The 72089-nt window shown below is 40.5% G+C and overlaps 3 protein-coding genes across 5 annotated transcripts in view; 2 read left to right on the top strand and 1 right to left on the bottom strand.

The window, feature by feature from the left end:
* Nucleotides 1–23135: 23135 nt before the first annotated feature.
* Nucleotides 23136–51773, top strand: srgap1b (SLIT-ROBO Rho GTPase activating protein 1b). Of its 2 annotated transcripts, none has more exons than XM_056368313.1 (23): nt 23136–23634; nt 32723–32918; nt 33220–33274; nt 33390–33497; nt 35787–35849; nt 36344–36541; nt 37781–37909; nt 38398–38619; nt 38868–38969; nt 41523–41720; nt 41844–41928; nt 42039–42066; nt 42184–42217; nt 42374–42434; nt 43116–43193; nt 43276–43410; nt 44333–44438; nt 45028–45252; nt 46150–46229; nt 46578–46758; nt 47848–47979; nt 48769–49105; nt 49232–51773. In XM_056368313.1, exons 1-23 carry the CDS (start codon nt 23568–23570, stop codon nt 49682–49684), a joined length of 3273 nt encoding a protein of 1090 aa, XP_056224288.1. In that variant the 5' UTR covers nt 23136–23567; the 3' UTR covers nt 49685–51773. The 2 variants fall into 2 exon arrangements, with proteins under 2 accessions (XP_056224288.1, XP_056224287.1); XM_056368312.1 differs by having other exon boundaries at nt 47848–47988.
* An 8459-nt stretch (nt 51774–60232) lies between these two features.
* kics2 (KICSTOR subunit 2) lies at nt 60233–63927 on the bottom strand. The gene is made up of 3 exons (XM_056367524.1): nt 63190–63927; nt 62508–62796; nt 60233–61377 (listed from the first exon to the last, which is right to left on the bottom strand). Exons 1-3 carry the CDS (start codon nt 63419–63421, stop codon nt 60558–60560), a joined length of 1341 nt encoding a protein of 446 aa, XP_056223499.1. The 5' UTR covers nt 63422–63927; the 3' UTR covers nt 60233–60557.
* Nucleotides 63928–64429: 502 nt separating this feature from the next.
* The window catches only part of tmem19 (transmembrane protein 19), a 14225-nt gene continuing 6565 nt past the window's right edge, over nt 64430–72089 (top strand). The window contains exons 1-2 of one of the 2 annotated variants that reach the window (XM_056367529.1): nt 64430–64572; nt 71800–71947. In XM_056367529.1, coding sequence (XP_056223504.1) covers nt 71818–71947 — 130 coding nt within the window. In that variant the 5' untranslated portion in view covers nt 64430–64572; nt 71800–71817. Of the gene's footprint in view, nt 64573–68086; nt 68345–71799; nt 71948–72089 lie in introns of those variants that run through there. The other variant, XM_056367528.1, reaches the window with a different exon arrangement.

Raw genomic sequence — 72089 nt, 5'->3', positions numbered from 1 at the left:
TCAGTGTGAAATTAGAGGATTTTAAAAATGTTTCTCCTAATAACACCAACACATAGGTCTATTTCAGGAGAGGAAAACCCTTTAAAATATCAGCTACTGCGCAGCTGTAGTCTCAGGTGCATGCAGGTCGTGGTACTTCTTTGGCGCCATTGAAAGTAGCCGAATTAGCCAATAGCAGCGCCTGTTTGCAGTGAACGCATGGATTCACAGACAACTTTTTGATTCAAATTCACCTCATGCAGCATCTTCGCCTCTCCAGGGAGTCTTTTGTCCTTTCTGTTTTATCCTTTGTCCAGCTGAATGTCCACGTCTATTACAGATCATATCCTTTAATTTCCTGATGGTTAAAATGTCGCTCAGAACGATGAGTTAAATTATCAGGGAGCGCTATGAATATTTCATTTCTCACCTCCCTCTGTGAAGTTAATTCTGTCTGAATGGGGTTTAAGTTGCCTCCTTTTTTTTAGTTTTCTCGCTACACAAACTTTCCAAGCAAAACTTCCACATTTTGGGAAATAATCTTATTCATTATCAGATAAACATCCACAATTCCACTTAGGAAACACAGAGAAAAGCTGCTCTTTATAACTCCTGAACTTGCCTGAGAATCATCAATTTTTTAAGTTGAATTTAGTATCAAAGTAATTGATTGATAGTTTTCTGTACATCTAATTGCAAATGGCAGGAAGGAAAGCAAGCAAATTGCTTTTTCCTTTTACAATAAAACAGTAAAATTCATCTGCTGTTTTAATTTCTTGTCCACTGATGATAAAAACAGGAGACTATAACAATTAGTAATACTTTTATAAGTAGTTTTTAAAAACCTCATGCACATATTTTCTATGAGAGCTTGTATCCTCCTCCTCTGAGTTACAGTTTCATCCTCTGACACCGGAGTGAAGCACGCCATAACTTCTGGCACTCGCTGCCTTACAAGGCCACGACTTAGTATCTTAATGTTCAATCTATATGCAAGGAGCGTGTGTGGAGAGAGGGATTGTGAAGTCATCGAGGTTGACTGTGTTTTTCATGTCAAGTCGTCGTGCAGAGGCAGAACCAGCTGCTGATGCAGACCATTACATAATGTTGTGGTTAAACAATGGTGGGTAATGGTCAGGGCTGTCTGGAGCTGTAGATTTATTACGCTGTGATTATGAAACCTGTCACACTCGCATAATAATGATACATAACCCAGGCTGGTGTGGACACTGATAAGAGCTCCGATACTGCTGCACACACATGGGAAAGCACATGTTAGATACAGGTGTTTAATCATAAACACATTTTTATTTTCTGTTATGTCACCAAAGTTACAGGAATACATATTTTCTTCCACTTGGTTTGGTTTTAATTCTGTCACAAATCATACACAACACTTATAACAAGACACTTATTCAAACATTCACCTAAAAACAAACACAGCTCGAACATGGACACGACAACCAGAAACAAAACTTTTTAAAAAGTGGAAAGCTGCAGAAAGTGCCTGCGAAACATCTCATTTTTAAGTTTTCTTCAGTAGCGCAGAACTCCAGTGATAGTTGTCTGTACATCCAACATCATATATCAAAAAGGAAGTTTCATGTGAAGTTAATTTTACGAAAAGGCCAAAAAAGTTTACATCCGTTTACACAAGTGAAGACTGTAGATGTCGACTTAGCACTTAATTATATTGACGTGTAAAGATCCCATACAGTCTAAAGGTAGATGTCCATGTGTAGATTGATTATAGATCAGGTCTAGCTTCTATATTAATACTGTGAAAGTATCAAAGCCTCAGTCCACAGAGAAATGCACACAGCCTGTATTCAGAAACTGAGCCTTAAAACCAGCCGTCAGGACTTCCTGTGACTTTGTGATGTCACAATGAAGCAGTAACCGCCCTCAGCCATGCCCCGAGCCCCGCCCACCTGGACCCACCATTCAAACCTTGCAGGATTTGGTTTCTCTAAGTGTTTTTACCTGAAATCTGCTGTATTTGTATTCGATCACTCAGAAAACAATCAGCCAATAAGAGGAGAGGCTCAGAGCCTCCTCTCTTCTGATTGGCTCTCCGACCTGTTGTTACTAGAGCTCCAGAGAGAAGCCTGAGAGAGGAGATGTAAAACTACACTGAGTTGTTTTTTGACTCTCGAAACCACAAATATATCTTCTTATGGATCAACATTTCAAAATAAAACACAGGAGAAGAGGGAAATATGGAGCTTTGAGCTTGTATTAAAAAAACCTCTCCTAATAATGTTAATACTACCTGCATTTCTTAGTGACGTATATATTTTATCGTAGTGCCTGTGTATCTCAAAAAGTGATGATTCATAACCACTTTAACCTCAGTTAAGAGGTTAAGGTTTTTATTTCTTTTGTGAACGCATTGAGCTTCTGTACATCACCAAGGTTTCTGGAGTGATCTTGTCTTTTCATTGATTCCTGACCTTTCAGGTTTTTTCTCATCCTTTCAGTGTTAACTTGTGACTGTTGTTCATGTTCATGGTTCTCTCTGAGTCTTCCTCCAACAAATCCAACTTCTCATTTTTTATTATATACTTTATATTTCTCCCACGGGAATATAGGTAGACACAAGCTTGGTTGTGGTGGTGATAGTAAGAATGTGGACGACTTCTCAAATATTACAACAAATCAACATTTTCCTGGCTCACACTTTCACCACCTCACAGCTTTCTGCTGAAGCTGAATCATGTGTGTATGTTCATTGATGTCTTGCGGGTGATGAGTGACTTTAATCATCATTAAGTCGGGAGTTTTTGTTCCAAAATACATTATGTGGGTTCTCTCTGAGCCAAAAGTATCAGCCTTTGTTCCACGTGGATCATTGGTATTGATCTACAGGGCAATGAGGACTCACAGATGTGGCCATTTGCCGCAGTGAGACTGTAAATAAATTCCTCTTATTGCCCCTCTGAGTTTACTTCTTACTATTAACTATAAATTATCCCAATCAGTCTGCTGGGCTTCTCTATTATCTCCCAGGGTCCAGTTTGGACAGTTCAATACTGCAGTAATTCAACACTAAATCAACAACAGTCCTTGGGGCAAAATTTGAGGAGCCAGAGAGGAAAGAGAGAGAGAGGAAATACAGCAGTGAGAGTGAGAACGGATATGAGACGCCGGTAATGGACGTCTTCCACCACTCCGACTGTACAGGAGTTAAACTAGTGCCGGACTGTTTGTCAAGGTTTGCTGCTGCAGTTTGGTGCCTGTTGGTGTTAATAATTGTTTCACATGTTGATTTAAACTGACATTTTATTATCGGTGTATGTTTGAAAAGACGACGCGACGAACCTGCAGAGAATTATCAGCTGAATCTGCGTCTCCCACCTCGTCTTTACAGAGCTTTGTAGTGTTTATCTGTCCGGACACAAGCAGGCAGCTGTGTTTCAGAAAAACAGCTGTTAAAAAAGCTGTGTCCCATTTCAGGGGCCACTGCCTGCAGTCCGTATATAAGTGTACTTTAATGATTATGTCACACTTTGTGCACAGTATGGATGACGCCATGAGTAACTGCAGGTGGATTTCACGCTCATTTTTGTATCAGTGTTTTCGTTTATTCAGTTTCTGGTTTCAAGTTGAGACGGGTTTCTCTTTCATTTTGAAATAACACCACTCACTGGAAAAGTATGGGGTGGATTTATTTTGATATCTGCGAATACTTTAGCGATTCGTGCAGCTTTTAAGTACAAAAACAAACTTTTCACGTTGATCTCTTTGGGTCATTTTCTGTCTGATGTCGCTCTGAAACCCGACTTTGGTGAACTCAAATCAAACCTGCTGTAAATTTCTCAAAGCTGGAAACACGGGTCCACATCAGGAAGTCATAAGGCCCGACAACACGTCTGAAAAGTCGTGTTTCTGTTGTGAAAATCTTATCTTTATGATGATGCAGGCTTTAATTCATACGGAATTTATTTCATGTTGTAGCATTTCCCCCAAACATGATTTATTTATTATGTCGCTCTAATGTTTCTGTGCCTCTGTGGTGTCTTTAAGTGAAATCGTTAAATAAATACATAAATCATTTAACTCTAGACCCCGGTGTGATGTAATGTTATAGATGGGTACGGTTTGGCTGCAGATGTCTGCCAAGTATGGTCAAAATAGAAATCCTTGTATTGTTCTGTGACTATAAGTCATTAATGAAAGTCATGTATTGCCTTTTAGCCATAATTCCTTTTTATTTTCCTGCTCCTTGTTTTGCTGCAGGAGCGTTTGATCCCCAGCTGCGATGCTCAGACCTCACATTAAGATTCGCAGCAGCAGTTTCTCTTTTTGTCACATATTTCATTGATTGCATTTCACTGCTGCTTGTGAGTTTAAAGGTCACATTATTCTGCCACCAGGATTTTGTTTTGAAACACACATTGGCTCCAGATAAGAATAATATCTTTCAGGGTTTTTTACGGAATAAATTCATTTTTAGTTAAAGGGTAAAAGTTGAATAAATTTGTGAATATTAAATTCTGGCTCCTGCAGCTTCTATAGTAACAATTCAGATGCTGCAAAGTGGCCTGATTGGCAGGATTTGAGTTTTGTTTTAATGAGAAGGACAATTAGAAACAAGATGTACTCTCAGATGGCATGTATTAGATACACCCAACCAAAACTAATGCCGTCTACTGCAACAACCCTGCAATAAATTCTACCGTCATGAAGTATGATCATACAAACACTAGACACTGACCCACAGCTGTCCCAACACCTCTGTAAAACAGTTTCAATATTACAACCTTCATGAAAAGAGGATTTACTAAAGGTCTGTTGGATTAGACTGCATTAGTTTTGGCTTGTTGTACTTAATAAACTGCCAACAAGAGTGTATTTACCCAAGTGTCAGACTGCACTCTGATACTGGACGACTCTGCAAGACTTTTAAAAATGATTTATTTCAGCAGTATCTGCACATGAAACCTGGTTAACGTTAGGAAAAGATTGTAATTATTGAAAAGTTTGGTTTTTAAAAAATGAGTAAATGAGGCCTAAGAGAACGTAACTTAATAGATTTGGGTATTTTACCCTCTAGGATCCAAAATCAATAATCAAAATTTAACCGAATATGGAGAAAATCAGCAACAAAAAATGCCAATTAATACGATTTTATACAAATATTATGACTCCGACATCGTTCATCGACAGCTCTTGGTGCTAATTGTGTCCAAGTCAAACATCAAACGGTGAAAATTAAAATTGGAAAACATGATTAAATCTAATATCTCTGTTTGTTTCATGTATTCATGTATTTTTTGTGATATTTCTGGCATTTCCACTTCACAAGTTTTCTAGTTGTGACTTTGGGGCTTAAAACTCATTTATCTTTGTCGTCCTCACCTAAAACACAGAAAACACAAAATTATTAATCGTCTTTGATAAGAAAACCAGGCAGCATCCAACTTTGTCAGTGGTTGGCAACATGGACGCAGGAGTTAAATTAAAAGACAACCTCAGTCTGAAGCTGCCTGGTGATGGATTGTTGGAAATTCAACGACCTGAAATGTAAAAAACCAAACGTCTCAATTTAAGGGCTTTGCTTGAATATTTACATTTATAGAAATACAACAACAAGGCAATTTAATACCCTCAGTTTGTTTCGTTCATATACAGTTTGTTTAGTATTTACACCAAATCAAATGTCGCCAAATGCATCACGAGATTATCTTATTGATTTATGATGTTTTGAAACTGGGAGGACAGTTTAGGATTTTGGCACTGCTGCTATAACAGAATCCAAGTTTAACTTAAAATAAAGTGTTACTGACAGATTCTGTTCAGTTCTGTGTGTTGATGCAACAGTAAAAACTTCAGACACTTTTGGTAGTTTCACGTGTGGCACTCGTGATATTTTGGAAACACCAGACTTCAGCCTTGGTTAAGGATGAAACAGTGCACATACAGGATATGTGAAGGCTCTGACGTATTGTTTTTCCTTACATTACCCATCTCAGCTACGTGTCTAACCTCAAAACGTGACTCGACCTTTACTAAAACCTCATTCTAAGAGTAGTTTAAGCCTTAAAACAAAAAGTAAGGACCTGACAACGTGTCCTCACTGTCAAGGTTTTAGTCCTCACAAAGGTAGAAGCACAAGAACACACATCGGCTGTGTTTATGTAAGTCCAAAGACAAACACACAGAAACATTATTACACAGTCTGCTCCTACGCTGACCTCTCTGAGTGTCACTAAAGGACTGAATTGGTGTGATAAGTTGGCAGCTAATGAGAACGAAATTAGCTTTGATTATTGGCTATTTTATCTGACTCTAGCACAGCCTTTTAATTAAAGTCACGAAACAGTCAATGTGGGGAAGAACACTGTGATTCTGAACGAGTTTCCATAGTTGATGGCACAAGAATAAAAAAAGATGCCTTAATTCTGTGAATAAACTCCGACTTTTGGAGTCGAAGGACAAGTTGTTTTCAGGTTTCAGTGTTTGGGTTGTTCTGTTGACTATGTAAAGGTAGATATTGGTACCATATTGTAATCAATTGAAGTATAAAAAGTTTGCATCTGTAGCAATTAGGCAGTTCATCCATTATCCACTACTTTAAGCCACCTATTTTAAACCATTTACAATTTAACATTATTAACCATTTACTTTAAGCTAGCTATTTTAACCATTTATCCATTAGTTAGCATTTTGTAACCATTTATCCCTTAGTTAGCTATTTTAACCATTAGACCATCAGTTTTAGCTTTATCTATTAATTAGCAAAGTCAACCCTTTATCCATCAGTTTTAGCTAGCTTAATCTCTTAGTTAGCTTTTTCAACCATTTATCCATTAGCTAGCATTTTGTAACCGTTTAGCCATTAGTTAGCTATAGTTAGGTATTATCCATTACTTTTGGTTAGTTTTATGTAACCATTTATGTCTATTTTAACCATTTATCCATTACTTTTGGCTAACATTTTAAACTGTTTATCCATTAGCCATTTCAATAATTAATCCACCAATTTTAGCTAATTCGATTTTAGCTAAATATTTCAACTTTTCAGCCGTTCATTTAAGCTGTTTATCCATTACTTTTAGTGAACTATTCTAGGGATTTATTTGGGATTTATATTACTTTTAGCTAGCCATTTTAACCTGTTTGTTTTCTGGTTAGGGTTAGCTTTAGCTTTAAGCTAAATAGTAAGACGTCTTTGCTAACTTGCTAACTAGTTTTCAGGCACCTTTTAATAGCAAAGAAAACAACAACAACAAAAAACAGTGATCTTATTTACAGCTGACACGAAGGCTATACATGTTTTTAATCACAATTTTTTAAGTCTATTTTCCACATTAGCTGAGCTACTTCATTAAGTACCCCTGGTTTGAGGATCCCAGTGCAGCAGAACAATGTGTATTATTGTTTGTATGTTTATATTTTCTATATAATACTCCCCTCGTATCATGATGGTATAACTTGTACATCTGTATATTTTTGGATGCTCTTTCCTACAAGCAGCAAGACGAGGTTAATGAGTCAATCACAGCTGGTATGTGTGTTATTTCGCTAAGGCACAGAGAGATAAATTTACACAGGTTTAATTTACATCACTATCTATAGGAGCTGTCGGATTATAACGTGACAGTCTGAGAGGGAACATTCAGTCCTGTGAGGTCCATGTGTGTGTGTGTTGATGTACAGTTTGAGCTCAGGTTGTACGTCTGGGGTGTGTTTGACTGTCCGACATGAAAGGACGTCAGATTGTTTGTGCAGTTGGCCGTGATGAGAGGATGATATGAGGTTAGTCTGATCAGCTGTTTCACGGTGAGATCTGTCCAAACTGATCTGCCCCGATCTCTGCCAAGCACTAATCCACTTAATGGGTTCACTTCATGGAGACAAAGACAGACAGAAAGTTGAACCTGGCACAGGTTTTGCCACAGAAAATGATTTTGCCAATTACATACATGCAAGCTGACATGCCAGGAAAACTGTTGTGTAGTGTCTTCTGAGTTACATCTATGTCAAGTCTAAGTCACAGGTCTTCAGTCGCAACTTGGAAAGTCAAGGTTTAAGACTTTAAATAGACAGTTTAAATTGAGGTTTTAATAAAGGGTTTATAATCTGTAATTAACACATTTATTAACGGTTAATACACCATTTTCTAATGCTTTTATGGCATATTTTAGTTCCCAGATCATGTAATACGACCGACCATCGTCTACATCATGGATGTCATGGTACGTGTGTGTGTGTGTGTGTGTGTGTGTGTGGTGTCTTTACTAGTTTGTCCATGTGTCTGTTTTTTTTTTTTACTTCCCCAGCCTCATTCATTTAGGCTAGGAAAATGTAATTTAATTCAAATTAATCCATGTGTGGAGGACTACTCATGAGCCTGGGTTAATCAACACAGTGAGAATTTGATTTGAGGAAGCAGGAGATGATGAGAGAGGGGAAAATTTTGTACTTTCACTGGGTTCACTGGGTTTGTCTGTGGCGCTGCTGAACTGGCGACTGTGTGAAGGGGGAGAGGAAATTAGTGACAGTATGAGATTTGATATATATATTATAGTCGAATTTAATTGTCCATTGATTTCATATTTCAGAAAATGTTATAAGACCTGCAGGTTTTTTCCGTGACTCTTCCTGCTCAGACTGAGATTGGTTTTCACGGTGAACAATGACTATCCAGCAAAAGGTTGAATTGATTAGTTGCAGATACTTCAACATGTTTCAGTTCGTTACCTGCACCAGCCAGTGACTTCAATCCTGTTCAGAGCTTCAATGTGGGTAATTTCTCACATCCACGGTTATAATTATAATTACCTACAGTCTTTCTCTGAACTCACTTTTTAATTTAACTTTTGTACAAAAATGGAGGAAGTCAAGAATGTTTTTGGCAATCGGAGAGATGGATGCATGCTAACACCAACAGACGTGTGTATTTGGGAACCAATACGAAGTAATTAAAGCCATCAGGAGAGCAAGGCCCTGTAGAAGTTCATCTAATGGGCTTGTGTAATGTAATGTAATGTCAGCTACAGGTAGCTACTGGTATTCTCTTATGAGCTCATGTTTTTACCTTTTATATTATTAAATTTTGACAAACAGAGGCCATTAAAAGTAGCCAAAATTAGCTATTAGCATTTCCTGTTTGCAGTGTACTCATGCGTGTCCAGACAACTATCACTGGATTATTGTGATACAGGGGTAGTTTTGCAGGTATTTGGTCATAAACCACAATATTGGATGATTTGAAATGTCGACCTGATGACGGCGCTGGAGGAAAAGTCACAAAAAGTTATTTCAGTTCACCAGGAGAACATGAAAATCCAAACCAAATTTCCCGGTAGTCCATCTGCTCAAAACCACAACTGTCAACTTCCTGATTGACACTCGGTCCAGGAATTTTAATCACTCTCTCTGATGTATATTATCACAGCCCTAACATAAAAATCTGGGGGAATGTTTTTCCTGTCCCTGGAGTGACCTGATTTCACAAAACGTCTTCTCTCTGACCTGGAAACCTGTGAGACTGGAGGGCTGTGGTTCAGTTTTAGTAGATTTCACACTCGCATGCCCAGACTGCCCCCGTGTAATCCCTGCTGTGGGAATACTGGAATGCGGGAGAAGGGGCTGTTTATTATATTTTCAATAAGTGTGGCAGTGAGAGAGGAGGAGGAGGAGTTTTGGTCACTTACCCTGAACTAATTCAACTTTTAACACGGTGATAGGGGTTGAGAAAAACAATGCTTCACTCTAAAGGCCAGGCTCCAGACCCCCACAGCACGGCTCTGCACTGGATAAGTGGGCGCAGAAAATGGATGGATGGATAAAAATAATCTAAAATGCTGCTTTGTCAACCACTAGAACTTTAACCGCCACTCCAGCTTGTTATATCACTTCCCCTCAACAAACCTAATCCCATTATTTTTGCTAAACCTGAGTAGACCCTGTGTTTTCAAAGATAATTTGTGTTGCACACAAAATATCTATAATCAATGTGGAAAAACACAGTTACAAAACAGCAACAGACATTTACTATGTCTTTGTGGTAGTTTTTCATCACTTTGTGTCTCTTTGTGGTTGTTATAATGTAATTTTGCAACTCTTCGTAGTCGTCTTGTGTCCCTTTATGATCATTTTATGTCTCTTTATGGTAATTTCATCTCTCTGTAGTCATTTCTGAAATCTTGTTACTTCCAAACAAGAAATATTGACAGTTCCTTCATAGATAAGCTCCACGGCCGGAGAGGGGCCCCAGGGCCAGAGACTCAAAAACCCGTTCAGTAATCCATCCATGACCAAAAAGATATGATTTAACATTTTACACCTTTAACTCTTAAGCTTTGGGGAACCTGTGAGATCAATGAGGTTTGAAGGAATTTGAAGACTGTGACCAATCGCTCAAATACTTGGTCCTTCTCTTCACAGTGCTCTGCTCAGCTCTCGCTGGGTTGGTCTATAGCTTTCACTTTCAGTAACATGAATAACATACATTTTCCCAGGCTGTCTTGGCTTGTGTCCAATGTCTGTCAGCCTGTTTCTAACATGTTTTTACTATGTGTGTATGTGTGTATTATCTGCTTTTCCTGTGTGTTTATGATATTAAAACCAGTGCTATAGAACAGGCATGTGGCACGGGATGTTTACATCTGGCATCAGGGGGCTGTTGGGGTTCAGGGTCACATCCTGTTCTTCATATGTCAAAGTCCTCTCCCACCCTCTCAGTGTAACGCCGTCACATTCTGATTAACTTTAGCCCCATTTTTGCAGCAGCACCTCGACGATTTGTTCTCACTGGGGAATACACGCGTACGAGATGAAAGTAGTTTAAAGATGGTGGACAGGGTGGTTACACTGTCTTTGTATGTTGCAAAGATTTATTAATGTGTGCTGATCCCCGAGGGCACACGAGAGAGTATTTTCCATCTTTGCGGCTCATGAGAAATGTTGAGAATCGCTGGGAACTGACACAGTTTCTAAAATGATTACTGAACAGAAGAGGATGAAACTGTTTTCGGACATTTGTATTTGTCGAAACAGGGTGTAAACCCCCGTTGGGACAGGATTGACACCACATTTAACTCATTCCAGACCGCAGTTTAACCACTGAGAAATTACAGGATGTGGTCTATAACAGACGTGGACGTTCAGCAGGACAAAGCCAAAAGAGAAAGACGATAAACATCCATTAATCCGCTTTATGGATTTGAAAATCATTACGTTTTAAAGTTTCCTTCAGTATCACAGTAATCCAGTGAAAGTTATCTGTACATCCATGTGTGCGCTGCAAACAGGAGCTGCTAATTGATAATTCGGCTACTTTTAATGGCGCCAATTTGCCAAAATGTGTGGTGCTAGCATGTTTCCATGTTTCATATTTGTAAAAATATTATTGAAGTCAAATTGTTGAGTTGATAAAAGAAAATGTTAAAGAAAAAATACTTCGGCTCGGTACGTCAGTGCCTTTTCAATTTGTAGCAGCTTCTGTTTCTCTCAGACGTGTTTTCTCCGTCCCGTGAAAACAGTTTTAGGACAGTAAAGCCCTCAGGAAATATAAATCTCATAGGAATCTCTTGCAATAAAGATGAATAGATGAAGAACAGTCAAACTCACCTGGAAATGGGACACAACACACAACATGTCACATGACCACAGAAAAAAGGCCCCAACTCCTCTTAACAAGAGCAAGATACCCAGACTGAAAATCACACACTTTTGTGTCTCTGTGTCTCTTTTTATTTGTTCCTGTGTATCTTTGCACTTGTTTTGCATGTCTTTGTAGTCATTTTGTGTCGTCTTGTAGTTGTTTTCTATCTCTTTGTAGTTGTTTTCTATCTCTTTGTAGTTGTTTTCTCTCTCTTTGTAGTTGTTTTCTATCTCTATGTAGTTGTTCTGTGTCTCTCTGTAGTTAAAGTTTGTCTCTTTCTAGTCATTTTTCATCACTTTTTGTTTTTTTTTCTGTCTCTTTTTAGTCAAGTTTTGCCTTCTTATCGTTGTTTAGCAACACTTTGTAGTTGTTTTGCATCTCTTTGTAGTTACATTTTGTCTCTTTTTGATTAATATTTGACTCTTTATAGTCATTTTGTTTGTGTTGGTTGTCCTTGTGGTTTATCTGTGTCTCTTTATACTTGTTTATTTCTCCTTCTAGTCCTTTAGCATCTCTTTATTTATACTTTCATTTAGCATCTGTAGGTGTTTTGCGTCTCTTTGTGGTTCATTTTTGTCTCATTGTAATTGAACAGTCTCTTTGTAATCATTTCGTTTTTGTTTGTGGCTCTTTTGTGTTTCTTTGGAGTTCTTGTTCATGTTTGTGTCTTTACATTTGTTTTGTTTGATGTTCTGCAGGTGAAACAGAAAGATGCTGTTCTTGGTTCAGAAACTGCACTTGTACTTCAGTATTTGGTTTACACCGTAGATGGAGGCCAAAGCTTCCTCTTCCTCTTCCTCTGCACAGATATTAGAGTAAATAAACTATATGAAATATGATATGAAACCATCAAACAAAACCTACGATGCAGATTCTGTTTTCTTAAAGGAGATCTGTGCTGCTGTTGTGATTTAAATAGCCTCTAAACAGAAAGGAGGAGATAAACAAATACTGGACTGGATTTGTTTGGCTGATCGTCAGCATTGAAAGACTGATCAGGAAGAGCAGCAAAAAAAAAAAACTGAAAAGAGAAATCATGAGTTGCCTTTTGGTTGTTTGTGTTTTCATCAATCTCTACTAAATGTCTCCTCATTCTTCAGACGCTGGAGCCCATCTGGTGGCCCCCGAGGGACAAAACACACCAGGAAAATATTAATTTTACACAAAACAAATTACTGCAGCAACTCAGGAAACATGACAAAACAGAAAAAACAGAGAGCAAGTGAACAAAACAGGAACAAAATAAAATTGTAAATACATGTTTTCCGAGTTAGAATTTGAATAGTTTGTTTTCTATTTAATTTGTGAAGTGTTTTCTTTAATAATTTCGTTTTTTTCTACAGCGTCATTTTGTTTAGCACCTCAGGGCCACCGTACGTCGATCATTTTTCTATAAGTAGAATAAACTCCTTCTCTTCAAGACAACTGGTTCTGAAATTGCTGGCTTTTCATCAGCTTATTTTTTTAAGGCCGTGAATCGCTGAAAAAATACACAAGCTATATGTTGTGTGTCTTTTAAGTTGTGTGCTGATGATAAATGACTCTAATTGAGCATTTGGATATCGAGCCTGCAGCGAACTGGCTCCAGACAAATAAGATAATATACCAGCCTCACACAGAACAACACTCATTGCTGGCCTTGAACCTATGTGCTGCCTGTGTTTGCGTGTGTTTGTCTGTTTCAGGATGCTCTTGCTGCAGGGCCAATTCACTCTTGTGTTTGTTTGAGCGGAGCTGCAATAATCTCCTCCAGCCCGGGTTTGTTTGTACAGTTGAGCACGGAGCATAATACAGAATAGTTTGTGCTGAAACTCAGATGCACCAATACACAAAATAGAAAATATTAACCAACATAAAAAGTTATTTCCACAACATGTCGGAGGGAAATATTGGATTTCTTACTCTAGCACATTTATCAGACCTTTATATTTAACTGTCAATTTGAAAGTTTTTCTTTAGAAAAAGTTTGGAAAACACTTAGATAAGAAACTCAAAATCACTCTCATGTCCGTACAGTAAATATGAACAGCCAGGAGACAGTTAGCTTAGCATAAAAACTGGAAACGGGGAAACCATTAGCCTAGCTATGTCCAGCAAAATCTGGCTATTAGCACCTCTGACACCTACACTTTATGCAAATTACATATAATGAATATGTTTATCCTGTTTGTTTAATTTGTACAAGTGTAGAAACCACAACTATTTCTTGACTGGGACCAGCTGCTCGGCTCCTCCTGCTTCATGGCTTTATGCTAAGCCAAGCTAACTGGCTTGGCTAGAGCTAGCTACATATATATATGCAGTATCACTGTATTTACTATTTTATTTATTTATTCTGCTAATGTACATTATTTTGAATAAATAGTCTGACTTTTAATTTAATTTTATTTTTCACAAGACTAACAGTCTACAGCTATGCTAGTAGCTCTGTAATCTTTGAGCTAAATGCTAACGCCAGCTTCCTAATGTGTTTATAATGACAATTCCAGTTGTCAACATGAACACGTCATTATTGTCTTGTATTTTTTATTTATTTTTTATCAAGACTAACAGTCTACAGCCTTGTTAGGAGCTCTGTAAGCTTTTAGCTAACTGCTAACGGGAGCTTGATAACATGTTCATAATACTGTATCATTGCTAATATGCTAAAGTTTAGTGTAATAATGTTAACCGTGTTCCCCATCATGCTAACACTTGCCACAAACCAAAGTTATCAACAAAGTTGTTAAGTAGTTGCAAATATTTTTAAAGTAAATGTTGGTAGTAAGTTTTTAGCCCTGAGTAGTGTCTGCAGGTTTTCTCTTCAGGCTTCATAAAGCCCCAACAACCTTCACCTATAAGATTTGGTGCTTGTATGTAACCTGAGAGGTGAAACCCACGATGGAAGCAGTTTGCAAGAGTGATCGCAGGTGCTCATTTCTTTGAGATCTGATATTAACTGAAGGTGACTGAGATGAGTTTATCAACATTTTTATCAACTCAGATCATCTCTCGTCTGGATTTTTAACAGCCGGACATTCAGAGGGAAATACTGAGAGACTTTAGTAAGTAGTGAGTGAGTGGGGCATTTGTTGGTTTTGGTCTTTTCATGGGATTTGTTGACAAAGTCTTCAAAGTTCATATTAGTCACAGCATTACACACAAATTGCGATCTGTGCTAAGAGGCAGCGCAAATGAATTCAAACCAATAAGTGATATGAGTCATCAGAGATGCAGTAATACACATGTCAGGCAATAATGGAGGCACGTAAACAGATCATTATCTTAATGGATGAACATGTTCTGTATGTTAGTCCATTAAAATGGAGTCACGATGAAGCTTATTACATAAGGTGGAGGTGATTGATGGAGGGATAAAGAAATAAAGGAGAGAAATCCAGCGTGACATGAGAACACTGGGGCCGCAGTGTAATTATTATAATGAGAAAATTATATAACAGACAATAAACATAATAATTAAACATGAAAGTATTAGTCAATTATTCGATTACTTACAACAACTTTGATAACTGATTAATTGATACTGTTGTTTCATCAAGAAAAAATAACTTGATATCTTCTTAAGGTAGAAGTTTTGTGTCATTTTAAATTGAATATCTTTTTGTTGCGGACTGATTTTCACTTGACAGCAGGTTCACAAGACTGACTGTTGCTCTGTAAACTTCTATTAGGCCAAGCAGTTTTTAGATTTTAGATTTAGATAGATTTAGATTTAGATAGACCACGGATGTGTCATACTTTTTAATCACGATGATACTGAGTCTCTGCCATGATTCTTGTTTTCTGTATAGTTCATTTTACCCTTGATTCAATGTAATTCTATCCCTCTTTGTCTCCAGCACTGTGGCTCGTTGTTGCCTCCAGTTATATGTTGTGGTTGTTGTGCTGGGAGTCCATTCACTTTTGATGGTGATATGGTTTGTGGTGTTTTTATTTGAAGAGTGGTTTTGTTTTGTTTACTCAGCTTCCCGGCTGTGGTGCGACTGTCTGTCCTCTTCCTTTCGGTTTGAGTCTTAGTTTATGTTTCTAATGAACGGCAGGTTATAGCAGTTAATGACTGTTGTGAACTTTTTATTGAAGCACCTCTGTCTCAGTTTAACTGTTCTCCTAGGAGTGGGGAAACACTCGCCAGGAAACAAAAAGTGTATTTCCCAAAATATCTAACTGTTCCTTTAATGACATTTAGTTGACTGTTTCGTTGACTGTTTTACATTAGGTCCTCGTGGCTGCTGCTGCAGCTGCAGGTAAAGTGCAGTTTGTGTATCTCAGACTGCCTCCAGGCAAAGCCTCGTTGGCGTGCAGGAGACAGTTTACAAAATTTCCCCGAGGCTGCTGCTATATGCCCACTGACACGGAGCCATTGTAATAAAACGAGGATCAAACACGGATCACGTCAGATCAGGTAATCTGGCAGCATAAGTGAAGGGGTTATGAGAATTTGTGCTGATCCAGCAACGAAATCCTGCAGTTCCTCCAAAGCAGGCTTTAGACACCTAATCACTATCAGAGGTTTTGGCCTAGATCCAAGTGTGTGTCTGTGAATATGTTTGTGTGTGTGTGTGCATGTGCATATTTCACCACTTTAGCTGTAAATTGCTCGTGGAGATAATCACTGCAAAGAACTCACAGAAAGTTCAAAGTGAGAGATGGAAAGAAGATACAGTCGGCAGTGGAAGTTGTTTTTCTGACACATGATAATTTCCTAGAAAGAAATTGAGAAGTAAGTGAAGTCTTTAAGATTTTAAACCTTCAACAACACAGGGTCCACGTGCTTAAGGCCCACCGCGGCCACCGGAGGGCCCCCAAGATCATGCAGCATTACACAGGTTTGATAGCTAATACTACTTAAACAAGTCCTGCTGCCTCTTTTTTAGTCATTTTGTGTCTCTTTGTTGTCATTGTGAAGCTCTTGGCAGTCGTCTCTTTGTGATGGTGTTATGTCACTGTAATTGGCTTTCTAACAGTCCCTTCATACGCAGGTATTGATACTAAGAGACTCTAGAGGGGGCCCTCCTCTGGCCCCGCTCCTGTATACATTCACACACAGAGTAAATATCCGTCAGCACTCTGTCTTCTCAAAAGCTTTTGTAAAGCCGGCCTTTTGTTTAATTCTCCTAATCTATACCAGACGCCGTTTCCTACAGACGCAGGAATGTGTTAACAGAGATGTGCAATACTGCAACGCCCCAGTTGAATTTCAGATGTAATATTTAACCACGGCTGTTTTATTTTTCTGTGTATAAGTCAGAATTATATCTCTTTCCCCGGGTCATCCTTTTGCCTTCCACGTTTTCCATTTATGGAGGAAGCTGACACTGAGGTCAGCTGGAGGAATGTATAGTAATCTTATAGCTTCCTGCAGGTGGAATTGATATGTACAGTTCGTGTGAGAGCTACTACTATATTGTTAGGAGAAACGCCAGCAGCTGGATTACCCTCATACTTTTTTTTATTTAACCACTCCTTGTCTTATGGTGATGGAGATGATTTTTAGATCCTGTTCCAAGTTGGTAGTAAACATCACGGCCAACGAATCCCTTATTGAGTCTTAATTCATGTTCTCTCTGGCATCTGCATAAAAGAAAAAAAGACTGACGACATCAGTGATTTATTTTAGTGATATTCACCGAATGATGAAGTACTATTAATATTATTTCCACGTGTGCAGCTGCAGCACAGCCGCCCCCCCCCCCCCCCCCCCCCCCCCCCCCCACGAATGAACGTGACAGAGCTAAAGATAAAACATGTGGTGAAAGTCCTACAGCTCTTCAGCTCAGCAGAACATCCACGGTTTAGACTTGATAGTTTATTAATGACGATATTTGTTTGATAATTGGTAATTAAAATGCCCAATTGTGTTATTAGCATAATTAGAAGAAGCCTGATTCTTAAATATCAAGTTATATCTACATACATAGCTACATAGCGAGCGCTAGCAGTAACAGCTGTTTACTTACCAGTCTTGCCAAGAGCTTCAGCTATTGTTGTGTTTACAATACAAGAGGTTATAATACGTCCTCTGAGCTGCTACTTCTTCAGGGTAGACTGGACACTACAGCGACTCGGTATCAGAAAGTGACTAGCTGGTTAGCATGCTAACTTTGATAGAAGAAAATAAGTGATAGAAATAGAAGCAAAACAAGAGGGTTGCTTTCCACCTCTGGAGACAGATGTTGGTGAGTAAAGGAATGAAGTTTGATGCTAAACTCACAATGTTTCTTCAGACTGATAAGTATACAGCTTTTAATGCTAACGCTGGCTATGTAGCATTAGCAATTCTTACAAATAGCTCCTTTAAACTCACAGATATTTTCATTCCCCACAAAACAAATTCGATAAATTCGGTAAGAGATTCGAAAGGATTCGGATTCAGTGAGTCTGATTCAGAACCGGATTCAAATTTGGTAAAATGCTATTGGACCCTGTTCCTAGTCGTGTTCATCCATTAAATATCAAGTTACAGCCAGAAATCAGTTAGCTTAGCTTAGCACAAAGACTGGAAATGGGGTGAAACAGCTGTCACACCAGCGCCGCTAAAGCTGGTAAAACAAGGTTTTGTATGTGATTTATTTAATCTGTAAAAAACACAGTTTTTCATTTTAATGGTGTTTGGTTGTTTGTTATACAAAATACTGAGCAAAATCTAACCAGAAAAATATGAAAATATGATTCCAACAACATGAAATTGCAGATTAATGAGGAACAGATGATCAATAATAATGAAAAAATTCTTGAAAAATGCTTTGTTTTTTTTTTTTAAATAACTGAGTAGAAGATAAAAGTAAATAAAAAGAAAAGAAGAGGATTGATGCCACCCTTATCTTCACCGGTGGCCTCCATCCTGGGACTAGAACAATTAGCTTTATTTGGTGCAGTATATACTGTATATTGTGCTTTGTCCAGGTAAGTGATAGTGATGATTTATAGTGTTGCTCAGTAAAGAAAACACACAGTCTGAAGGGATTCATGTGCATTAACACAAACTTGCTGATGATTCTTCCTCATGAAAAAAAAAAACCTGAACAAATGATCATGACTCTGAGCTCTGACTGCGCAAGATAATTATGTTTGGAAATCGTTTTTTAAGGTAATTTAAATATCTTTTCAGCAAACAAAAAGAAAGTTGGTGGAAATGCATATGAGGGCAGATCTGTTTTCTTGAACTCTCGCTGTCGTCTTCTTCTGTGTCCTTGCTCCTGCACTGACACTTTGTCATGCATCAAAATGTTGATATTGCCCAAGGATTTTCTCTTTCTTACTTACTATTTTCTTTCTTACTTTTCTCTTTTCACAGCTCAGACTTTGGGTCTTGTGTAGGTGTAAGTGTGGGACCTGCAAGCTGAAAAACAAACAACCAGTTTCAAATTCAAAGTATATTCTCTGTTGACTGGAGAGTGAATTGATATTAATGAGGTCATCTGAAGTTATGGATGTAAAAGGTTTACAAAGCTGCGAGATAAGAGATCGAACGATGTGTGGGCTGAGTTACAAGGTCAAAGGTCATGCACAGGGACTTGTGGGGGAGTTAAGCAGCTTACAGTGGCAGGTGCTGGAAATAACAAGGAACGTGAGGCGGGAGCGGAGGGGAAACATCAGCAGGTTCGTGAAGAGGAAAAAGGAAATGAGCAGATGTGGTGAGTGAGAATGAGACTCTAATCTCACAATGAGACCTACACTAGCTCCATTACAGGCCACTTCAGCCCAGGCTGTGGCCCCTGTCTTCTATAAATACTGTATATGTGTGCAAATTAGCATGTCTGCTCATTTGTTTTAGGTTTTCACCCTCGTTCGGACCGAATTCATCTCCCTAGGGAAGTGTGTTGATTTTAACATTACCTTCACGGGTCAGTGATTTCAATTCAGTCCAGAGTGAGCAATTATTTTTTAAAAAATTATAGGCTTGTTTGGGAACTAATATCTCAGAAAAATATTAAAGCCACCGGGAGAGCAAGAACATAAAAGTTCATCAAATGTGCCGTTGTAATGTCAGCTCATATTTTAGCTCTATTTGCCATTAGTAACCAAATTAGTTATTACCACTTCCTGTTTGCAGTGTACCCATGGATGTTCTGAATCGTCCTTTTTCTGCGATTTTTCAGCAGATTTAAGGACGTTTATTCACAATGAGGCTCAGAGGTAATTATATCCAGAAGGAAGTGTAAGTCACACTGAATTATATATTTGTGTATTTAAGTTATGACTCCGAAAAAGAGGATGAATTCTGATTAAAAGTCACCTCACGTAGTGTCTTTGCCTCCCCGTCAACTCTCCCGCGCCCCTCTGGGGGAGATTTTTATCTTTCTCCTTCGTCTTTGTCCTGCTGAATGTCCACGTCTATTACGCACCAAATTGTGTAATTTCATGATGGTTGAAAAAAAAAAAAAGGCATTTTATCCATTATTAATATTCATGCAAACACAACTTCTACTTGGTTGGAGTCTGAAAACCACATACAGAGCCTTTTTGATTCCTGTATTACAGCAGCACAATGTCTGACGGAGAAGAAGGGACATCAAAAGTGGAAACTCAACATGTCCTCATAGACCCGACTAAACATTTTGAAACCCTGAATGTTTCTATTTCAGGCTTGCAGACCCTGGCTCGTGTTTTTCTGCCCAAGAGAGATAAGCCTGAACAACAGGAAGCTATACAACAAACAGGACTATTACGTCTCTGCTCCTTAATGGGATGCATAGACTACTGTTTGCAATGAAGCATGACTTACAAATTACATCCCATACATTATTACCAGAGAGAGGCGGCTGATACAATCGGCTGGTCTTCATTAAAGCAGCGGTTCTCAGGGTGTGGAGAGGGGGTCCTCCCATGTGTCCTTGTGGAGGAGCTCGGACAAAACGAGGAAACGGTCCAGACTCATTAAAGATATTTTGGGGAAATATGCTTATCAGGTGCGAGGCCGGAGGGCTGGCACCGGCCCCTCGAGATCAGATTGGACATCCCAGGTGACAGGTGGTTGGCCTGTCAGTGGCGTGGATGATTCCTGAAGGGACCTATCGGGCCCAGGCTCAGGTTTTCTTAGACCAGTGCTTCCTTATGAAGTGACATAAACTTGTTGGAAAGTCAATCAAACAACTACGAAGAAACACAAAATGATCAGAAATAGACACAAAACTTACAGAAAAGAGGCACAAAGATGCAAAACAACCACAAAGAGACTAAATTAAGGACTTATTTATAAGATTTTTAGTGATCTGAAGAAGTTTACGTGTCCAGCGTTTTACAAGAAAAGGAAATAATCACAGAAAAGTGAAATAAATTATTTTCTGTGTTTCTTTCGTGATCTAGTGACTCCTCAGATTAATCGTGGGACCCCTTGGAGATCCGGCTCGCCCTGCACTCGGTGGAGGTCAGTGTTCCTCAGCCTGTTGGACGAGCTCAGTCACGGTGTGTTACCGTGTCAGACACGGGTTCAGTCTGAGCTTCTCCACCTTGTTTGTCTTAGCGCTGATCACCGTGGAGAACATGTGTCACCTCCTGGTTTCATCGCCCACAACAGGCAGAGCTGCTCTCCTGGTCGGTGCCATGTTCCTGGTTCACAGGTGTGCCATCAGAGGTGCTCTGCTGCCACCTGGTGGTAATAAACACACACATACAAGAATAAAACAAAAAAAACCTGCAGCGAGAAACATGAGCAAATCAATTACATTAAACTGCTGCACACCACTGGTCTCTAACTTAATCTGCTTCTCTGATGTATTTACATTTGAATCCACTTCAGATCACCACGCAGCCACTGAGCCTGTCACGAAGATCCTGGAGGAACAGGAGTGATGACATACACCTGCTTCTGTCCAGCACCTGTGAGGACACAGATCTACAGGTGAGTCTGAAGGAGAGGACAAATCTCTGAGCATGGCCCTGGAAAAAAAGCAGAAAGTAAAGTTAAGCTTCTTTTTGTGCGCAGTTCTCTGAGCTACACCAGCTAAACAAAGGTGCAGACGACTACAGACTACAGCAGCCGTGCAACTGCCCAGGAGCCCCAGATCCCAGGGGCCTCCAAACCCCCATGTTTAATCATTTCTGTCTGTAAAAATTTGTTTGTTTAATCTCTAATTTTTTAGACATTTGCACCACTCAAGAACAATATCAACTCCTGGTCCTGAGGTCACCTATAAAATAAGAGCTGTAAATTAAATGGTACCGTATTTCCCTCTGAGATGTTGTTGAATAGAAACATAAACTAGGATAAAATGGAAATACTCAAGTCGAATACAAGTACCTTGAATACTAGTACCTCACAGCTGTATTTGATTAATGTTCTTAGTTACTTTCCACCACTGCACATAGCATTTATTTTTTATTAACTTGCTTATTTTATACTACAGTATGAATGGATTTAGCATCCTTATTTATATATATATATATATAATATATATATATATATAATTTTTATTTCAAGATATGAGCTGTGATCTTTGGTAAAAAATAAAAACATATGTCACATATGTCAAATATGTTGATAAATCAATTAGTTGGTTGACAGAACTTGGGCTGTTGATGTGAAGCCATGAACTTAAGGAAACTACTGGAGAAACTTATTTTTTTCCCCACTATTTTCTTACCAAACAATTAAATATGAGATTAATCAATAATAAAAATAATAGTAGTTGTAGCTGGTCTGTGAACAATTATTATGACACTGCGTCAAAATCACTGGGTTAAATACATCAAAAAAGAAAAATGACTTGCAGTATATTCAAATATTTAAATTAAAGTGCAGTTTTCCCCTCTATTTACAATTAAGAGAGTTTTGAAAATTTACATCTGGGACTAGGACATACTTTAAATATTGCAAATACTACATTAAACATTTAATTAAACGTAATAGTTGTGTTTTTGAAACATAACTTAAAAATAACTAACTGAAAGTAATGATATATGATATAAATAATGCAAACTTTACCAAATCAACATAACAGAAAAAGTATTGTAAAGATATAAACATTTTCATTAATAGTTGAATAAATAAATCCAGGAAATTAAAAATGAGCGAATCCGTTTGTAAATGTTTTTATTTATTGATAAAATTCTTTATTCACAAACATTTATTTTTTTCTCTTGTTAAACTGAGCTCTCTCTCTCTCTCTCTCTCTCTCTCTCTCTCTCTCTCTCTCTCTCCCACATTCATTCATTTCCATTGACGCTCTGTGACTCACTGGTCACCGCGGCTGTCAATCACGCCTCTGCTCCCGCCTCCAGCGTGGACACACCCATTTCCTCACCGGCATTTAATTTATACCGTTTATTGGTATTATCTCCACGCGCCCCCCCCCCCCCCCCTCCTTCCGTCTGTCTGCTTGTGTGAAAGGTTACGGCGGGGTGACGGTAACATCAAACACCCGAGTCTCAAACTGGTGAGCGCGTGTGTATCTCTCTCCTCGTTTAGTGTGTGTATGTGTGTGTGTGTGTGTGTGTGTGTGTGTGTGGTCCGTTGCATTTCTACCTAGTGGGCGTGTGCCCGGTGCTCCATCCCTCCCTCCCTCCCTGCAGACCGGTGCATGTGCGTGCATGCGCGCGGGTGTGTGATTGCATGTTTGCACTAGCTGCTTTTTTAAATTTTATTTATTACTATTAATTTAACTCTCATGTTTCCTATCAACAGGATGGCTTTAGCGGGAACCGGCGGCAGCGGTCACGGGTGGGTAATTTCTCTCTGAGTGTGCGTGATTTTTCACGCGCGTCCCTCCCTCATCCTCTTCCTCCTCCTCCTCCTCCTCCTCCTCCTGCTCCTCCCGCTGCTCCTGCTCCTCGGCGTGGAGGTGCGGGGCCACTACTGGCTGTGTTGTTGCGGCACTGGATGGATCTAACGAGCATGTTCGCGGGTGAAGCCTCGGGCGGAGCACACGGAGGGAAATAAAACAGGGTTTTTTTTTTGTTTTTTTTTTGCTGCTTATTCTTCTTCTTTTTTTTTTTTTCTACCTACCTGCCGATCAGTCACCTGCACTGTGGCGACATGTCAAACTCAAACAAAAGCAAGAAGGACAAAGAAATCCTCGCTGAATACGAGAGCCAAGTCAAAGGTAAGATCACTATCTTTTACTATGAACAGCTGCTGCACCTCTGCAGCCAATCCTCGCAGTCACACCCACCTTTTCTCACCTATGCACGCTCACACACACTAGCCACAAACACATACACACACACACACACACACACCTGTCTGCCAGCATGTTCACCACTCATGCCCATGCAGTGAATCCAGGGTGTGTATGGGAGCTGACACCTCACCGTGAGACGTCAGGATTTCAGGGTTCATCCTGAGTGCTGCATGGCGCCTGAGGGGGGAGGAAGGGGAGGAGGATGGGTTGTATTTATATATACTGTGTCTGTGTGTGTGTGTGTGTGTGTGTGTGTGTGTGTGTGTGTGTGTGTGTGTGTGTGTGTGTGTGTGTGTGGAGTAAGGGGAGGTGTATCTGTATCTGTTCTGCGGAGCTTCTTGATCTCTTTCGCCCGTGTGTGTGTTTTGTGTTGTAGTGGGTTTTACACTCAGACCTGAGGCGAGTGTGTCCTCGTCTGGGAGTCTTTCTATTGGTATTCCTCAGAGGCTGTGACTGCAGCAGTATATGTGTGTGTGTGTGTGTGTGTGTGTGTGTGTGTGTGTGTGTGTGTGTGTGTGTGTGTGTGTGTGTGTGTGTGTGTGTGTGTGTGTGTGTGTGGTTTCCATAGATTACCTGATGGCCCTGGTGCTAAACTGGTCACATGTTTAGGTGATTGTGATGATGACAACCTCAGTCCTGAAATAGTGGTTGCCATGACCGTGGGACAACCCCCTCTTCCCCTCCTCTTCCTCCTCCTCCTCCTCTTCCTCTTGACTCCATGGTTACCATCATCCCTGCTTCGTTGTGCCGGATGACGGACAAGTTAAATGACCTTTTATGAAAACTACAACTGTAACAGGCGGCCTCATTCTTGTTCTCTGCACCAGAGGGAGGGGAAGCCAGATTTTTTGTTGTGCGCCCCTTTTACCTGCCGTACTGGCACAGTTCAAAATGTCCGACCTTTACTAACTAGCGTGACACCTTATTCGAACACCTGCAAATGCCAGTGGACACAGCTGGGACACAGCCTTTTTTTTTTTTTTTATTGTTTCCTGTTCAGCCTCTGAATCTGTCACTGAAGATTTCTTCTTCTTCTTCTTCTGTCTCTCCCATGCAGCCTTCAGCTCGCTCCTCTCTCTCTCTCCACATGGCTCTTCACACTTCTTCTTCCATATTCACTTGTCACCTACGCCCACACCATCACCATCACCATCACCAGCGCCATCGCTTTCAGCTTCTAAAGGGAGCTTTTTAAAATCCATGCCGTCTCCTCTGAGTACGAGGAGGAGGAGACGTGTGTTTACTCTATTCTTTCTCTCTTTCCTTCATCCGTCTTTACCCCCCCACAAACCTTTTTTCTGTACACACACACACACACACACACACACACACACACACACACACTTGAACGCACAATGAATCGACGCAGACTGAGTGATTAAATTTAATGGAGAGTAGTAGAGAGCATTACAGCCCCCAAGTGAGGAGTGTGTCTGTGTTTGCTTGTGTATGTGTTTGTGAGTGTGTGTATGTGTTTGTGTTTGTGTTTGTGAGTGTGTGTGTGTGCGTGTGCATGTGGCCCTTGCTCTGGCTCCCTGCCAAAACACACTCGGGGATGCCCTGCATTGTAATGACCGCTCGGATAAAGCCCCCACTCCTCCTCCGCCGCCCGGCCGACCCGGCCCTCTCTGCGTCCCTGTCGCCTCCTGCCGAGAGCCAAACGTATAGATCCGCTGTTGTAACTATGTGCTTTCCAAGTCTGCCTCCCTGCTCTGGCTCCTGATTGGCCGATGCAGGAGGTGGTGTGTAATGTATACACAGGAGGTGGCCGCCGCTCTCTCACGAGGAGGTGGGGTCTACTCGCTGAGGTGAGGTGAGCCTTTTGGGAAAGGTAGCGGAAGGATTATGCACAGTGCTGACAATACATATTTGTGTGCTTGATAATGCTCTGGTTTGAATTGCACTGAGTGTGCACTGCTCCCCATGTCGGACCGTCACCTCACCGGCTACGGCGTGACACCTCCTCTGCCTGAAAGAGATGGGGAATCGTCTTAATGAGAAAATGCAAATGAAAAGAGGAAAAAAAAAAAAAGGAGCTCTGCAGGGGGAGAGGAGAGACAGACGCGAGGCAGAGGAGGCAGAGATGAAGTGTTTCCTGCTGCACGCTGCGCCGGCGGCTGCAGAGCTTGTGTCTTTTTTGCCTGCGTGTGCATGCAGGTGATTAGTGACCTCACATCTGTATACCTGCAGGACGGACGAACAGACAGACAGAGAGGGAGGGAGGGAGAGAGGGGAATGAATGAAGGAGCGAGATAATGAAGCGACTCTTCACTGAGTAAACGTTCCGGAGGGCCGACTCAAAGGCCGAGATCCGTGTGTGTGCGTGTTGGTGTCCCTTTCTTAATCATGATCCAGCAGTACTCCTGTGCCCCCGTGTCCTTGAACCTGGTCGTCATGGTAACGGTCAGCTTCCTGTGCTTGTGACATCACACCCACATGCACATATATGAGTGTGTTTCTGTCTTGTTTTATATCTTCTACGTGAGCGTGTCAATGGAAAAAAAGAGTTAGAATTTCCAAACATCCCTTTTTGCAAATGGTGAAATATTCCAGTCTCATGATTCAAAGCTTCAGGAATTTGTAGGAAAAAGCCCAGTGAGTAAACAGATATTAATTATCGACAATGTAATATGTAGGTTAAACCAACTGAAACAGAAAATGCTCTGTAGGTGAAACAACACTGAGGTGAATGAACTGTGCGGTTCAAGAAGAAGCGACAGTTTCATCTAAAAATGTAAAAGGAAAGAAACAGCAGACGAAAGACATCAAGCTGACTTCCCTTCCAAGCGAGATGTCCAACAGGGACCAGAAACCAGTGGGACTCTGGTACATGCGTCTACAGTCTGGAGAAGTCTGGTCAGAAGTTGTCTTTAAGGAAGATTTGAAGCCACAAGGCGAGTCCTCTAATGAGGCGCATGAAAACGGATGACCTGGAAATGCAGGTGCTCTGGACTGATGAGTCAGCTACAAGCGGACGAGTGTCTGTAGGCAACAGTGAATCCTGGTGTTGATTTCTTGCAGGTTTAGGGCCACATTTCTGCAAATGGAGTTGGTCAGACATCGTGGCCTCCTCGATCCCTTCAGGGAGACGTCCGATCGGTCCGAGATTCATCCTGCAGCAGTTCATCAACTGTCCAAACATAAAGTCAGAGTCATAAAGAACTATATAATCAGAGACGAGAAGAACAAGGAGTCCTGCAACAGATGGTCTGGCCCCCACAGAGTCCTGATCTCAACATCTTGAAGTGTGGTCTGTCTGGGATCGCATGAGGAGATGCTGAGACAGCCTGAATCCACAGAAGAACCGTTGCAAGTTCTCCAAGATGCCCGAACAACCTACCTTTGCCGTGTACCTGAAGAACAGGTGCATAGAGGAGAACTGATGCTGTTAACTCACATCCTCACTCACCCACAACTACCTAAACCTTTATTCATGCAGATAAACACTGTTCTCATTATGGAAGTGAACACAGGCGAGGTTTTGGATGGATAATGAATCGGAGGATAATTAATGAGTCAGTCACTTTCCTCATCACGGGCTGGAAGCGAACCCTCCCTCAGCCAGGAGAGGGCCCGACATCTGACAATAGATGATAGAATCAATTAACGTGACAGTTACTTTCTCAACCTTATCGATGAGTCATCTCGAAAATGTCATAAAAAAGTCATAAGAAAAAAGCTGGTTCCATTTTGGATCTGGTTCCAGGTCGGCAAAAAATCTGGATTCATTAAGCTCTGATCACTAATGAGTTTTAGTTGAACCTTTTTATCTATCTATCTATCTATTTTTTATTGGCAAAAACCAAAGTTGAAAACATGCAAGACCGATGTTTCCTCCGGTTAAAATGACCGACATCACCGGCAGAAGATTATATCCATATCATGTTAAAGGAGCTATATGTAGGTTTTCCTATCGCTACAACGCTAACGTTAGCATTAACAGCTGTTTACTTACCAGTCTAGAAGAAAACCTTGTGAGTTTAGCATCAAACTTCATTCCTTAACTCACCAAGAGCTGCCTCCGGTGGTGAAAAGCTTCTGTTGCTTCTATTTCTATCACTTCTTTTCTTCTGCTGAAGTTAGCCTGCTAACCAGCTAGCTCTGGATTACATCTGTTTGTTATTGGAAACATGTAGATTATCGGAAGTGTGCATCAACGTGGAGAAACGAGCCGCATCAGTCAGACGAGTAATGATGCTGCTGGAGATCAGACTCACGAACAGGAAAGTCGAGACGTCCGTCGTCTCCAGGTGATGATCACATTCAGGTTTTTGGCATCATATTTGTGCATATGTGGGGTTTTTTATCTACTGTAAATGTTTTGCTGTTTTTATTTGAACAAGTTCCAGGATTTTTGGGATCAGATCCAGCTTCACTCTAGAAGTGTGTGCTCATACTCTCTCTAATGTGGAGAAATGGAGGTGATAGAAATGAGTTTGTAGTGAACTGAATCAAATGTGAGGCGGCGTTGATGGAGTTTAGAGCAGATTTCATGTCATTTTCATGTGTTGTATTTCTATGCAAATGTTTCAAACCGTTACTTTAAACAAAAAAATATGACGTGAAACTGATGAGTGTGCATCATCCTCATCCTCTTTACTGGTTTCATGCTTTGACCTTCGATGGTGCGCGACCTGAACGCTCCATCCCTGCGGCAAAAGCAGCAAAACGAGCTCTGGGGAGTTTTCAGATGGAATCAGTCCGGAGATTTCACGAGACAGATTCTTTATGCTCGGTACATTGTCTGCATACTTTTTTTCCCCCCGTGTCAGTGTTTTGCCACATTGTGCGGTGCTGACTGTAGCTCCTCTGATCAAAGAGGCTGAGTCTTGGGGGGGGGGGGGGGGGTTTTAGGAGGACGCACGAGGAGGTTTCTAAGAAGGAGTGTTTCCGACATCAAAAGGTAAAGCACGGCGGATGTCCTCCTTTCACTTTCAATTGACTGTGATCCAAGCGGAGGAGTTTCATTGATGTAATCTCAACACCTCCGCTTGAATCCTCCTCCTCCTTCTTCATCCGACTCAGACGGACACACACTCCTCTTTAGGGCTAAAGTTAATGCACAGACAGTTAATCGGATTATTTTTTTGATCAATAAATGTATTGTTTGGTTTATAAATTGGCAGAAAATAGTTGAGAATTTTAATAATAATATACTAACGCCCAAATTACGCCCTCAAACGACTTTATTTTATCACCCCAGTCATGTCCGACTAACAGTTGGAAACTTGTAAAACATCAATTCCTGACGTCGCAGAAACTGGAACCAGTAATTTTTGTGCATATTGATTAAAAAAATGATTTACAGCTCGATTGATAATGACAATGAAGGTTATTTGCAGCTCTAAATAATGTTCTACAGCCATGTTAACAGCACTGTGAGGCTAAATGCTAACATTGCAATGTTAACATCCCGATGTTAAGGTGTTATTTTTACCGTGTTCGTCATTACCATGTTAGCATTTTAGCATGCTAATATATGCTAATTATCCCTGAACACAAAGCACAGCTGAGGCTGATGGAAAAAGACACTTAAATACTGTCGCTAAAGCGGATTCAGAAGACTTCCCCACATTAGCGGCAGCCATCTTGGTTGTTAACGAAAATATGGTTGTAATTGGCCCGGGCTGTGAATAAAAACAACAAATAAACAAGAGCTCGCTGATTGGTCGGTTTCGGTTTAATTGAACAGCCGACTACTGCTCGAACAGCAAGGACAAAAATAATTAGTTTTCATCCAGTGAGGTTTTTGACTCAACAAATGATTTTGTCTGAGCCTCTGGAGCAGCTCCGCCTCTGATGGATGTTTATGTAAAGAGGCAAAGTCTCACATCGTTTTTACATCAGGCATTTACCCCCTTTGAAGTGGAGACTGAAATCCCCATGGACAGTATGAATGGGATTCACAAGGAAGCAAAAAGCGTCTGTTACACAGGGATTCAATAACTGGTTTGTTGTATTCCACGAAATAACAAATGAGATGAATGTGGGTGGGGAGTTTGACCCTGAAAACAAAAAGTGGTTTTTCAGTGATGCCACTCTTTCTCTGCACATGGCGGGGCAGCGGTGGCCTAAAGGTTAGAGGAGCAAGCTTGTGACTGGAAGGATTCCAGTATGAGCAGGATTAAAGTTGGGTGGAAAAAGCGAAAGAGCAGCACTTACCAGAACCCTCATCAACACCACTGTGGTGTCCTTGACCAAGGCCTTTAACCCCAACTGCTCCAGTGGAGCTGTGGCCAACTGAACTGTGGCTGCGCTGGGCAGCTTCCGGGTGTGAATGTGTGTAACTGTGTGAATGTGATCGGGGGGGGGGGGGGCGTACCTTTAAAAGTGAGGCTGCCTCTCAGCGAAGCAAACAAACACATACTGATACTGATGCCTCAGGATATCATTACCTCCGATGTCCGTTGTGAATAAACGTCCACAAACCCATTTAGAAACCATCATTCTAGTTGTCCGTTGTTGTATGTTGGCGTTTTGGTGTTTCCACGTGTCAGATTAGCAGAAACATTTTCGACTTTACTTTACAGTTACATAATCAATTTACAAAAGCACAAATAAAAAGATAAGATGATGTTGCTGTAGTTGCAGGTGTGATTATTACTGGAGTGAAGGTCACTGAGCAGAGCCTGTCGAGATGAGTCTTGCCTCAGAGTAAAGAGCGAATAAATATCCCTCCCAAAATGTCAAACTATTCCTTTAACATTGCATAAAGCATCAGTAGCGTTGCTATGGTTACTTGCCACTCACTAGAGGCTTAACACCAATTTAGAAAAATGACTGCTGACCATAGGGACATGTCAACCCGTGTTTGAGGTGTCCTGTTGGGCCAATCAGGATCGAGGGTTTTTCCCCGCCCAGGGCAGAATGTGTTACAGGCGTCAGGGACTCAGCGCAGCTGAGCAGACATTAATTTATATGAAAGTGTTGCAGATCAACGCACTCTCAGTGTGTGATGGCAGCCATTTTAAATTAGTAAGATAACAACAGCAAAAAGATGCCAGAATCAATACACACAAATAGAGTTTCATAGACTTGTGGGGACCAAAGGCCATGGCAATTTTCTATAGAGATCTATGAAGCATGTCCGGCAAACTGTGTGTGTGTGTGTGTGTGTGTGTGTGTGTGTGTGTGTGTCCGTGTGTGTGTGTGTGTGTGTGTGTGTGTGTGTGCGTGTGTGTGTGTGTCGATGCGGCAGATCTGAGCTCTTGTCTTCACCTTCCTCATCACATGGTTCACACACAGTGTGTGGTTGCCAAGACAACAGGTAGTGGAGTGGATAGGGTCCCCCAGGGATTGGTGTGTGTCTGTCTTTGTGTGTTTGTGTATGTGTGTGTGAGATAGGGAGGGAGAGAGAGAGAGAGAGAAAGAGAGGTGGGGTTATCATTGTGTATTCTGTAGCCGCTCTCCCCTCTCTCCCTCCTGCTGCAGATAGATCCACAGCTCTGAAACAGCACGACCAGTGAAGAGTGCAGCCAGGCATTACCATGCTGACTGTAGGACTGTGTGTGTGTGTGTGTGTGTGTGTTTAGAGTGTGTAGAGTGTGTTTGTGTGTGTGGGGATTTTTTTTCAATGCGGTCAGAAGATGTTGTCCAAGGTGACTCCTCAGAGAAAATTGCACAGTCTTCATCAGTGATTCTGAAGGAATGAAGGGACAGAGAGAGGGAGTGAAGGGAGGAAGAGGAGCGGCTGGTTAATTGATTAGTTGGTTCACAGAAACAAATCATATTCTCCAGACGTAAAGGAACATGTTTGTTTGGTGCAAGACCTAACAAAAATCCCATCATCACCATTTTTTAAAAAGATTTTCAGTGAAAGTGAAAATGCAAAAATGACTGTTCCAACTGAAATCGTGACTCATATCGCAATGATTAAAATTCTTTTAAATATTGTCCAGCCCTAGTAGGTATTGAACTTCGGTATTGAATGACCAGTACCATACCAAAAAATACCAGAAACCGCTCAACAAATGGAAAGAGGTTTCTACAGGAAGTGATTTTGTCGTCTGGATGGTGCACAGTCTGAACAGGGTGAACACACAGCAGCTCAGAGGCACATTGTGCTATTCCAGTTTTTAATTCTACTGTATCTCAAGTCGTAAAAAAGGCTCACATCATGCAGCAAGACATGACGCCATAATGCATGTCAAGAATAAAAGGAGTCAATGACGCACAGCTGACGAGCCACATTACCTGCATGGACAACACACAGGGTCATCACTCAACCAGCCCGACGTGTGGCGTATTGTCTACTGTGATCCGTCCTGTAGGAGTCTGGTGTCATTTGCATGTGATTTGATGAACGTAAACACGGTGGAGAGTCGTAGGTAAAATGGCTCAGCGCTCTGTTGCTACACAATTTATCAGCATGTGTGTCCTGCTGCCTTCAGACGCTGCAGGGATTTAATGAACTGAAGGAGCGGATTCTGATGTCGTATTAAGCAGCTGTGAACAGCAGATACTGTAAGAACCACTCATATTAATTTAAAGATAAACACAGACTGCTTTACTTTGCTTTAACCGTATTAAACTGTATTTCTGTTGATGCTGCTTTAAACAAAGCTACTGGCTTTATTTACATTTTTCATTTAGATCACCAGACTGGCAGCGAAGTGGATGTTGCAACAGAAACCGACGTCTATTTTCTGAAGCCTGAAACACAATTTCCACCAAAAGACCAACAACTCACTTTGCGTCATTTGAATGAATGAACCCCCGACTAAGTGAATTTCAAGGTCATGAAAATACCAAAAGGTCACAGCGCTGCTCGCGGTGATTGTAACGCCACCGTGAAAATAGAGCCCGCCGTCTTGTTTTTCAGCACATGACAACAACAGGGTGACTGAACTATACAAAAGCAATGATGTGTGGAGGTAAAATGAAAGATTAATAGATGTCATGCATAATGAGACGGAAGGATAACGGAACAATAAGCACAAAAATACTTCAATAATTTTGCGTCTAATTTACATCTATCTCTGTGTGTGTGTGTGTGTGTGTGTGTGTGTAGATGTGCGGGCGCAGTTGGTGGAGCAGCAGCGCTGTCTGGAGCAGCAGACGGAGATGCGGGTCCAGCTGCTTCAGGACCTGCAGGACTTCTTCAGGAAGAAGGCCGAGATCGAGACCGAGTACTCCAGGAACCTGGAGAAGCTCGCCGAGAGGTTCATGGCCAAGACGCGCAGCACGAAGGACCATCAGCAATACAAGTAGGACTCTGTGTGTGTGTGTGTGTGTGTGTGTGTGTTGTGTGTGTGTGTGTGTGTGTGTGTGTGTGTGTGTGTGTGTGCGTGTGTGTGTCCAAATTATGTGTCTCTATATGTTCCTATGTTTGTGTGGACAAAAAGATTTAGTTTTAGATTTAGTTTCATGGTTCAGGTTAGAATTTGAATTTGCCAATTATCCAAACATCTCTCTCTCTCTCTCTCTCTCTCTCTCTCTCTCCCTCTCTCTCCCTCTCTCTCTCTCTCTCTCTCTCTCTCTCTCTCTCTCTCTCTCTCTCTCTTCCAGAAAGGATCAGAACCTGCTTTCTCCGGTGAACTGCTGGTACCTGCTGCTAAACCAGGTTGGTGTCATGTGTGTGTTTTTATGTGTTTGCTTTAGACTCTTTTATAACAGGGATCAGAGATATTCCTCTCTCACTCTACCACTCTCTCTCTCTCTCTCTCTTTTCCCTCCAGGTGAGGCGGGAGAGTAAGGACCACGCCACCCTCAGTGACCTCTACCTGAACAACGTCATCACCCGCCTCACACACATCAGCGAGGACTCGGCCCGTCTGCTGAAGAGGGTGAGCTGATGTATCTTGTTCCTCTAGAATCATTATCAATCACACATACACCGTCCTGCTGCACCAAATGTGTATTAATCCGCCGCTGAAAATAGTCCCCAACTGATTCACCATTTCCTCCTGTTTGTTTGATTAAAAACTACAATGACTTGTACAGCTACGCGAACGAACTGTGAACACAGCATTGACATATCATCAACTTTTAAAGGAGCTATTCGTAAGTTTTGCTAATTCTACATAGCTAACTTTTTACTGACCAGTCTAAAAGAAATATTGTGAGTTCAGCCTCAAACTTTATCGCTTTACTCACCAAGAGCTGCATCCAGATGTGGGAAAGAAGTTAGCATGCTAACCAGCTAGCTCCACCCGAGTCCACCTGTTTCATCACTTTCCGATACCGAGTCACTGTAGCGTCCAGACTGCTCGGAGGGCGTATTATAACCTTGTATAGTAAACCCAACAAAGCTCTTGGCAAGACGGGTAAATAAACAGCTGTTGATGCTAACATTAGCCATGTAGCAATAACAAAACTTATAGCTCCTTTAAAGAATGCTGATTTTGCTTTTTTATTTTATAGGCCTGTCTTAAAGGAGCTATTTGTAAGTTTTGCTATTGCTACATAGCTAAGCTAGCTTAGCATTAACAGTCTCTCTGCTGCTCTCCGACTGTGTCTCTCTGCTGTGTCCTGTAGGTTCATCACCACCAGAGACACATTTGTCACATTGTCAGTTGATACGTAGCTATTATCAAAGTATTGATTATGACCTGGTTTAAGGAACGTACAAGAACCATAGTACTGTGCTTAAGTACAGTACAGTAACTAACTGTACTGAGCGCTCTCCTCCTTTGGAGACCTCGGCGCTTCTCCTCTAAGTAGAAGAGTTGATTCTGATGAAAAGTAAAGTCAGTATTCCCCTGAGCTCTTCTGCGCCGCCTCAGAGTTTAACAAATTAAACACACACACATGCACACACTTTACCGCCTCCAACTTCAGCTCGCCATGTTCATTATTAATCTCTCTTCCGGCTCGTCTTTTATTCATGCTAACTAAAGTGCAGCGGCTGCCAGCAGCTATAAACAGCAAGACCTCCATCACTTCCCTGTGTCCTGTGAAGGAAGTCTGCTCTGAAAAGAAGGACAAGGAGGAAAAAGAGACAGACGGCCGAGTGGCCATGACAACGCCGACAGCCCTGTGGCCATGGCGACAGGCTCAGCTGATCTTTTCTCAGCAGGCGCTATGGGAACGGGATTCATCCATCCTGGGATTCCACAGTCATTTAGCATAATGCAATATTAATGTGGCACCGCGCCGCCACATAACTCCTTCCCCAAACCGGTCGGCTGTTTAATGCATGAGGCAGAAATTCAGTCTGAGTGCAGGCAGCAGGACGCGGCTTGTTTCATTTATGAATTCGTTTGTTTGTGTGTGGTCAGATCCATTTATTTATCCGCTGCTGTTCGGCCGTCCTGAGTATTTCTTTACACTGACACACAGCGGTGGAGGAAGGACTCAGATCCTTCTCTTAAAGCTGCTGTGACTGAGACGTTTTTAATAAGAATAAAATAACGAGGTGAAGAAGAATCATCAGCTGAACCTGCAGCTTTATATTGACATTCAGCTTGTTTTTTTTATCTGTGCAGACCACAACAAAGTATTATTATTAAAATGTACTCAAAGTATCACGAGTTAAAGTCCTTTTGCTGTAAAATGTCTCCTGTGACTGTGATGTTTCATTATATCTGACATTATTAACGCTGATGCATCGGTGTGTAAGCAGGTTTTTTCCTGTTCCAGCTGCTCGAAGTGGAGCTAGTTTTAATTTTACTTTACTTACAGTCAGGTTGTTGAGTCCGGGGTTTCTCAACCTAGGAGTCGGGCCCCTCCAAAGGGCCACAAGATAAACCTGATGCAGGTGTCACACTGCTTGCATTGCGTGTGTGTCGCTGCTACTACCAGCTCTATCTAAAAACAAACTTCTCTAAATAAATATTTTTCAGACAATTGTTGCAACTGTCACAAGCCAAAAACACTAGTCTCTTTAATCTGTAACAATGTGTTTTATTTTGTATAATTATTAGTTTTTTTATGTAAAAATCTTATTCTGAAAAGCAACTATAGCTGTCAGATAAAAGCTCTGGAGTAAAAAAAAAAGGAAAAACTTTACCTCAAAATTGTACTAAACTACATTATTGAGGTATGCAGGTTGTTACTTTCCGCTGCTGCTGACACACTATGTGAATTCATGTATTTACCTGCTGCTGATGATGATATTTTGTCTCCTCTGTCAGAGTAAGGAGATCATCTTTCAGCTTCAGGAAGACCTCATGAAGCTGCTGAACGAGCTTTACACCGTAAGTGGAACAAAGGTGGAGAAGGAGGGTGGATGTTGTGAGTTGTGCGAGCAGCGAGTTGTAGCTCACGGCTACGACGTCGTACTTCGTCAGCTGGGGTGCAGAATGAATCAGAAACTGTAACTTTAATAAAAGTCACATAAAAAGTCAGATTTTAAAAGATCGAAATGCGTCTGTTTCAGTTGAAAAACTGGCCACCGCTGCCTGAAATTCAAAGATGTTTTGTGAACTTTTTGCTTTTTTCCTGACATTATTTTTCATTTCTGCAACGATCCTTGAAGGAGGAAATTGCTGATTATTGTCCATCAAATGGCGGCGTATATTTTGAGCCTTAAAAGCTTCTTGTCCACATATGATTAGCGTGGACCTGATAACCTTGAGGAATAAAAAAACTAAACAAAAAGAAAACATTCGACCCCGGCTTGAGCTGTTTTACAGTTTTTTGTGGTCCATTTGGTTCTGAGGCTGTGTTGCTACGGGCTGCTGTTGCCTAGGTGATGAAGACATATCACATGTACCACGCGGAGACGATCAACGCGGAAACCAAGCTGCGGGAGGCGGAGCGTCAGGAGGGCCGCGTGAAGGGTGTGTCGGGGACGGGCGGAGGGGTGGAGCCCGTGTTCGGCCTGCGGATAGAGGAGCGTCACCAGAGACGCAACGCCGCCCGCAAGATGGAGAAGATGAGAGAGAAGGTACGTCCGCACATCCGTTCACTTACCTGCAACCGTGTTTCACAAGCACCTACACAATTCCCGGGTTAAACCATCAGGTCGCCCAGGACGATGAGGTGTTTTGACCCAGAGTTAAACCCCATTCAGACGGGATTAGCATCACGGGGGTGGAGGTGGGGGATGAAACATTCACTGTGCTCCTCTGTGGCTTAACTCGTCGTTCTGAGCGGCTTTTAAACCATCAGGAAATTACAGGATCTGCTCTGTAAAAGACACAAACATTCATCTGGACAGAGATGAAAGAGAGAGTCAAACGCCTCCCCGCGGGGAAGCTGGAGAAGTTAAGTGGCGGCAAAGATGCTGCGTGAGGTGATTTAGAGTCATAACTCAAATCTGAATAAACAGACAGGAAACACATTGATACTTTCACTTCCTGAGCGTGTCATTACCTCTGATGTACATGATGAATAAAGCTCCATAAATCCGCTTAGAAATCATAGAAAGAGACCATTCAGAACTCGCCTGAGAATCATCATGTCTTAAGATTTCTTTAGTATCACATTAATCCAGTGATAGTTGTCTGGACATCCATGAGTTCACTGCAGACAGGAGCAGATAATAGATAATTCAGCTACTTTGATTTTACTTTTAGTTAAATTTTACTCATGTTCATGATGGCTTTATTATTATTATTTTTCCAACGTTGGCTGATGGCCTTGAGTTGTAGAATGTTTCCATCTGAAAGATCTTCCTCCATTTTTGCAGGACGTGATCTAAATGACAGGAGGACTGTAGGGAATTGTAGGAATAGAGCTTTAGTCTTATTTCTATGTATTTTTATTGGGTTATTTACCCAAATGTGAACTATAAAAATCTCCTCTAGCTCTTTTTAAACTGCACTATTTGGTACTGATTGTTAATATGTGCATCCTTTACTGTTGTCAGCGTCATATCTGCATGACACGGTGCGTCGTTTTGTGCAGCTAACACTGATTTGTGACAGTTTTAAAGTAAGACTTGAGCCTCTGGTGTCAAACACTGGGTCACAACAACCCACTGTCCTGGATTTGATTGGTATCCTGTTGGTTTCCTACACAGGGTTACTGGGTAAACTTAACTTTTAACCCATATATTAACTTAATTTTTTACCTTTTTTACTTTATTGACACCATAAGAGCGATGTGCCGATGGAAGCCAGGAAGGAACGTACGGTCTGTATGGATTGATAACCGATATTGTCGTCTTCTCTTTCTTCATTAGAGGAAGGCAAAGTACTCAGAGAACAAACTGAAGGCTCTGAAAGCCAGGAACGAGTATCTGCTGACTCTGGAGGCCACCAACGCTTCCTGCTTTAAATACTACATCCACGACCTGCCCGACATCATAGACGTGAGTACACGTTATGGATTCGTCACCAGAGAGGGTGGAAGCGGGGTGTGTGGAGAAAGTGTTAAACTCTTCAAAATAAAGTCCCTATACAGTATGTCCCTCAGGGAGGACACGAGGGAGTGGCTGAGCTAAGACGAGTTTAACAGCCATAAACAAGGATTTTGAATAGAATATGTTACTTTCATATTTTAATATCAAGGTAAAATATAAAAAAACAAAAAAAACAAATTGAAATGATCTTAAATTAATTCACTTTTAAATTGAGGATCAGATTTTGTTGAATTCAGCCACGTTTCATTGATAAATTCAACAATGTATCACGCCTCTGACTGGCCTCTTCTCTGTAGCAACAGCAGCTAAGGCTCATGGGTATTGTAGTATTTTTTGGGACCATCTGTCTTAACCGGTGGAGATAACATGATTCCTCATGAACAAAGCTGGTGGCCACAACATGAGAACAGGATTTACAGAGTTCTTCTTTGTCTCAGTGCTGTGACCTAGGGTACCACTCCAGTCTGAGCCGGGCCCTGAGGACCTACCTATCAGCCGAACTGAGCCTTGAAGCCTCCAGGAGGGCGGGTCTGGAGGTGCTGGAGGGGGCCGTGGAGGGCCTGGACCCCGCCCGCGACAGGCAGCGACTGCTGGGCCTCTACCCCACTGCCTTCTGCCCGCCGCAGCGCTTCAGCTTCCAGGCCCACATGGGCGACGCAGTCAGTATCTCGCACCGAACACCGAACTGACGTGTTTGTAGAATAACGTTTTAATTGATAGAGATTTAATTGATGAAGAATAAGATGAATGATAATAGTAATAACAGCCATTATATATTTTAAACATGTATACGTGGGGGTCACTGAAATGCTCAGATCGGTGAAGAAAGTCATGAAACTCTTCTGAATCCCGACACATATCATTTTTTCTCTGATGGTCTCGTTGTTGTTGGTCCACGTCCTGTCAGGTGACCCAGATCGCCTCCCAGCCTCAGGTCCAGGCTGAGCTCAACCTCCGCCTCACACAGCTGCAGACCCGCCTGGCGTCGCTGAAGATAGAGAACGAAGAGGTGAGACACACAAATACAGCACAGCAAAAAAATAATGGCTCAAAATTTCCAGCTGTACAAACACCAGTGTGCTGTTTTTCTCTATTTTCATAATGTAATGACACATAATGGAAGTAGAATTTTAAATTATTAAAAAAGTTAATTTGGTGCTGAAAATATACAAACTTGCCTTGGCAGCTTATTACTGAGGCAGGATGTTTTTCCTGAGCTGAGAAAATATTTTATAGTGTCAAAGTGTCAGACAGAAAATAGTTTCGGTTGTTTAAGACTAAGAATTTTTTTTTATGTTTTATCATCTTTATTGTTTATTATCAGTGGATGTTGCTATTATTAGATCATTGTAAAGGCACGATGGGATTTGAAGTCTCATTGCTCATTCACAAAAAGAAAATCCAAATGTGTGTGTGTTGTGTTTTATCCTCTGCACATCAACCTTAGGGTTTTATATTATGTCTGTTTTACAGTCTTTTCTGAAGAGAGCAGCTCTGTCTGTTTTATTAGAGAAACTCTGTTATGGAGGGAAAACGATCTTTGTTGCACGAGTGGAAATTTGGACCTGGGTTTGCTGCTGCGTTCGGCAACAACCTGTAGAGCTCTGTCAGTTTCATCTTCCTTTGTCGCCATTTTTGAGGCACAAAAGTATCCCTCCTTTCTTAGGCTACGTCCACACTAATACGTTTTCATCTTAAAACGGCGTTTTAGAACAAAAACAAGGATTTTAGTTCCATATCTAAAACAATATGTCCACGGTAAAACATCTGAAACCACATGTCACACGACCATTCACGTACACTTGACATCGTGCAGGTGTAAACAGGAAGCAGTTGATTAGTTGTAGAAAATACTACAAACAAGGAACAGCTATGGCGAAAAGTAAAAGTATACGGCGATCATGGAAAAGGGTCACGTGATAGTAGCATGATGAATCGGGGAAGGATGTGTCATGACTGATAAAACCCAATCAGGAAGCAAAACATGGGCGTCTGCGTCATCGTTTCTAAAAGTCTCAGTTTCTGTCCGTCCAGACGGAAACGTCTCCCTGGGGTTTTCAAATTAAAAGCATTTCTGAAAGTCTCCAATTTGCCAGCAGTGAACGTATCAGAAGTGATGTATTTTAAAACTAAAACGTATCAGTGTGGACGTAGCATTAATCCTCTGATTAGCATGGTTGTTTTCCAATGAAGGAGGCGGCTCCCTTTGACCTTAATAATAAATCTGTTTGAATCACTGATAATATCAGAGATGTCGTGATTTCAGAATCATTGATTGATGATTTCTACATCACATGAAAAGAAAATGACTAATGTCTGTATCATATTACAGATATTACACTCTGTGTAGATCCTGATACAAAATCCAAAAACCTGACTGATAACAAATTTAAATGTTTTTCTGACAGTTCAAAGTTATGTTAATTTATACTGTTTTAATGGGGTGATAATGTAACAGATGTAACCTCCAAAAATAAACCTGTGCCATGAGAAGGCGACGTGGCGCCGCAGCCTGTGGCCTTGTCAGTGTTGAGGTGGCGCAGACTGTGGTGTTGTGTGCGCAGAGGGCAGCTGCTAACTCACCCTGAAGGGCATAAAAATGCTGAAGGAGTCTGGATTAATGAGCTGCATCTGCACGTCTCAGCAGCTTACAAATACACACACGTCGACACAAACACACCCTGATTATCATATACAAATAAAAAACACTTTCACGCCCATTATCTTTGCTGTAAACACAAGCGCGCTTTGCATATGTAGTGCACGCAGACAGGAGCAGTTGTGCCCGAGCGCACACACTTCATCAAAAATTTAGGAAAATTAAACTCCACCCTGAAACAATTAAAAATTCATAATTCATGGCTCGTGATCCATGAATCCGTGTGCAGTCATGAAAATTATTTTCAGCCTCCGAAGTCATCGTTCCGTTACAGGATCAGTAGAGCAAAGAGTTGAGTGTGTTAAGGTGGAAAAATAGATTCATATGCAGCTCTGGGTCCAGATTCATCAAACCTCCCAGAGCAGGAAAATAATCCGAACTAGCTCAAGTTTCTCAGGGTGATTTGGTGGTTTATTAACTTCCTTAACTCGGGAAATGACTCCTGATATTTGGGAGAGCTCTAGATGAGGCGGTTCAGGCAGAACATTCTGCAGCAGGAGAGATATTTATTGATCACAGTGATGTTTAAACATGGATGGATTCACTGAAGGGGTCTACGAGGCACAAGGACAAGGGGCTACAAAGTTACGCAGAACGGCTAAAAAGAGGTCAAACAAGTATGACTAGACAAAAGAATGACCACAAAGAAATACAAGACGACCAAAAAGCGACACAGAACAGTTAAAAAATAAATGCAAAATGACCTCAAATTAGTTTTAACCGACCCTCAGAGCCAAGCAGTATCATAACATCTACAGAAACTTCTTAATCTACTTTGGCAGCATAACCATCTTTTCCTGTTCCCATCAACAAGTTCTTATAGTTTTGAAAAAATATTTAAATAACATATAGAAATATATAGAATTTTTTTTTTTTTGAGTAAATTTTCCGCCCACCCTCCAGGTGAAGAAGACCTGGGGTGCAACTCTCACCACCCTGCAGGACATGTCGGTGCTGGACGACTTCGACGTCTCCCAGAGCTTCACCCACAGCCCGTCGTCCGAGTCGGTCAAATCCAGCGTGTCGGACGGCTACTTGAACAAACCGAGTCTGGCCAAGAGACGGGCCAACCAGCAGGAGACGGAGCTCTTCTACTTCAATGTGAGAGAACAGAATCATTTACTAATTTTTACATACCACACATATTTGGTCCGCCGACACCGGACGGTACAGGAGGGTTACACACTGAACCGAGCTTCTGTGTTCTTATTTTTCAATCCTAAGAAATTCCGCGAGTATCTGGAGGGGAGTAATCTCATTTCCAAGCTCCAGGCCAAACATGACATACTGAAGAAAGCCTTAGCAGAAGGTAAAACATACAGAAACTCTCCCTCACTTACCTTCTGTCTTTTTTAATACACATAGTAATCAGCTTTTCTGACCCTTTAAAACTTCCTCTGTATTTTTCTTTTCTTACAGGTTATAAAGCTGAACTGCTAACTACGAGGTAAGGTGTCAGTGCATGTTTTCTCTTCACCTTAATAATAACTGTTACTTCCCATCCCACCACTTCAGTTTGAGACACCCCTCCTTCTCTCTTTCCTCCTCTCTCTGCTCGTTACAGTCGTGGGCGGAAGAACTCCCACAGCAAGCACCAGGTAGAGTTTCACTTCTATCAGCCCTCAGGATGTTTGTCTTTGCAACATGTCCCATCTCACTTTTCAAACTCCGGGAAGTCAATAGTCGCTGCAATCAATGAGCAGAATCAGAATGAGTGAAGTTTAAAGTTGTGTACTTGATGACTGTTTTTGTAGGATTCAACCAAAGCCATACCCTTGCTGGTGGAGAGCTGCATCCGCTACATCAACCTACACGGTGAGTTTCACTTTTGTTTAATTTTCAGCTTCAGTTGGCTCGGCTGTTCTTTTTTTACATGTATTTGTATTTATTATTTTGAGTTCAGAAATGTTTTTGTATGTGATTTTAATTGATTAATCCGTCCATCCACATACTGCCATTTATAAGAGTACAAGTCACATTCATTTAATTAATCATATTATTATAAATTATTGCCATACAGTGCCGAGAAGCATGTAGAATGGTAAAGTTTTTGTTTTTACACATTGTTTTTGATACGGATCAAACAAATAAGATATAAAATGTTAATTATGGAGCTTTAGTGGTGCTGTTATGCTGATGTTGGTACTTTTGGCTAGCTGTTTCTCTCTGTTTCCACTCTTTATGCTAAGCTAAGCTAACTCGCTGTAGCCTTATATCTAATGGACAGGTACGAGAAAGAAATAAACCTTCTTCTGTTATTATTCATTTTATTTTATCTTTTTACTGTTTGTTTTTTATTTTATTTTCTTCTATTTTTAAATATGTCTGTGTATTCTTGAAACCACTCTTAACAGAGAGCAGAAGAACCACACAGTTTACTGTATGACGCAAATAGAAGAGGTCCTAAGATGGAGCCTTGGGGAACACCATAAGGGACAGCAGCAGAAGGGTATAAAGATATTGCAACCTAAACTTAAACTGTATTGTTCCCAACAGGTCTTCAGCATCAAGGCATATTCCGGGTGTCGGGATCACAGGTGGAGGTCAATGATATCAAGAACTCCTTTGAGAGAGGTGAGAGGTCAACTGGAAGGTCACCTGATCACCAGCCTCTGGTGTTAAAGGATGTGGTTGACTCGTTGTGTCTCTCGTCCAGGTAATGACCCACTGATTGACGAGGAGAGCAACCATGACATCAACTCTGTGGCCGGAGTGTTGAAACTCTACTTCAGGGGTTTGGAGAACCCGCTGTTTCCCAAGGAAAGGTTTAATGACCTAATCTCCTGCGTCCGTGAGTACCACTGCCTGTTTACTGGTGATGTGCAACAATGTGCGTATAGGGTGGTGTCAAGGTTGGATGAGCCCGGAAAACATACAAAGGAAGTCACCCAGGAGGAATCCTTATCAGATACCTGTACCACCTTTCGACTCCGATCTTTCTCCGGATATCTAAATTGTATGTCATTCTTTTGGTCACTTCCCAAAGCTCATGATTTTAGGTCAGGGTTGAGATTAGATCCTTAGAGCTTTGCCTTCAGGCTCAACTCCTTCTTCACCTCAACGGCCCGGTACATTGCCCTCAATCTAACTCCTGAACAAGACCCCGAGATTCTCATCTCAGGTCAAAAGGAGTCAGTTGAGGCGCTGATGCTTTCCATTGGAGGTTTTCTGGGCACGTCCAGCTGATAGGACACCTGGGGGGGTTGTACCAGAACAAACCGGAGAGATTATATATTCCATCTGTCTTGGGAGGAAGATGGATGGATGGATGGATGGATGGATGGATGGACTTTCTACTTTCTGCAGAGAATTTTTGCAGCAGAGAAACATGAAAAAGTTTCCAACACCGACCTGTAACACTCGAGTTTCACTGTGATGTGACCTGGAACATTTGTGCTGCCTCCATCTGTACACTCGCTGCTGCCATGAAACACAGACTGAATCTCTGTCTATCTTCAGCCCACACACACACACACACACACACACACACACACACACACACACTCGCTTTCCCTCTCAGTTTCTCCGTCTTTGTTTCTCTTTAGTGTCTCTTTGTCTTTCTGAAACTCAACTCCTCAGCAGAGACACGCAGCCGACTACCTCTCTTTCTGTGGCGCCGGCTGAAGTGGTCGTTGTCGTCGTCATGGTGTTAACAGACACCTCGAGATGTCTCTGACGATGACTCCCTCTGATTTATGATTTTTTTTCCACAGGAATAGAAAACCTTTACGAGAGAGCACAGTGCGTCCGTAAGATCCTGCTGGGCGTCCCGAGGGCGACGCTGGTGGTGATGCGTTACCTGTTCGCCTTCCTCAACCAGTGAGTATCCACTTACACAAAACCAGGCACTTACAGTTAATGATAATTGCCCATTTCTTTCCATTTCCCCAGAGTTCCCATGTGGTGTTAAAGCTGAGGATAGTTGGGAGAGGCCATAAACCTCTTTTGTAGTGAAGGGTCATGGAAGTGCAGTCGAGATGACAAAACTCAAGCTCATTTAATCTCTGCAGCCTCTGAAATAAATATAGCGCGAGAGAGCAGGGAGCGATGGAGAGGCAGGAGGTGTGAGCAGGAGGGGAGATAAGTGTGATTTGCAGGTGTGATGCACCAGCTGAATGTATTGATGCGTTTAGTAGCAAGGCTATGAAGAGCATTCAGCTTCAGTGTTATTAAACCAGGAGCTTCATTGTCGAGGAGAGTGAAAATATTTTCATTTTCATTTAACTGCTGCAGGCGACATCCCAGGAAGCAATAATAATTGTTGACACAAATTCAAATGTGCTTATATCTGCTTATAAGGCCGTATAGTATGTTATAAACCATTAACTATATATTATATATAATATATTATATTATTATATATATATATACTGATTATGAATAATAAACATGTTTCCCTTTCCCACAGCCTGTCCCAGTACAGCGACGAGAACATGATGGATGCTGGGAACCTGGCTATTGTGTTCGGCCCCACCCTCCTGCCCACGCCGGACACGCTGGACCAGGTGGCCTGTCAAGCGCACGTGAACGAGGTCATCAAAACGGTCATCCTGCACCACGACAACATCTTCCCTGACACCAAGGACCTGCCCGGACCGGTTTACGAGAAGTGCATGACTGGAGACCAGTACTGGTGAGACCAGCATGTAAAACCATTCAGACTCATTTATAGACAGTTATTTCCCTCTGAAATGTAAGTAAGAAGAGGCAGTGGAGGTGGTGTTGTGGATGGAGAGTCGATGAAGATACCTTAGAAACTATAAAACTTTTTCATCGTCATAAAACACAAGATTTCTAAGTATATTCCCAGAGAACGAGATTTCCTCATTGAACCCTTGTAGCTCGGTCGTGTTCAGTTTATAAATCCAGTATCTTTTTCTGCATAACAGTTTTATCATATTGATTTCACCCAGTGTGACTTACACTCTAAAGATATCATTATCTGTGATGTTCGTGGCAAATAATCATCCATAAATCTGCTTAGAAATCACAGAAGAAAGATTCAGAACCTGCCTGAGATTTATCACGTTTCTAGGTTTCCTTCAGTATCACAGAATCCAGTGACAGCTGTCTGTGCATCCATTGGTTCACTGCGAAACAGGAAGTGATACTGGCTAATTCGGCATAATTTAAAATACAAGTTTGCAAAACTGTAAACAAATATATCTCACTGAATCCATGGCAGTGGCCTGTCAGTTTTCTTTCCTTCATATAATTTCAACAGACACCTGGCAGCCAATCAGAGACAAGTTTTTTTCTCTCCGTGGCTGTGGTATTAAACCAGTCTGTAAAAGACACTGATCCCTGTAGTGCAGAGACCCTCTCTCCTGTGTTCCTTTTCTCCCATCATCAGCTGAACTCTTGACATTCTGCTGCAGCTGGATTGTTGCATAAACGTCCTCGGACTCTGATTAGCTGCCTCGTCTCCCACCGTGCCTCCCCCTCCTCCCTTTGTTCCCACACTGAATGAATGAACAGCGCGCCTCTCTGCTTCCTCTTTTTCTTCTTCTTCTTCTTCTCCTTCCTGCAGCGAGAGTCCGTTCAGCGAGCCGGGAGCGTTGGAGGAGGCCGAGCCCGACGCCGGCACCGAGACCCAGACCAGCGACGAGGGTACGCATGACCTCTGACCTTCACACAATCGCCCACACTCCCATCCCGCTGTCTCCTGGTGGAGGGAGAGGTTGCTACGGCAACAGCAGCCATGGAGACATCCACCACCACCTCCCTCCCTCCCTCCCTCTCTGTCTTCTCCAACCCCACCCGCCCTTCCTCCTCTCTCCTCTCCATCTGAATGAACAGAAACGACTTTATAAATGCTCTTCTCTGATTGGTTGAGCTGTGGGAGGAACAAAGCCTCAGAGACAGCTGATTGACAAGTTCAGGTTCACCTCCATTTTCACGTCTTTTATCTCCCCCTCCCCCCTCTCTTTCCTCTCTCTCGCCCCCCCCCCCCTGCAGAGGGTGAGGCTGTGGAGGCGGTGGCGAGGTTCGACTACGTGGGCCGGTCAGGCCGCGAGCTCTCCTTCAAGAAGGGAGCGTCCCTGCAGCTCTTCCAGCGAGCGTCACATGACTGGTGGGAGGGGCGGCACAACGGCAACCACGGCCTGGTGCCTCATCAGTACATCGTGGTGAAGGACAGGTGAGATGATTAGTACATACATACACCTTCATTCTGAGTGTCCCTTTAATTCCACTTGGTTTCAGTGTAAGTTTCAAATGATTATTTTTATTGATTATTTTATCAATTAATTGTTCAGTTTATAAAATGTAAAAAAAAATATTTTGAAGAAAAAGCCTGTTATAATTCTCTATAGTTTTGATTTCAGATAGAAGATGGAACCAGGAGAAGTTTGGTATTTTTTACTATAATATTAATCAATTATCTACATAGTTGACATTTAATATTCTGCTGATTAATCAAGTGATTAATCAACTAATTGTTTCAACTTTAGATTAATCTAGTCAGCATTTTCTTGATGATCATAAATTAATAAATTAGAATAAATTAGAATTTAATAAATGAGAAAAAAATAAAACTATAAATAAAAAAATAATACATTGCAATTTATTAAATTATAATAAATTATAATTTATTAAATAATAAATGAATTAAATTGTAATAAATAAAAATAATTCAGCTGTACATTGACAATACAGAGACGATATGAAATAATAAACTATAAAATCAATTGAAACTTACAAAAAAAGGAGAAGTTCAGCTTTGAGTGTGTGAAGTCAGAGCGACGGTGCTGACAGTTCTTCAGTCATGTCGACGGGTCATTCTCCATTTAGCTGATGAAACATCGCAGTTCTTTATTTTAATAAAAAAGTAGATTTTGACGACACAGCTTAGCAAAAAATAAAGGATCTTTTAATAGACCTTTCCACTGCAGACAGGGGTAATTAATTAATAGCATTAACGATGGCTTTGTTCCTACCAGGAAGCCAGAAACACAGTCAGTAGCGGCTAATGTGATTAATCACACTCGTGTTTTTCCGTCTTTGCTGCTGTGAAAAAGTTCATTCAGCAGGAAAACAGCTGAACTTCAGTTCTATTCAACAGAAGTGGCTCATTTGATCCGCTGACGAGCTGCACTCACGGATGTGGGCGGATCTGTTGCACATCCTGTTGATTAACAGACTGATTGGACTGAGGGAGTCACTAATCACATGTTATCGATCAGTTAATTGATGATTGGTGTTCAGAGTCTGTGCTCTGTGTCCTCAGGGCCGACGCCATGTCGGACACCCTCAGTCAGAAGGCGGACAGCGACGGAGGGAGCAGCAGCACCGACGACAAGAGGTCCAGGAGCGAGCTGAGCTCCCCCACCGACATCAGACCGCCAGAGACCTATAACAGGTCTGTCATGTAAGACACCTCCCGTCATGATGAGAGGAGCGAGGATCCTTTCAGCTGCAGTGGATGTTAAAGATTGTTCTCTCGCCTCTAAAAATACCTGTGAATTCATCATTCTGTTACCACAGCTGTGTCTCATGTGACTCGCTCCCCGTCAGCAGGCAGCAGACACCCTCCACATTCATATCCACCTTCTTTCCTAACAGTACGATAATACAACACAATAAAAACTGAATTTATCTGGCAGCAGCTGATCTGTGGAGGAGATAGCAGTGTGTAACAATGGTGGAAGAAGTACCAATAAAAAATTACCATTATCATTATTATTATTAGTAAAATGTTCAAAACTAAAAGTTTATTTCTGACATTATTAGATTTTTCAGTCAATAAATGCTTCAGCAGCATCTTCTTGTCGTTGATGCTCATGGTGCAAATATAGTCATATATAGTTGATCCAGTGGTTCCCAACATAAGGGTCAGGCCCCTCTGAAGGGACACGATATAAATCAAAGGGGTCCTTACTTGATTAAACGGAGAGGAAAGAAGAGAAAACAAATTTCTACTACACAACTACTTCTGTATTAATTTTCAGACTGTTAACTGAGGCTGATAATTATCATCATCATCCATTAATCTGCAGATTATTCTCTTGATTAATCGTTTGTTCTGTTGAAGAAGCCGAAATCATCAAATGATTAATCAGATATCAAAATAACTGCAGCTTCATTTTCTGTCAATCAGCCAATAAATTAACAGCAGCTGAGCAAACAGTGTTGTACTTCCTGTTCACAGTCACAGGAGGAAGCGAACCGACGGTTTGTTCCGCCGCCCGCTCGGCCGCTCCAACGACAACCACGGGAACGGGGGTGTGATGGAGCGAAGCTCTCCCCCGGTGACGGGTCACTTCAGTCCCAGGGAGCTGCTGCTGGGACGAGGTCAGGGCTTGACCCCGCCGCTTGACAGCCCAGAGCGCCGCCGCCGCTCTGCCGCCGCCGTGACCATGACGGTGAGCCGACATGATTCGCTGCGACGACCTGAGGGCACGCCCATCCGGCGCTCCAGCAGCGGGCAGCACGGTTTCAGTGACTCCCATCGATCCAGAGCGCTGGACCCCGACACACTGGCACAGGTATATACACACACACACACACACACACACACACACACACACACACGTCTACAATTAATTAGAAAATGAAAACATCTTTCCTTGTCCTTGTCATGGACGCCTCTTCACTCCTCTTGCCGCCTGCAGGATATCGAGGAGACGGTGACGGTGGCTCTGGGGGAGCTGAGGCAGCTGGAGCGGCAGGGCTGCCGGCCGGCGCCCGACGTGGTGCTGGACACTCTGGAGCAGGTGAAAAACGGCCCTGTCACCACCTGCTCCTCCGAGTCTCCCAGCCCCCACAGCACCCCCAGCACCCCGGGTACACCGGGAACCCCAGGGACTCCCGGGACCCCTGGCACTCCCGGCACCCCGAGCCCCCTCAGCCCTCTGAGCCCCATCAGCCCGCTCCCTGGACCTCCGCCGGGACCTCCAAGACCTTCCAACCCTTCCCCCGACACCCTGGGCTCCTTCAAGCCTGTGGCAGCTGCGCGCATCGGGGCTCCACTGCGGCCCCCCGCCCTCAGGCCCAAGCCCATGGTCCCACCTAAGAGCAGCACCCCACCTCTTCCCCCACCGCTGGACAAATCCTGCACCATGTGAGCCAAACCAGGCCGATTAGAGGCCAAATCAGGCCTACCCGGGCCAAAAATGGGCCAGAAGAGGAGATCAGGGTACTGCTTAATGTTTATAATCAACATGAGGGTAGAAACGGTAGGAAAGACAAAAAGGGTTTTAATGTAGTAATAAAATATAATATATGACATGACCTATGATATGATATGCCATGATATTTATGTGTTGTCAGGTTGGTGTGTACTCTAGGTGTGTAGGAGTTTACTTTCTCCATGTATTGAAGCATTTATCAAAGGTTAGCTAAAAGAACTGCTGATGAGGAGATACAGGAAGCGAGCGTAGGCCGAGCATCCTGTCCTGTGTACGAGATCACAGGCAGAGAGAGAGAGATGTGGGGAGTGTAGTTCGGCTCCGGTAAAATGTAGTTTGAGTGACGTGAATGTTGGCTGTACTGTGATGAAGATGGGCCCCGCGCTAGCTGAGGAGCCTGTCACCGAAAAAGGCTGCTGTTTTCTCACAAACTGTCACGATCGGCTGCTGTATCTGCAAAGAGCGACTCGATGGGTTCAGACGAGGAGGACGAGGACACGGCAGAGTGAAGGCAACACTGGTTCAACAACGTCTGTGTGACTTATAATTTATTTTTTCTATTTTTTTCCACTGGGTTCAGCTGCTAAGCTCACCTACACCTCAAACCACGAAAAACGCCTCTTGAGGTCGTCGGTGACACCAAACTCATGTTATTTAACCAACGTCCAGCTATTTAATGAATGTTTCCAGTATTTAACGACTGTTCAGCCATCTATTGAATGTTCAGTGAGCCGTCGCCATGGCGACTCGCTAAACTTTTTAACAGCCTTCTTGTGTTTTTTCGAAGTGGGAAAAAACCCGCGCCCAGAACGGAGCTTCGAACAGGGTGTGATGGTTGAGTGGTGGAGGGAGCTTGGACAGAGCTTTTTCTGGGATGGAGGGTGGGTGTATGATTTTATTCTTGTTTGTGTGTGTGTGTGTGTGTGTGTGTGTGTGTGTGTGTGTGTGTGTGTGTGTGTGTGTGTGTGTGTGTGTGTGTGTGTGTGTGTGTGTGAAAGCAGAGTTTGTGTGTGTGTGTGTGTGTGTGTGTGTGTGTGTGTGTGTCCTGCTTGCCTGCCCTTGTTCTGCTCCCATGTAAGTGCAGATGCACTAGAATAGTGATAGATGATAGATAATTCATGCCTGCCTTGAGTGCCAGAACACGCAAGTGCAAGTTAGGAAAACGGTACGATTGCAAAAAAGCATGCCACTTTCTCTACATGTGTGTGTGTCCGTGTGTGTGTGTGTGTGTGTGTGTGTGTGTGTGTGTGTGTGTGTGTATGTGTCAAAATAATGGTTTACCTGCTTGTTACACTGAAGTCACTAGTTAACCTTAAATTCACAATAAGCTAACAGGGTGGGGCTCTGTGTGTAAACGCCCAAAAAACACTTGAACAGCACACTGAATGTGGCCTCCAACCGGGCTGGTAACTGATGTGAGTGTGGTGATTAAAATGAAACATGACGTGCTGAGATGGGCTATGGATGCACATCTGTGTGTGTGTGTGTGTGTGTGTGTGTGTGTGTATGTATGTGTGTGTGTATGTGAGTGAGTGTGTGTGTATGTGAAAGTGCCTTTTTTTTAATCCTTGTCTTTTTTGGGGAGTTGTGAATCCACTCACGCATGTCCTGAACGAAGAGCAGCAGCACTCCGAATGAAATAATCATAAAGTGTTTAGTAGATTACTGAAATATGAAATTCTAGCATTAACCCATTGTGACATTGCACTTTGATGTATAGGATTGTGTACTTGGCATGTAGCATCATAACATGTTGGTGCATTTTAACTCAAAGGGAGGTTTCTTTGAATGTGTTTGATAATAAAGGAAATGGTTTTCGTCTGTAAGTGTTGCTGTATTTGAAAACTGAGCTTCCTAGAGATGAGCTCATATAGCCAAATGGATTGTATCAACGTGTTGTATTTATATTATAAATAAACAATGAATAAATTAGCATTCAAGTCATTAACTGATTGAACCTTTCTTTAAATGAAATGTCACTAAATGTTTTGTTTGAACACTCAATAAACCTCCAGTGTGTTCTATACCGTAGTGTCTTTGTAAAGTTTTTCTGTCATCACCACCCTAAACAGGTTCATGAACGCATTGCCGTTCAATGCAGTTCAGTACATACTTCTGCAGGCAAAGCATCAATGTGCATATACACTTCAGTCGTATGTCTGTAAGTGAATGCATCACCGTTCAAGGAGCCAGGTTGTTGCAGGAGGAGCGTGGAGGTAGATGGCTGGCAATGAGCAGGTGAGTGGGAACAGCAGATGAGTGGCGTGGCTGGGAATGGCGGCGCAGCAGTCAGTCTCAGCAGGAGTGGGCAGCAGCACTGGAGCCGAAATGAACTGAGGTCGAGAGAGACACTAGTGAGGAATAATCCAAGACAACATTAAGTGATTGATCAGAATTCACACTACTACTACTAAGGCATATAAAGTCATAAAACTATCATAATATGGTAAAGTATATACAGTCATAAAAAAGTCATAGTATAGTAAGGCATGAAAACACCACAGTATAATAAGGCATAAAAATTAATAAAAAAACAACATAGTATAGTAATGCCGAAAAACTCATAAAAAGGCATAGTATAATAAGGCATAAAAAGTCATAAAAACGTCATAGTATAGTATGGCATAAAAAGTCATAAAAACGTCATAGTATAGTAAGGCATAAAAAGTCATAAAAACGACATAGTATAGTAAGGCATGAAAAGTCATTAAAACATCGTAGTATAGTAAGGCATAAAAAGTCATAAAAACATCATAGTATAATAAGGCATAAAAAGTCATAAAAACTACACAGTATAGTAAGGCATAAAAAGTCATAAAAACGACATATATAGTAAGGCACAAAAAGTCATAAAAACGTCATAGTATAATAAGGCATAAAAAGTCATAAAAATGTCATAGTATGATAAGGCATGAAAAGTCATAAAAAAAGTCACAGTATAGTAAGGCATAAAAAGTCATAAAAAAGTCATAGTATAGTAAGGCATGAAAAGTCATAAAAACGTCATAGTATAGTAAGGCACAAAAATTCATAAAAACGTCAAAGGAGAGTAAGGCATAAAAACATCATAGTATGGTAAGGCATGAAAACGTCATAAAAACTTCATAGTATAGTAAGGCATAAAAACGTCATAGTATAGTAAGGCATGAAAAGTCATAAAAATGTCGTAGTATAGTAAGGCATAAAAACGACATAGTATAATAAGGCATAAAAAGTCATAAAAATGACATGGTATAGTAAGGCATAAAAACGTCATAGTATAGTAAGGCATGAAAAGTCATAAAAACGTCATAGTATAGTAAGGCATAAAAAGTCATTAAAACGACATAGTATAGTAAGGCATAAAAACGTCATAGTATAGTAAGGCATGAAAAGTCATAAAAACGTCATAGTATAGTAAGGCATAAAAAGTCATAAAAATGTCATAGTATAGTAAGGCATAAAAAGTCATAAAAACGTCATAGTATAGTAAGGCATAAAAACGTCATAGTATAGTAAGGCATGAAAAGTCATTAAAACGTCATAGTATAGTAAGGCATAAAAAGTCATAAAAATGTCATAGTATAGTAAGGCATGAAAAGTCATAAAAACGTCATAGTATAGTAAGGCATAAAAACATCATAGTATATTAAGGCATGAAAAGTCATAAAAACGTCATAGTATAGTAAGGCATAAAAAGTCATTAAAACGACATAGTATAGTATGGCATAAAAAGTCATAAAAATGTCATAGTATAGTAAGGCATAAAAAGTCATAAAAACGTCATAGTATAGTATGGCATTAAAAGTCATAAAAACGTCATAGTATAGTAAGGCATAAAAAGTCATAAAAATGTCATAGTATAGTAAGGCATAAAAAGTCATAAAAACGTCATAGTATAGTAAGGCATAAAAAGTCATAAAAACGACATATATAGTAAGGCACAAAAAGTCATAAAAAGTCATAGTATAGTATGGCATAAAAAGTCATAAAAACGACATATATAGTAAGGCACAAAAAGTCATAAAAACGTCATAGTATAATAAGGCATAAAAAGTCATAAAAACGTCATAGTATAATAAGGCATGAAAAGTCATAAAAAAAGTCACAGTATAGTAAGGCATAAAAAGTCATAAAAAAGTCACAGTATAGTAAGGCAAAAACAGTCATAAAAATGTCATAGTATAGTAAGGCATGAAAAGTCATAAAAACGTCATAGTATAGTAAGGCACAAAAATTCATAAAAACGTCAAAGTAGAGTAAGGCATAAAAAGTCATAAAAACGTCATAGTATAATAAGGCATGAAAAGTCATAAAAATGTCGTAGTATAGTAAGGCATAAAAACGACATAGTATAGTAAGGCATAAAAAGTCATAAAAATGACATGGTATAGTAAGGCATAAAAACGTCATAGTATAGTAAGGCATAAAAAGTCATAAAAACGACATAGTATAGTAAGGCATAAAAACGTCATAGTATAGTAAGGCATGAAAAGTCATAAAAACGTCATAGTATAGTAAGGCATAAAAAGTCATAAAAATGTCATAGTATAGTAAGGCATAAAAAGTCATAGGATAGTAAGGCATGAAAAGTCATAAAAACGACATAGTATAGTAAGGCATGAAAAGTCATTAAAACGTCATAGTATAGTAAGGCATAAAAACGTCATAAAACGACATAGTATAGTAAGGCATAAAAAGTCATAGTATAGTAAGGCATAAAAGGTCATAAAAATGTCATAGTATAGTAAGGCATAAAAAGTCATAAAAACGTCATAGTATAGTAAGGCATAAAAACCTCACAGTATAGTAAGGCATAAAAAGTCATAAAAACGTCATAGTATAGTAAGGCATAAAAAGTCATAAAAACGTCATAGTATAGTAAGGCATAAAAACGTCATAAAAACGTCATAGTATGGTAAGGCATTAAAACATCATAGTATAGTAAGGCATAAAAAGTCATAAAAATGACATAGTATAGTAAGGCATAAAAAGTCATAGTATAGTAAGGCATAAAAACATCATAGTATATTAAGGCATAAAAAGTCATAAAAACGTCATAGTATAATAAGGCATAAAAAGTCATAAAAACGTCATAGTATAGTGAGGCATTAAAAGTCATAAAAACGTCATAGTATAGTAAGCCATAAAAAGTCATAAAAACGTCATAGTATAGCAAGGCATGAAAAGTCATAAAAACGTCATAGTATAGTAAGGCATGAAAAGTCATTAAAACGTCATAGTATAGTAAGGCATAAAAAGTCATTAAAACGACATAGTATAGTAAGCCATAAAAAGTCATAGTATAGTAAGGCATAAAAAGTCATAAAAACATCATAGTATAGTAAGGCATAAAAAGTCATAAAAATGACATAGTATAGTAAGGCATAAAAAGTCATAGTATAGTAAGGCATAAAAACGTCATAAAAACGTCATAGTATGGTAAGGCATAAAAAGTCTTAGTATAGTAAGGCATAAAAGGTCATAAAAATATCATAGTATAGTAAGGCATAAAAAGTCATAAAAACATCATAGTATTATAAGGCATAAAAAGTCATAAAAACCTCACAGTATATTAAGGCATAAAAAGTCATAAAAACGTCATAGTATAGTAAGGCATAAAAAGTCATAAAAACGTCATAGTATAGTAAGGCATAAAAACGTCATAAAAACGTCATAGTATGGTAAGGCATAAAAACGTCATAGTATAGTAAGGCATGAAAAGTCATAAAAATGTCGGAGTATAGTAAGGCATAAAAACGTCATAGTATAGTAAGGCATGAAAAGTCATAAAAATGTCATAGTATAGTAAGGCATAAAAAGTCATAAAAAGTCATAAAAAGTCATAAAAACCTCACAGTATAGTAAGGCATAAAAACGTCATAAAACGACATAGTATAGTAAGGCATAAAAAGTCATAGTATAGTAAGGCATAAAAAGTCATAAAAACGTCATAGTATAGTAAGGCATAAAAACCTCACAGTATAGTAAGGCATAAAAAGTCATAAAAACGTCATAGTATAGTAAGGCATAAAAAGTCATAAAAACGTCATAGTATAGTAAGGAATAAAAACGTCATAAAAACGTCATAGTATGGTAAGGCATTAAAACGTCATAGTATAGTAAGGCATAAAAACGTCATAAAACGACATAGTATAGTAAGGCATAAAAAGTCATAGTATAGTAAGGCATAAAAGGTCATAAAAACGTCATAGTATAGTAAGGCATAAAAAGTCATAAAAACGTCATAGTATAGTATGGCATTAAAAGTCATAAAAACGTCATAGTATAGTAAGGCATAAAAAGTCATAAAAACGTCATAGTATAGTAAGGCATAAAAACCTCACAGTATAGTAAGGCATAAAAAGTCATAAAAACGTCATAGTATAGTAAGGCATAAAAAGTCATAAAAACGTCATAGTATAGTAAGGAATAAAAACGTCATAAAAACGTCATAGTATGGTAAGGCATTAAAACGTCATAGTATAGTAAGGCATAAAAACGTCATAAAACGACATAGTATAGTAAGGCATAAAAAGTCATAGTATAGTAAGGCATAAAAGGTCATAAAAACGTCATAGTATAGTAAGGCATAAAAATCATAGTATAGTAAGGCATAAAAACGTCATAGTATAGTATGGCATGAAAAGTCATAAAAACGTCATAGTATAGTATGGCATAAAAAGTCATAAAAACGTCATAGTATAGTAAGGCATAAAAACGTCATAGTATAGTAAGGCATAAAAAGTCATAAAAACTTCATAGTATAGTAAGGCATAAAAAGTCATAAAAACGTCATAGTATAGTAAGGCATAAAAAGTCATAAAAACGTCATAGTATAGTATGGCATTAAAAGTCATAAAAACGTCATAGTATAGTAAGGCATAAAAAGTCATAAAAACGTCATAGTATAGTAAGGCATAAAAAGTCATAAAAACGTCATAGTATAGTATGGCATAAAAAGTCATAAAAACGTCATAGTATAGTAAGGCATAAAAAGTCATAAAAACGTCATAGTATAGTATAGCATAAAAAGTCATAAAAATGTCATAGTATAGTGAGGCATAAAAACGACATAGTATTGTAAGGCATAAAAATTCCTAAAAACAACATAGGCATGAAAAGTCATAAAGAAGTCATAGTGTTGGAAGGCACAAAAATGTCATTGTTACCTTATGGTTAAAGTACTGTTACAAATTCAGACACAGAAACAACCAGTAGTTTAGTAATAATAGTTCTTTAATGGGTATTGTTGAATGAGCAAGGGAGTGACTCCTGGGGAAATGTTGGGGGGCGAAGGATCCGGGTTGCTGCAGTAGGAGCGTGGAGGTATATGGCTGGCGCTGAGCAGGTGATAGTACAGTGAGGCATAAAAAGTTATAAAAACACCATAGTACAGCAAGGCATAAAAAGTCTTTAAAACATCATAGTATAGTAAGGCATAAAAATTCCTAAAAACAACATAGTATAGTAAGGCGTAAAAAGACATAAAAACGTCATAGTATAGTAAGGTATAAAAAGTCATTAAAACGACATAGTATAGTAATGCATAAAAAGTCATAGTATAGTATGGCATTAAAAGTCATAAAAACGTCATAGTATAGTAAGGCATAAAAACGTCATAGTATAGTAAGGCATAAAACGTCATATAGTATGGCATGAAAAGTCATAAAAACTTCATAGTATAGTAAGGCATAAAAAGTCATAAAAACTTCATAGTATAGTAAGGCATAAAAACGTCATAGTATAGTAAGGCATAAAACGTCATAGTATAGTATGGCATGAAAAGTCATAAAAACTTCATAGTATAGTAAGGCATAAAAAGTCATTAAAACTTCATAGTATAGTAAGGCATAAAAACGTCATAGTATAGTAAGGCATAAAACGTCATAGTATAGTATGGCATGAAAAGTCATAAAAACTTCATAGTATAGTAAGGCATAAAAAGTCATAAAAACTTCATAGTATAGTAAGGCATTAAAAGTCATAAAAACGTCATAGTATAGTAAGGCATAAAAAGTCATAAAAACGTCATAGTACAGTAAGGCATAAAAAGTCATAAAAACGTCATAGTATAGTGAGGCATAAAAAGTCATAAAAACGTCATAGTATAGTATGGCATAAAAAGTCATGAAAACGTCATAGTATAGTAAGGCATAAAAAGTCATAAAAACGTCATAGTATAGTAAGGCATAAAAAGTCATAAAAACGTCATAGTATAGTGAGGCATAAAAACGTCATAGTATAGTAAGGCATAAAAAGTCATAAAAACGTCATAGTATAGTAAGGCATAAAAAGTCATAAAAACGTCATAGTATAGTAAGGCATAAAAAGTCATAAAAACGTCATAGTATAGTATGGCATAAAAAGTCATAAAAATGTCATAGTATAGTAAGGCATAAAAAGTCATAAAAACGTCATAGTATAGTAAGGCATAAAAAGTCATAAAAACGTCATAGTATAGTATGCCATTAAAAGTCATAAAAACATCATAGTATAGTAAGGCATAAAAACGTCATAGTATAGTAAGGCATAAAACGTCATAGTATAGTATGGCATGAAAAGTCATAAAAACTTCATAGTATAGTAAGGCATAAAAAGTCATAAAAACTTCATAGTATAGTAAGGCATAAAAACGTCATAGTATAGTAAGGCATAAAACGTCATAGTATAGTATGGCATGAAAAGTCATAAAAACTTCATAGTATAGTAAGGCATAAAAAGTCATAAAAACTTCATAGTATAGTAAGGCATAAAAACGTCATAGTATAGTAAGGCTTAAAACGTCATAGTATAATATGGCATGAAAAGTCATAAAAACTTCATAGTATAGTAATGCATAAAAAGTCATAAAAACTTCATAGTATAGTAAGGCATAAAAAGTCATAAAAAAACGTCATAGTATAGTCAGGCATAAAAACGTCATAGTATAGTAAGGCATAAAAAGTCATAAAAAACGTCATAGTATAGTAAGGCATAAAAACGTCATAGTATAGTAAGGCATAAAAACGTCATAGTATAGTATGGCATGAAAAGTCATAAAAACTTCATAGTATAGTAAGGCATAAAAAGTCATAAAAACTTCATAGTATAGTAAGGCATAAAACGTCATAGTATAGTATGGCATGAAAAGTCATAAAAACTTCATAGTATAGTAAGGCATAAAAAGTCATAAAAACGTCATAGTATAGTAAGGCATAAAAAGTCATAAAAACAACATAGTATAGCAAGCCATGAAAAGTCATAAAGAAGTCATAGTGTTGGAAGGCACAAAAATGTCATTACTACCTTATGGTTAAAGTACTGTTACAAATTCAGACACAGAAACAACCAGTAGTTTAGTAATAATAGTTCTTTAATGGGTATTGTTGAATGAGCAAGGGAGTGACTCCTGGGGAAATGTTGGGGGGCGAAGGATCTGGGTTGTTGCAGTAGGAGCGTGGAGGTATATGGCTGGCGCTGAGTCATAAAAACATCACAGTATAGTAAGGCATAAAAAGTCATAAAAGCGTCACAGTATAGAAAGGTTTAAAAATTCAAAAAAACATCATAGTATAGTAAGGCACAAAAAGTCATAAAATGTCAGTGTAGTAAGGTTTAAAAAGGTCAGCGTTACATTATGGTTAAAATACTGTTTGGACCACAGTACAGATTCAGACACAGAAACAACCAGCAGTTTAGTTGGGTTCTTTAATGGGTATTGTTCAATGAGCAAGGGAGAGAATATGAATTTTTAATGCTCTACTGTACTACGATGTTTTGCAGCAGATGAGTGGCGTGGCTGGAAATGGCGGTGCAGTAGTCAGTTTCAGCAGGAGCGGGCAGCAGCACTGCAGCAGGCATGAACTGAGGTGTAGAGACACTAGTGAGGAATCATCCAAGACAACGAGAAGTGGTCGATCTGAATTCACACTAGAGAGTTTAAGTAGCCTGGAGCGTTACCACGTAAAGACCGGAAAAATCTGGTGATGAGTGAGTGGAGAGCCGGGGTTGTTATCCTGAGCTTGATGAGTAGTGACAAAACAGGTGAGCCATGTACCCAGTACTGTGCCATGCCCCTGCTGAGAAGCACACACATACACACAAAGACAAGGGGGAGGAGACACAAAGGAAGACAGACAGGGAATACAAACACAGGAAAACACTTGGCAACTCCTGCAGTCACAGAGAAGCTGTGTCTGTGATAGTATAGTAAGGAATAAAAAGTCATAATAAAGTCATATTATAGTAAGGCATAAAAATGTAGGTATGGATGTATTTACATAAATAAAAATATGCACGGTAACAGATCAAAGAGTAAAACTAAGAAATTATCCTGTGCTATAACAATTTACACACTATATATGTATATATCACACATATACTCTGTATGTATAGCATACTGCAGTTTCAGCAAATCAATCAATATAAGCTGATATCAGCCAAAAGTCTAAACAAAACCTATTTCATTCTAATGTTTATTAACTATAAATAAATAAGGTTAAAGAAATGAGGCCAGATGTGCAGTCATCTCAAAACTTTATTTCAATTATATCAAGCACAGTGAATGTCAGCTATTAAAAAGAACTGCTAAAACAGGTAATGATGCAAAATAATTAAAATCCTTAATACATTTTAAATAAAGGGTTAACAACATACTGTGTCACTGTCAAGATCAAAGAATCTGCAGGTAAAATAACATTATCTTTGGTCTGGAACGTTTTTGGCAAAATAAGATTCAAAGCAACATAAAGGCTGTTAAATCAACCAGTAGTTGGACCGCAGAAAAGTTCCCGAAAGAAGATGTCACATGAACATCTTAGTGATCCGTAAGAAATGGTTCCTCATCAACTCAGCCCTTTGACCCTGGTTTGAGAGTGCTGAAGGGTTTGGAGTTTCGCAGCGAGCCTGAGATCTCTTGCAGGAAAGCAGCAATGTGCAGGTCCTTCTCTGACTTCCTGCCATCAAAGATAACCACCAGAGTGAAGTGTGGCTCGGGGCGTGTCAAGTAGTAGGTGCTCTGCACTTTATCATCGTAGAAGTGCACCACCTTGTCCAGAGTGTTGAGCTCTGCTGCGCGGTCTCCCATCATCATGATGACGTTTGGCCAGTGTGTGAGCGGGCGCTCTCCAGACGGCAGGGACACCACGGCGGGGAACTGCTCCACTCCCTTCGGTGCCTCCCGGTATGAGTGCGGGTGGTGGTAGCCGTGGCCCTGAAAGCTTTCTGAGCCACGGTTGTCAAATACCAGAGACACGTTGCTTGCGTCGTGTTTGCGGATAAAGGAGCAGATTTTGCCGTGGTAGTCTGGCGTGGTGCGGGCAGTCAGGGCTCTCATGTCAGCTGGCGCCGTCTGCCGGCTCAGGGCTTCGTGGAAGTAAAAGCTGAACTTGGCGAGGAGCACCGCCTGGAAGCGCTGCAGCCACATGTAAAGGTGCGGAGGCTGCACGGCCTTCTGGGACTGACCTCCGAACAGATGCTTGCGGGTCTCTTTCTGCCGCTGGAAGAGCTGACCCCAGGCGGTGAGTTTGGAGTTGGCACCGTGCAGGCTGAGCAGAGCGGGCAGGAAATGCCACTCTGACACCTGGGCCTGGCAGCGCAGCAACTGGGTCACCACGTCCACCTCTGTCTGGAAGCCCTCCTCCACACGGCCCAGGATGGGGTGGTGGAACCTGTAGGAGTGAGGAAGAGGAGGTTTGTCATTAAACAGAGAAACAAATGCAAAGACAGAAGCTGGCCTAATTAGTAGTGACCCGAAAGCAGCTGTCTCTTTGCTGCACTGAGAATACATTTGCATTTTAGTCTGAATCAGAGTGTGAGCTCAGCCTACACACGCACAATCTCTCTACATTTGGTGACAATTTATTTCTCCAGGTCTGCTGATGGGAACATCACCTTCACCCCTCAGTGCACGGTCAAATCAATGATGTGTGGTGTGTCAGAGTGCGACCTGCTGCAGCTCAGTCAACAGCTCAGCCGTGCAGTTTGTGTTCCTGCTACAGTTGCAGGACTCGGTTTCGCTGACTTGTCTCTGGGGGAAAAGTTCCTGCATTTGCTGGATTAAGCAGAAAGTTTTCCTCTAACCCCAATACATCACTCAAATACTTTACTTTCTTTTATCTCACTAATTTATTTGTGTTCTTTATAATCCAGGCCAAACCAGTTATCCACAGAGGAAGTCCTATATTTAAAATCCAAATGCACTTAAGTATTACCAGCAAAATATTCTGAATTCTAACAGTAAAAGTCCTCATTATGTAGAAAAACTGCATCTTTGAGTTTCATTATATGATTGAATCCCCTTTCACTGCAGTAAGGATTTTGTTGAATTTAACTCAACTTGTTACAGAATCTCCTAGAAAGAAGTTTTGCCTGAAACACGTAAGACTGAGACAGGTTATTGTACTGGAGTTTAGAAAAATTTTATTTTAGAAATTACAAGAAACTTGAACAAAAAAAATGAGGGTTAGGACTAAGATTAAGTAGAAAGCAGATTGTGTGCACTGAATAATGATTTGTTTTGTGCTAAGCTTGGGCGATATACAGTATTATCGCAGGGGGTGAGGGTTTGTAATTAATATTGTTACAATTTATGTTTCAATTGTTTTTTTTATAATTTAATTACATTTTATTTTACATTTCAGGTGTCTTTTTGTGTTTTTTTAAATATCTCAATACAGTCCAACCCAAATATTGCAATACATAATTTCGCTGTATTTTTGTATTACAAATGTACAGTACAGTACAGAACTTGAGTAAATGTACTCTCCACCACTGTCAGGAATAAGATACATATACATACTTGGAGCTGTACTTCTGCAGCACGGCCTCCAGCGTGGTGACCAGCTCCTCTGAGTTGATGCTCTTCTGGCTGCCCAGTGAGTGCATCTTCTCGTACAGGTCGGCCATCTCCATGCGGGCCTGGGTGAAGTGGCAGAGCTGCTCCGACAGGTGCGACAGCAGGTCCTCCAGGTAGGAGGTGGAGCTCGGCTGGCTGTGACGACCCATCGTCACTACTTTCCTGAGCTCGTTGTAGAGGGAGGTGTAGATGGTGCGGATGGAGTCTTTACGGCTGAAGAAGGACTGGCCACCTGGAGAGAGGCGGGGGGAGGGAGGGAGGGAGAGAGAGGTTGTAGACTGTGCATCACCAAAAGATGATAATGGTTGCCTTTTTTTTTTTTTTTTTTTAAAGCATTCATGAGCTACAGCGCCATCTGCTGTTGGAAAACTGTAGCTGTTAATTTCATATACACTCACTGAGCACTTTATTAGGAACACCTGTACATTACAACAGTTGAAGACTTCTGTCAGCCAAGAACAGAAACCTGAGGCTGCAGTGGGCACAAGTGAAGAACGTGGAAAACCCCGCCTGGTCTCATGAATCTGGATTCTGCTGACGCTGATGGTAGGCTCGGCAGGATTTAGCGGTTTCAGACAGACTAACACTTGTAGCCTCCATGTGAAGAACAGTATATTAACGTTACCCATTTTCTGTCCGAGGAATGTCATGTTGTGGTACGCCTTCTCCGCAGCGGCCAGGTGAGCCAGAGCGGCCAGCAGAGCGGCCCAGATGGCCCCGGCGCTCTTGCTGTTGTCCTTCTCCTTCTCCACGTAGTCCTTGGCCCGATCGAAAGAAAACATGCCGAGCTGCGTGAAGAAGCTCTCCAGGATGGCCCGCTCCCGGGGAACGGGCCGTAGTTCCTCAGCCTCCGTCATGGGTCTAAGATACTCCCGCACACCGAGCAGCTGCCTGTCCGAGCGAGCTAACGGCTAGCCAACCGTGTTAGCACAGCGTCAGTGCAGCGTCAAGGAAAGAAACCATCACTCTTCCAACCGAAAAACACACAATTTATCAACTTAAAACAGGCTTACATCGTTTCTAAACGTAGCCCATCATATCGAAGACACCGACTGCCTTATATATTTACTCAAAACGACAATAATTTAAAAAATGTGCCCGTATCCAGGTAACTGACTAACCGCCGGACGCCATATTGGTTACACCGGATGTAAATACTACGGCGAGTCAAAAGTTCCAAAATAGATAAGTTTGACAGAATTTGCAGTTGCGGTTGGATGGTCTGTGAGGAAGTACAACCTTTACACTTGGTAAACTTCGTACTCTATGGAAATGATTCCAGTCAGATAATCCTTTTTTGTAGGAGCGTTTGTTCATTTCCATAAAGTTTAAATGTAACAAATGTGATGCTTATTTCTGCTATACAATAGCTATTGGGGATACGCTATATATTCAGATAAGGACTTTTCTTTGTTAACACATAAGCCTAAATATTAGCATATTGTCACAATGGGGAGAATAATAAACATTTCAACTGTACACTAAAAAAGTAACACAGAATTAATAATTCCCACTCCTCTGTTGTACAGCATACAGTCAACAGCAAAACTACATCACTCTAAATCACTTACATTGGCATGAACAACACAGATAATAAGGTAGTCAGTTAAGCTGTCAGTCAATTAAGCTGGCAATACCATCTGCCAGTATGTTAAATGAAGCATAGTAACCTAATGATTGGATGGATGGTCATGCGATTTTGTTGAGACTTTCATGTTTGAGATGACTTCAGTAATCCTGACTTTTCTTCTAGCACCATCATCAGATCAAAATACCATATTACCCTACAAAGCCAATGAGATTTGACTACGATTATTTAGGCAGCATTCAACAACTTCACATCCCATGAGTTTTTGATATGTAAATGCTATCAAAACACTCTCGTTTTCTCTCTCTCTCCCTCTCTCTCTCTAGGGGGTGGACCTATGCTTCCTTTAAAAAGTGTTAACTGCTTCAAAATGAGCAGAAACCACATTTACTCTCAGCCTCCTCCACTCCTCCCTGCTTGGTAAGTGACATAATTTTTCCCTCTATCCTTTCAGTAAATATGCATTCCTGATTTGCTGTAATGTGAGTCAATTTCACTGATATTTATTTAACAAGATAATGTTGTTTGACCAGAACATACTGCTGGTATTTCAATCACCACCGTGGCTGCTGGTTTTTGGTGTTGAACCACAGTGCCCTAATGTGCCGTCAAGCAAGGCAGCCTTATTTTAAAGTATAGAAATTCCATCTATTTACAGTTAGAGGAAAAGTTTAACAACACCTGCTTTAAATGAAGATGTAAATTCTGAAATAATTTTTTGCGACATTATAACTAATGCTATGAATTTTTAATAGTGGTTTGGATCACACACTGGGCCTAACAGACGTACAGCCACTTAAATCAGTTAAATCATTCATTTCAATAAATCTTTTTTTTTTTTCATGCGGCTTAGTTAATCACTCTTTAGGCTTAAATCTATAGATTAAAACCTGATATAATATATTGCATCTGGGTCTGGGTTCCATTTGTAAACAATGCGTCTTTGTAACTAGGCGGAATATTAAACATTTTTCCACATAACTTTCTCTGTTAAGTTTATTTTATTTTTGTGGAAAAAGAAACAAATGGAGCATACAATAGATCACTTCCACCAGATTCTGGTTTTCTTGGCAGTTCTGCAAAAACATTTGAATGATTTTAGTGATAGATCAGTGCGTATTGATGTACCAGGAAGACAACAGTTCAATGACTTACTGGTTCTTATTTCGAAATATCCCAATGATACCAACAACTGTATAATGGCTCAGGTTTGGTTTAACCTGTTCCCACATTCGCTTATTTAGTTATTGTGTTCCTGACTCTCCTTCTCTTCCATCATACTTCACCTCATCATTCTCCTCTTACCTCTTCTCCTCCTCTTCCTCCTGTCCTCACCCCTCTTACTCTCTCTCTGTTTTTGTGTGTCAGTTTGCAAAAGGCAATTGGCAAAATATTGCAGCAGTGTAGAGACCAGTGTTTACAGTTTTTATGTGCTACAGTGGAAAGCATGCATTCAGTTTGGCACATGTGGTAAATCTATTAGTTACAAGTATCAATGGTTTCAGAGACTGTGCTTTAGAATCACTGTTTGTGTTTAAGCATTCAGAAGAAAACTGTATTGTGGTTAAGTGTTTTCTTGCAGCTGGAAACAGAAGAGCTTTTGATGAATGACTGTAAAATTTACCTGAAAATCCATTTCAACCAGTTAGGTCCTATTAAAAAAAATGCATTTCATTGAGAAAATATGTAAAAATAATATAAAAAATGTACAGCCACCATGCTTAAAGCTCTGTGAAGCTCTATTCAAGCAAATCAACATGCTGATGTTTATTGGGTATATAAAATGTTAGCGTGGTAATTTGCTAAAGCAGCAAACACAAAGCGCAGTTGTGACTTGGGGATGGGAAACTACAGGTATCTGGTCATAAACCAGTGTTTTACCAGATGATGATACTAGAGGCAAAGTCAGAGGATCGCCAACATTATTATGATTGTGGGGGCGGCTGTGGCTCAGGAGGTAGAGCGGATCGTCCACTAATTAGAAGGTCGGTGGTTTGATCCCTGGATCCTCCAGGCCACATGTCGAAATGTCCTTGGGGCAGGATGGGCAAGATACTGAACCCCACATTGCACCTGATGGCTGTTCCATCAGTGTATGAGAGTGCGTATGAATGTGTGAATGAATGGGCGACTGTGGCAAGTATTGTAAAGTGCTTTGAGTGGTCGGTAAGACTAGAAAAGCGCTTTCTAAGTGCAAGTCCATTCCATTAACCATAATCACCCTGGGAATATGAATATCTGTACAAAGAACAAAGATAATGATAGCTGCTGAGATATTTTAGCGTGGACCAAAGTTACTCATCGACCATTCCATCCTAAATACCATCATTAGATGTTCTAGCTTCTGAAATGTCAAAGATTGCTGCTTTTTTGTTTTTATATGAGTGAATATTACATTGCAAATTAAATATATTTGGATTTTGGGCTATTGGTCAGGAAAAACAGGCACTCTGAAGATGTCACCTTGGCTTTGCGATTAGCATTTTCCACTATTTTGTGACATTTCATAGACTAAATGATTGATCCATCAATCAAAAGAATGACCACCATATTAATATAGTAATGTCTTTATCCAATTTTGTGCCACTTCATCTAGTAGACTAGAGGAAAAGTAAGTATTTGAGCTCATCATCTGGAAACCATGAACAACTATCTGCAAAATATTGGGCCGTCAAGTAGATAATTCACAGGATAAGGATAACTTTCACCTGGGGCTGGCAATAGAGGCCAGAGTTACTACAATACATCCTTCAGGCGCCATGAATGCTTGTACCAAATTTCATAGTAATCCATCCAATAGTTGTTGACATATAGCATGTCTGTAGCTTGGATTAAAAAAACCAAATGCAATAAACCTTAAAAAACTAATAAGTTTATCATGTGAGTTTCAATACTGTAATGAGCTCTTTAACAGAGAACAGCTGTTATCATTTCTTCATATTTCTGTAACTTCTTCCGTAGCATCTGTATCCTTAGTATTTTGGACAGTAACAGGGCATTAGTTTAGTGAGTGTAACTAATCAACACCATGGGAATTTTCCCTTTTCCCCATTAATGCCCCATATGCTAAAAAGCACACAGTTATGCAGGGGCCATTTGTATAAAAAAAACTTAAATGATGCAATGAGATGGTTTCACTAAAGGATTTCAGAGTGAAAGAACACAGCTTGTGTTCAATGTGAAGGAGTACGACTGTGTGTACAGTTTGAGACAGAGCTCTGTTTGTGCTGCTTTCTCTGCTCTCCGGAGAAAGGATGTTTCCCATGTGATCACAGATTACAGGCAGCATCTTGTGCACAGCTTTAGACTACGTGATGATCAGCAAAAATTATATAAGAGATGATGAAATTTATGGTATACATATCCCTGAATCCTAGAAGGGTGAGTCAGTTTATCTGTAATCAGTCTGAATGGGTCATTTAAAAAAGAAAAATTATGAACGTGTAAGGGTAGCATTAAAACCCTGAGGGTTATGTGTCTTTGCAGCAATTCTTATATAACACTGTGTGTAGCCTCTTTGAAATATATATGATGTCCACATACAGCAAATCTTAGAAAGCGTCTAGAAAATTTCAACGTTGCAGTGAATGTGTGAAAGCAGCTAAAGAGAAACAAAACAACCACAAAAAGCATGCAAAACTACAGAGACACAAAACGACCAAAGCCATGTCTCTTTTAATCCTTGACTACTGCTCTTGGGTGGGGGCATTTCATAAATCCGTGCCCAGTCTCATAATCTGCCCATGACTAAATGTACTTAGTTAATTTGAACAACTTTAATGAGTATTGAGAAATGAGTGTCACCACTTGTAAACAAAACGACTTTACTGTGGTGAAAAAAAAAAAACAACAAAAAAATAAATAAAAATAAATTGAATTTAAAAAATATAAAGTTACTGTCCCTTTAAGAACTCTCAACGGTTTTTGTTTGTGGAAGCCGGTCCCTCAATTAAATGCGTCCGTCCTGCCTTCCCCTCCGGTGTTGAGCTGCAGCTGAGAAGTGATTTCATTTTTTATTGACTTATTATTTACCATAAATATATACATTTGAGTTGGTTTTTTGGCAACATTAACCTCCTTTAGCACCACTGTCATCGAGCCAAAGATACATTCGGGCTAAACTTAGCCAACTTTGCTGTCGAAGTAGGTTAAAGAGAGCGACGTCGACTCGTGATGGCTCCGGAGATAACCGGTGAGTTGAAACAGCCTACATAAAAACATGAACCACCCCACCCGCTTTTAAATATTGGTTAAAATGTGTTCATAGATGTGTTTACATATGACATATTGATTTATAATTTGTCTTTTCCCATTTGTCGGTTAAAAAAGGCAAACGGTAAAACATGATTACTCAATAGCCCGCGGCTGTCCGGTTCAAACAGCGGGCATAAATAAATAGCTAAATTGATAAGTTTAATAACCGAGATAACTTATTGTCACCGCTGTTAAAATATTAAATATAATTAAAGGTTTTTATTAAAGATTTAAAGAGTACACTGTGATTCTTTATAATATCTCAAAACGTGACTTGTCGCCACATTTACCGCCGTCACTTGCCAATAATAACTTGTTATTTCTAAATACTAATGCTGGGCAGTGCCTCTCTTTGCTTTTTTTCCCCTCTCCCTCTGCTCTCAAACATCCTCAGTTCTTCATGTCATGGATTTCACAAGATTGCCTTTGAGATTGTCCTCCATGTTGACATGATTGCATCACATAATTTCCTGTAGATTTGCCATCTTTACATTCATGCTGCCCAACTCCTGTTCTACCACATCCCTAAGGTGTTCTGCTGGATTCAGGTCCGGTGATTGGGGAGGCCGCTGAAGTTCACTGAACTCACTGTCATGATGACGTAACCAGTTTGAGACATGGAGCATTAACCTTACTGGAAGTAGATGGTAAACTGTGGCCATCAAAGGATGCACCTGATTGGCCATGGCATTGAAACCATGATTGATTGTTATTAAGAAAACATTCCAAGGTTGGACATGTTGTTCAGTCTCAAGCTTCTCTGCTCACCACAGTAAAGTGTGGTTATCTGAGTGACCGTAGCCTCTCTGTCAGCTTCATTCTCCTCTGATGTCTCTCATCAACAAGGTGTTTCCGTGTACCTGCAGGACTTTATGCACTGCTGCCACATGATTGGCTTACTGAGTAATTGCTCGAATATGCAGGTGCACAGGTGTTCCTAATAAAGGGCTTATTTTGTGTTGTTAGTTAGATTTACAGTGTTAGATAACGTGGGAATGGAGATTTCAGGTTTCATAGTAGAGCTGGGCGATATGTCCTAAAATAAAATCTCTTTTTTTTTTCAAACCACACCCGATTTTAATCGATTTTTTACTGTTCAAAATGCAATTAATCATTTAGACACTTACTGATGGCGTTGTGCAGTTTGTGTCCAAAGCACTGGAGGTTGGTCTTCTCATTCAGTGTCAGAGCTTTGATGTGCTCGTGCTGCTGTAGTCATGCAGACGTGACGGTCTTCCCCGAGTTTTTCCACGAGCCCATTGCATTCCGCTGATGTTACCTGCTTTTTAGCAGGTGAGTTAGGGCTGCCGTTGTCGTGTGCAACGCGCGTGCCATACACTTCTCCCACTCAGCTGCGTGCCTCGGTTTGAAATTCCGAAATAAATTAGTCGAGCTGCTGCTTTTTGTTGCCAAAGACTTTCGGCAAACTTTACAACGGACAATGGTTTGCTCGAGATCGGATGCATTAAAAACCGCACCACTTCCATCTCCTCACTGTTGTTAGCGCGTGTCGCCATGTTGACGTTTCACCTGTGTCTGACGAGAACTCTCGCGTTATTATAAACTGCGGAAGCTCAGGGAAGCGGTGGCAGTTCCGTGCCATAATTAACCCGAGTTAAAGTGGAATTCAATTTACATTTTAAAACATCGTCCTAAACCATGAATTCGAATAAATCGATAAAATCGAGTTATCGCCCAGCTTTAACTCATAGTAGCATATTAGTGAATTACAATAATTAAAACAGTGACGATTTATAGTTTTAATAATAAGTTAAGTAAATTACATACCTGTGTACAAATATGTGAAACTGCAGTGATAGTTCATATTTTATATTGATTAAGAACACTGACATGGAGAGAGGAGAAAAGAGGTGAAATGAAAATAAAATAATAACTAAAGTTGATTAAAGGCAAGAGGGAAAAATAATATATTAGTGGATGAAAGAATAACAGGAGCTGTAAGAATAACAAGAAAATAGCAAGTCAGAATGCAGAAAAAAATGTAATCAATTTGATAGAAAGTAATTTTCAAATTTCCACAATTCAAACTAGAATAATTGTTAAAACTATAATTTCAAGCAGAGTCCCTTTACAAAACCATTTCAATCAATTTTTTAACAAACCTGTGATTAATCAAACTATGTAGACCCAAATGATTTGGAGTAAATGCGGGAGTATTGTGTGATTTTGGGTTATTTGACATAGGGTTGTGTGAGGTGCTTGTCTAGTGATGTGCTGCTATGGACGGTGTGTAGTCAACCTCAGGACTACCGTATCACTACACACAAGCTCAACTATGCTTTAGCTCTGTCATACTTACTCAAACAGCTGACCTGCAGAGTAATACAGTGAGCGCCGTAGTTGCGCTTCTGCATAGTAATACAGTAGTTCAACGATTCACAAACTGTCATTCCAAAGGATTATCAAACATTCAGAGTGGTGCTTGTCTCCACCTGATGAACCTGTCCAGTGTTTCCTCTCTTTTAGCTCTGTGTTTGGTCTCCACCAGCTCCCGGGGGGAAATATCTGTCTCTTTAGCTGCTAAATGCTCCATTGCTATGTTCACCAGCTGACTGTGTCTATCTGTTGTTTGATGCTGTGGACGTGATGTACTAGGGCTGGATATCGTCACTGATTTCCCAAATCGATTCAATGCTGATTCACAAGGTTCTGATTCGATGCGATTTCAGATTTTCGATTCGATGTGGATTCAGTTACAGATGTTTCAGTTACATTACCGATGAGATTCTCAGAGAACTGATTCTGTAAATTGTTTGTCTAATCTGGTGCATTTACTTTAATAATGGACCCCAAAACGGTGATATTAATGAACTCATTATTTAGCATGACCAAGTAAGTAAGTAAGTAAGTAAGTAAGTAAGTAATGTGCATTGCTAACGCACCAGCTACAGTGTGTACCACATGGTTTCGTCTCCTATCGCCTTCCTCTTGTACATGGCTTTGCTCTTGTCCAGCTTTTCGCTGTCCTCATAGTTTTTAAACCTGAAATGCAACCACACATCAGCCTTTAGACTTGCCAGTGCCTTCAGTGGAGCCACGTCTCTCTTTTTTGTGTCTCACGTGGAAGGCTGGTCACGCAAAACTAACAGGGTTACAGGGGAATATTAACATGGAATAAAGGAGGAATTATGAAAACTTGGGTCAACAGGGAGCTGCGATATGCATGTCTATTATTTCTATCATGACGACTTTCACTGACTACCTGTAGAGATTAGGGAAATGTAGACTCCATTTGTCTAGTATGGACCAGGACAAGGAGCGTTAGCCTGCTACAACTTTCCAGCTTCAAAGGTGAAATAATGTCCAGAAACATGAGAATCGCAGCCAGAGTTTCTCTTCATCCTAACAGTAATGTAACTTTTCTGCCTGCAGCTCGATTCGTCTGTCACCATGAGCTCTGAGAAGGACATGCTGCTGAAGGAGTATGTCAAGATGATGACTGATATGATTGTGCTGTGTGCCACTTTGGCACTTTCCCTCTTCTTCTGGGTCCTCTCCCTGTCCATCAGCAACTACTATGGTGAGTGAAAACCACCTGAGGATTTTTGTGAATGACGTCTTTCTTCAGACACATGGCCGACGGCATAAAGCCTATTAAGATAATTCTTAAAAATGTCTTAAAAAGAAACTGCCAGATATCATGTGCTCTTCTCTAAATACTG

This window comes from Seriola aureovittata, chromosome 22 (assembly GCF_021018895.1).
Source record: "Seriola aureovittata isolate HTS-2021-v1 ecotype China chromosome 22, ASM2101889v1, whole genome shotgun sequence".
Lineage (NCBI taxonomy): Eukaryota > Metazoa > Chordata > Actinopteri > Carangiformes > Carangidae > Seriola > Seriola aureovittata.
The sequence above is the reverse complement of the archived record's forward strand: the minus strand, read 5'-3'. Positions and strand labels throughout refer to the sequence as shown.

Coding starts and splice junctions, on each gene's coding strand:
- kics2 (XM_056367524.1), bottom strand. CDS start 63,421: ATGACGGAGGCTGAGGAACTACGGCCCGTTCCCCGGGAGCGGGCCATC. Junction 62,797..63,189: donor ATTCCTCGGACAGAAAATGG/GTAACGTTAATA, acceptor GCCTCTCTCCAG/GTGGCCAGTCCTTCTTCAGC. Junction 61,378..62,507: donor CTGCAGAAGTACAGCTCCAA/GTATGTATATGT, acceptor TCACTCCTACAG/GTTCCACCACCCCATCCTGG.
- srgap1b (XM_056368312.1), top strand. CDS start 23,568: ATGTCAAACTCAAACAAAAGCAAGAAGGACAAAGAAATCCTCGCTGAA. Junction 38,620..38,867: donor AGGCCCACATGGGCGACGCA/GTCAGTATCTCG, acceptor ACGTCCTGTCAG/GTGACCCAGATCGCCTCCCA. Junction 43,194..43,275: donor CAAGAACTCCTTTGAGAGAG/GTGAGAGGTCAA, acceptor TCTCTCGTCCAG/GTAATGACCCACTGATTGAC.